Below are 72,089 nucleotides of genomic sequence, written 5' to 3' on the forward strand. Positions count from 1 at the left end.
TTAATCGCTATGGTGGCTGTGTACGGTTGTGTAATCAGTTTCCTAACAGCCCCGAGTTTCTTTTCTTTTATAGCACAAAAAAATCAAAACGATTGAGAGTTTCTGAAATCACACCAGCCACCTTACTCAGCACTGAAGACTCTGAGCTGATGTTTTATTTTGTGTTTAAACCGCTTTGAGGGTCAGGTCTAGATAGAGGGTCTCTCTTTCCCAACCCTCACACTAACTTTCTGGGAAATAGATCCATTTTGCTGAGACGCTAGGTTCCTCTCCATTGTGGTTCCTAGTGAGCACCAGTGCCCTTTTACAAGCTAATTCTGAAATCTTCTGATTCCAAGTCTGCCAGAGAACAGAATGTTACAAAGTAGCATTAAAAAATAAATTTTAAAAAAGCATGGAAAGCTAAAACTAAATCATAATAATAACTGGCTTTAGTGGCCAGAACAGCTGCGCCCCTCTCCCTGATCACAGCCTTCGGCTTCGTCAATTAATTCATCTGTAAATAGTGCAGTGGTCTCCAGATGCAACTTCAATGCTTTCGGCTTCTTAAGGATTTAAGTTTAAAGGCAAAGGCTTTCTGCCCTAGGTGTTACAACTAAGTAGTGTCCTTTTCGGGTCTGCCCGAGTCTGTTCATCCAATCATCTCCCGATATGCAAATAAACCTTAGCCCGTGCAGATAAAAAGGAGCAAATAAAGCCAAGTGCTCTATCAGAAACCAATTGCTGAGCCTGTCACCTGTATTCCAGGAACCGACGCAGAAATGTCCGCAGCAAAACCAGACATACCTGCTCCACTGGACAACGTGAAGTATGAATACACTAAGGTTAGTATAACTTTGTACAAGCTGCTTTGCCTTGGGTTTGTAAAAAGTCCATCTCTTGTTAAAGCATAAAAAAGGTCAGTTTAGCCAAACTCTGTAAAGAGCCCTTTGTAAATGGAAAAAAAAAAGGCTTATAAACTACAGGTCTAGTGACCTATTCAAATTGGGAATTTAAAATCCCACCAACTTGTCATACATTCATTTCTTCAGATTTCTGCAAGTGATAGTAAGTCTGTTGTGTGTGAAAGGTTCTTACACTGGAAGTCAGCGGACTTTGCAAAACAGTTCTGTTAACTTCAGTGCAGCCTGCACGTCTGATAAGTCAGCAGAAAGGCATTAGAAGAACTTATTAAAACAGCCAAGCAAGTGGGATATATTGGTTGCCATAAACAGAGAAACGGAGCATACTTTTCAATATATTTAATAAAAATGACAGAATCAGAGGACTTAAGGCTGAGAATGGAATGAAGACTTTCAAAAAAAACTTCAAATGAACTTGTATTATTTTGCATATTTGCAGAAAGAAAGCACGCTTCGTTTTCCAGTCAGTTTGTTGCCATTGGAGTGAATGTGTAATTGTTAACTGATAAATATTTAGAGCAACAAGAACAAGAGACAGTGCCAAACTTCAGACTCTGCACTAGGGAGAAACAGCAAATAGAGTCTGCTGGAGTTGCGAGTAACTCTTATTTCAATTATGTGTCTGCTTTCCTCATGCATCCCGGCACTCCAAAACAAAGAAGTCAAATAAAAAGCAATCTAATTCAAACTATTCAAAATTAGCTTTACGGTGTGCATACAGAAAGTAAAGTAATAAACTGAAGGAGTTTAACTCAAGGGAGAGTTATTTTGCTTTTGGAACTAACCAGTGAAAAACCAAGACCATTAAAACTCATGATAAAATGTAAGTCTCCAGTATGTGAGATTTATTTCATTACATGTAATTGTGGTTGGTTTTGAAATCCTAATGCCCGTCACATTTTGAAGCACAGTAAGTGCTCAGCTCTTTGGCTCTTTTCCTCAGGACAATGCCAGCAGATATAAAGTTGTACTTATATCATAGTTGAAATGCAGCCATGACACGTGTATTGGTATTACTTCTTCAAGTTTTACTAGTGAAAAAATTCCTTGCCAATTAATTGTACTGTGAATGGGAACATGAAAAGTACAGAGAGACCTAGTCTCAAACAATTTTCTTTTGACAATGTCAAAAATATCCCAGGAGCCCAGTCTCCACACTTTCTTATTCCAAGTTTGTCATTTACTGAAATTTTATTTCAAAGTAGGTATACTTAAATACACATATCTCAGGAAGATAAGAATTATTGATGATTACAACAAGAAGTACATTTTCCTGTGGTTCTACCTGGGAAAACATTCTGGTAGTTTCAGTGCCCCTTCACCCTTTATTAAATTTCGTTTTGTAGAATTTTGCAAAGTCATCCTTGTAATGCATTTTAAGGAAGCTGTACAATGAAATAGTCTTTTCAGTGAATTACCCTTTAAACCTATAAATAATAGCACGAGACAAAGGAGATGTTCCATAAAATCTACTGTACAACTGAAGAGCTATGGATTCCATAAGACAGAAAGTTGTGTTTTGAGGCTGAAGTCTGTTTACTTCAGTCATTGCACAAGACCATCTGTAGCAAAAAGTGACTAATCTAAGTGTTTAAAAAAGGGGGAAGATTTGAAGTACAGGTATTTTCTCTCTGCATGAGCACCTTTCTGGATAAAAATCAACAGTTCAATTCAGTGGATTTTGATTGGCACATGCATCTTCTATATAAATCCTATCTGTTCTAGTGGAATTTTATTGTTTTACCTATAGATGACAATCTTGTCGTACTTGGGAATTTACCAGTTATGTATGTTATTTAAATCTAAGTCGGTGAGTTTTTACAAATGCCTTTGTATTTCTTTTTTATCATGTACCACTAAAAAATTGCACTTGCAAAAGGAGTTGGAAAAATGGTGGCTATTAACTAAGCTTTTGTTTGCAAACCAAGAAAAGAAAAAATTCATAATATTTAAGGAATTGGTTGTAAACCAGCCTATAAACATCTGTATTAGCTTTTCTTAATCATTTTCATACCCTTCTTTTTGGTTGCTACAATATATTGGTTATTGGGGCAAGGAAGAGAGAACAGACAAGCAGAATTGAACAACAACAATAAAAATACAGCTAAAGTAGTAGCGCTACATACTCTTCAGCTTGACAGAACAAACAAACAAAAACCTCTGTGATGCTTAGCTTCTTTTATGCCTTACTTTCTTCTAAAGGAAGATTATTCTTTTCTTGAGGTAGATGAAATAAATTAGAACTTCAAAACTGGTTTCTAAACTGATATAAAGCTAGGCATCAGTGACTCACACCTGTAATCCTAGCTACTGAGGAAGCTGAGATCTAAGGATTGTGACTCCAAGACAGCTGGGTAGGCAAGTGTCTGTGAGACACTTATCTCTAGCTAATGACCAAAAAGCTAGAAGTGGAGCTATGACTAACATGATAGACTGCTAACTTTGAGCAAAAGAGCTCAGGAACAGCACCAGGCCTTGAGCTCAGGCTCTGGAACTGTGCATGTACACACACGCACACGCATGCTCACGCACACACGCACATGCCCACCCACACACAGACAAAATAAATAAAATCCTAAATCCACATTCTCATTCCCCTTCAATTCCCATATTTGCCAACTCATCCTTGGTATTGAATCTTTCCATGAAGCACTTCTTTGATAGGTATAGGAGTTGTTTTCTTTTTAAATAAAATGAGGGTTATCAAGGTACCCAATTTTTTAAGGTGAGTGGAAGTATTTAATGAATCGAATGTCTATAAAGCGCTTGAGTTCACCTGGGGAGTGGCTGACTAGCGTAAACTGCCCTCAAGCTATTTGGTTTTCTGGGTCCTTTCCAGTTTTTCCAGAGGTGTCTTCTACTGGCCTTTCCTAAATCTGTTTCCCGTAAGTGTTCCTCCAATCTTATTTCCTTCTTCAAGTGTTTTGTCCCTCTCCCTTTCACGGTTATGTCCCATCTGACAAAGACCACACTGGAACCAGATTCCCAGGGTTTAACCAAGATTCCAGGAATCAACAATTTTCTCTTAAAGGATTTGGTAACTTTGTTTTCCATTCTCTTCTTACACAACTTTAAGAAACAAAAAAAGGACTTTAAGAAAACAAAATGTTTAACGTGGTTATTAAACTGAGATTATGAAACAGTAGAAACTGGTTTGTTGATGCAGAGAAAGATTTGATCAGCTAATGGTATTTCATGCGCACATATGCACACAGGAAAGGATAGATAAACTTTACAAGGTGTATTCTGCCAGAGAGTCTCTCATGTTAACTGCTAAGGAGGTTACAGATAAGGATATTCTCAGGAAGAGAATGGCTAAGTAACTTGCCTAAAGTGACACACATAGTTAGCCTTTGAATGCAAGCAGGGTGAACTCTCATAAACTTAGATTAATGCCACTGTATTGGGACTTCATGGCCCAGTGACAGGCCAACAAAGTAAGTTTACCACCGATTTAGAGGGGGAAAAAAGGTGTAAGGATGATTGAATGAAAAGGGGGAATGGACTGGGGGTATGGCACTAATGGTAGTCCACCTGCCCAGCAAGCTCAAGGTTCAGCCTTCAGTACTGACAAAATAGAGAGGAAGGAAGGAAGGAAGGAAGGAAGGAAGGAAGGAAGGAAGGAAGGAAGGAAGGAAGGAAGGAAGAAGGGAGGGAGGAAGGGAGGAGGAGGGAAGAGAGAAGGGAGTGATAAAAGAAAAATATAACTAAATATAACCCTGTGTGAAGGCTATTTTCTTAGAGAATGTGTGGGGGCAGAAGACAAGGAAGTAAGAGAATAATTCCTCATGTAACAGTAACCCCTCTGTGCAGCATCTTTACAATAAAATAAGTTTTTTTTAAGAAATGGTGTGTAAAAAAAAACACTGAAATCAAAAGTGCAAAGACTCTTACTTTGGATGTGGGTGTCAGAGAGAAATCCTATTAGTAAGGAATGTCTGGAGTAAGCCTGATGCTTGTGGAGAATGAGGTACTCAGGTAGCCAGGAAAGAACAAAGATGTAGAGGTAACAGCACATTTTCAAGTCTCTTTGATAGGAACTTGGTACGTTCAAAGAACTGTCACAAGTGTGATATGACTGAAACCAAATGAGTAAAGGCTAGAACATGTCAGGTGAGACTAGAGATGTACTCTGGGACCACACTGTTGGATGGGGCCTATTTTTTTTTTTTTTTTTGGGTCCGGTCGTGGGGCCTGAACTCTGGGCCTGTGCGCTGTCCCTCAGCTCTTCAGCTCAAGGCTAGCGCTCTACCACTTGAGCCACAGCGCCACTTCCGGCTTTTTTCTGTTTGCTTATGTGGTGCTGAGGAATCGAACCCAGGGCCTCAAGCATGCAAGGCAAGCACTCTACCACTGAGCCACCTTCCCAGCCCCTGGATGGGGCCTATTTTCAAGGAAGCATGAGTCCTTGAGACAAGATAAGACTTGTGTTCAGGGCAGTGGTGATTGCGCTGTAGTAGTGATTTCCTTTGAGTAATACTCTTTCACTTCTGACTGAAGCAAGATTTTTGTTTGTGGCTTGGAGGTAGATATGAAAAAATAATCGAGTGTCTGCAAGGTGTAAGAGTTTAACAAAATACTACTCGATTCAATTTCCATCTTTTGTACTATTTTAACAATAGGAGCTTAGCCAACAACTTCTGATCTCCTTAAGTTTGAGGTTCCCCATCTGGAACTGGGAATATTCACAACAGCCTTGAAACGCAACTGCCTTGAAAATTAACTCACTAGGACATTTGTGGTAGTTTGTGGGAAATACTTTGCACTCAAATATGTGGTCCATTCTTCAGCTTTCTTTGATAAGATGGTGCCTACACTTCTGATGTGATTCAGTTCTTAGTGTTAGATGAGTTGATATTTATACTACTTGTCACTGTTCAAAGCTCAGGAATCTGAACTCAGAGAGCATGCTTGACTTAGTAGAGATTACTCAGCATTTTAGCTATGAAATCTCTGTGAACTAGATTCTGAACCTTGTCATTTCATATCTGATACTTTCTAGATAATAGTGCTTTTCCTTAACTCCTTAAAACAATAATACTTAATCTTACTCACAAAAGCTTAATCAGCAGAAATGTCAAAATAAATACAATGTATACTTCAAGAGTTTTCTAGTCATACTCCATAAGTATTCCCCATATTAGAAGTGTTTGCCTGACTCTTTAAACATGGAGTTCATTTATTAAATCTCTCACTCTTTTCCTCAATGAAAAGACTAGGTGAAAAACACTTCCCATGACAAGATTACAGGTGTCTCACACCTGTAATCCTAGCTACTCAGGAAGCTAAGATCTGAGGATCATGGTTCAAAGCCAGCCTGGGCAGGAAAGTCTGTGAGACTCTTTATCTCCAATTAACCATGAGAAAACCAGAAGTGAAGCTGTGGCTCACTGTGGTAGAGTACTAGCTTTGAACAAAATTGCTCAGAGACAGCGCCCAGACCCTGAGTTCAACTCCCATAACTGATTTTTTTTTTAAAAAAGAAAGAAAAGAATAGAAAAGTGTGGCAAACTCACTGGAAGCACAACCCAAGCTAGAGGTCAGGCCTCTAACATGGCCCAGGTAATACGTAAGATGACAACACAAATCAGCAAGGAAGAAAGCTTATGAGAATGCAGGCATTGGTGAACTTAGGACATGTCCTTCCTTGTCTTCCACAGAGGTTATCTGGTTTAAGGTGGTGATATGTGGAGACAGTTTGGAGTCTCATGATGAGATTGGGTTGAGGAGATGTACAAGACATTTTCCAGACTTAAGTAGCAACCCAGACCCAAAAAACTTCAACAATGAATCAAAATTTAACCAACAAAATCCTTTAAATAAATACAGTAGACTCCCTGAGGCCCAGGTTTGGTTTCCACAGTTTCATTTATCTGGGGTTAACTGATATAAGAAAATACTAAAAATAAAAGATTCATAACGTTTCAATCACCTGCTCGTGGTTGGAGTATGATAAGATCCTGCATCATGTTATGCTGTCCCACCTGGGAAGTGACTCACCTCTTTGTCAGGAGTCCGTTCTGTATTCTCTATCGTTAGTCACTTCTGCCACCTGGGACACCAGATCGCTGGTCACCGTGGACAAGTAGCCCTTGTTTTACTTAAACGTGGTCACAAAGTGCGAGAGTCATGATGCTGGCAATCTTCCTGGTACAAAAGAAATGTAAAAGTGCATTGGTGGCTCACACCTGTAACCTTACCTACCGAGGAGGCTGAGATGTGAGGATCGCAGGTCAAAGCCAGCCCAGTCAGGAGAGTCTGTGAAACCCTATCTCCAATGACCCACCAGAAAACCAGAAGTGGAGCAGCAGCTCAAACTGTTAGAGCATTAACCTTGAGCAGAAAAGCACAGGACAAAGTGCCCAGGCTCTGAATTCAAGCCCCACCACCACCAACAAAACAACAACAATAACAACAACAAGGCTAGAAAGGGATTCCCTTAAGTAGACAGTTGAAAATGAAGTGAGGTATTTCAAGAGATAGATGACATTCATGTAACTGTTATTACAAGGTAGTGCTTTAATTGTTCTTAGTTATTATTATTATTACTGTGAAAATATCATTCAGAGGGGTTACAATTACAAGGGCAAGGTAATGGGTACATTTCTTTTTTTAAAATTTTATTTTATTTTATTTGTGAACATACTGTACAGAGGGTTACAATTACATGGGCAGGATAATGCGTACATTTCTTACCAAGCATTGCAGCCTCCTCCTTTGGTTTACCCTTCACATCCCTTCCCAGCCTCCCCCCTCCTCCCCAATCCCAATCCTTCTCCTCCCCCCCCCGCACCGACGTTGTAAAGCTCGTTTTGGACATGACAACTTGTACTTCTCATTGTTGCAACAGGTCCACCTGTATCCTTAAATGACTGGTTTTTCCCCATCTCCTCCACAAGTTATACTGACATCAAATATAGTGAAAGCAGGGCTTATACCCTGGGGGAGGTACATACAAAACAACAAAGAAATCATCTTATAAATATGTTGGAAACAATTGCAAGAAAGAAGAAAAAATTTGAATCCTTATCTTGGGGTTCATTTCGCCTAATATCAACTTGTCTGACAGATTCTGTTTGTCTTAGACATATACTAGTTATTGAAAATAAGGGAAACCATGGGACCTCTAAATTTCTTCCTTTGCCTAATTTCTAAATTAAAATTTGTCATACATATATACATATATACACTTAACTATCTATGGGGAAAAGCCTTAGTATCTATAGTATCAGCATAACTAGTGGCTCCAGGCATTCCCTGAAATACTGCTCAACTTTAAGTATATATAGAACCTTCTAGTGTGTCCATAGGCAAAACGCTTTATGACACAGAGTATGTGTGGTCCAGAATCTCTCTACAACAGAGTGATAGCGTGACTTCAGTAAATGCAGTACTGTCTTTCTTTATCCCTGTCTAAAGTGACAAGACTGAAGGAGCTTTTAAACAACAGCAAAGCATAGTCACATATTCCTATTACTAAAGTCAGACTATTATTATCAAGCAAAAATGGAGAGAATTAACTTCTTCTCTTCCGTTTGAGTCACCTTCTCATTTCACTTAGATTCCTGTGACTGCAGTTAAGTATTTTCCCCCCATCTGTTATTTCCGCTTTCATTTCCTTTCGCATTTTTCTACTTTGAGTCTCAGCATTTTTGTTTTGTTGCCTCGGGGTTTGAGTTAGAAGAAGCTGCCAGGGAGTGAACTTTGCTTCTGTTCCATGTTTAACAGCCATCTGACTGATGTTAGATCCCTCTTATTGTCTACTCGTCCCTCTCTTTCATCTCTTTCTCTCTCGTTCCCCCTGGTCTCTGGCCCATTGCTAGGTTTCTCGGGCTGAAAAGGATCTACACATTTTCAACACACATCTCTCCCTACCTGTGTCCATCACCAGCCACCAACTCCCCTGGCTGTGATCTTGGCTTTGGGGGGTGGGAAATCTGTACCCAGGGACTGTCATCACCCTTCCTCTCACTTGGAAAATCATAAAAGAGATGTTTGAGGTCCTGAAAATGTGATCTGTAACAATCTCTCTGCCACTAGCAAAGTACTGGCTTCCCTCCCGTGCAAAAGGCTAGAGCAGCTGGCCGCGCATGAACCAACCCTGCAAAGATAACTCCGGCTTGAGCTGGCAGGGGTCAAGGGCTTGCCACTTCACCCAACAAGGCCCCAAATGCCTGAATGGAAAATACAATCACTGTTGCTATGATAGAGCATTTCAGTAGGCCTAAAATAGATGTAATAATTACTCTAATAAACATTCACTGGCCTAAGCTTTTCCATATAACCAGTTATTATAATTACAGGAAGGGTGATGGTTCAAATACATTTGGTCATGCAGGTAGCTAGAAGGCAAATACCAAATGTAAATCTGAGAACATTAACACAGTAAAAAAAAAAGAAAAAAAAAGATAATTGAGGTCGTTCCTACTAATAAATTCTCCATAGCAAAGAGGAAGAAAAGGATGTTGCAAGCCTGGCCCTTCAGGCTACCTCCCTCATCTTATTATCTGTGCTGTGTTGACGTCTGGTTGTGGGGGAATGCACTGAATGTAGAACCTACAGATTTCAGAGTCCTACCTTGCAGCATGCACTGCTACATACTCAGAAGCCATGGGACTGTGCTCTGAACTCATGAAAGTAGCCTCTGTACTATAATCTAGACACTGATGGCTCCACTTCAAATCGGTTTGAGGGACTTTAATCAGTTCTGCTAACACATCCATTTGATCTCGGATGTGGCTTACATTTCTCACTCTGGGTTTCAATACCCAACACAAACTGACTTCATTTCAGGTTCCTTTCCACAGGAACCCTTATTTTTACAGCTGATTTCTTCACCAGGCTGAAGATACCGAGATGGGTATGTTCTCTTGCTAGTGGTTTCTCTTCTTTCCCTGATTCTTACTTGTTCTTCCAGTCCACATAGGTCTCTTGTGTGAGTCTCATGGCGCAATGTATTGAGTAAAACGTTGCTTTTGCTATTGGATTCTGTAACTTTTAGTCCTAACCGGCCAGTCTTGATAGAAACACACTCTTCTTTTACTTTCTCCAGATGATGCTACAACTAGTTGCTCATTACTTGACAAAAACTTTTCTGATTAGACCAAAGTGACCATTTAGGACTATGTTAAATAGAAGCATAGATAAAATTGAAAGCTGATTTCACATTATTCTGAATGATTTGGGACAGTGGCCAGTAACTGACTTCTGAAGTCTACCAGATAAATCATGTTATCACTTTAGGTTAATCTTCATTTATGAATCATTCCCTAACTTGAATCTAAAGGGAGAACTTCATGAGCATGATTGTGATAATAAAACAAAATAATGCATGCATATTATAAGGATAAATTCACCAAAAGAGCTACCACATAAAGTAAAATAAACTGTAATGTAGTCAGGCCATATTATTGTGAACGTGACATCACAGATAATTACATGTCTACAGACATGAAAAACCATACAGAAGCTGAAATGTCTCACTATACGCCCAGTAACACAAAATCAGTTCAGCAGTTTGGTTTTATTTGCTTTTAAATGGGCTTTAAAAAAACCACTTTATCTCTCAAATGATGAGAGTTATGCTTCCAAATATAAGATATAGAAAGTCTGAAGAAGTAAGATAACCTTTGGAGTTCAGAGGGCAGGGGAAAACAGACTGACTTCAAAACACAGGGCAGGTACAATAATGCATTTAGGCCTTTTATATTGTTTTTGTTGTTCCTGTTTGTTTGCAATCTCATGGGTAGCTATGTGGATACCTATGTTTAACATAAAGCAGAATATCATATGAAATTTCTTAGCAGAATGTAAGCATCTTACTTTGGAAAAATAAATTATATCCTGTTGGAACAACTGTTGAAATCATATGAAGAAGTAATATATATATATAGAGAGAGAGGTTGAACTATAAGAAGAAAATAGTGAAATTCCAATATAAGGAATACTATGAATAAAAGTACAGGGAAGAAAGCGGACTGGTGTTTGACGCAGTAGAACGAGCCCCAAACAACGAATAAACTAAGGACCACACACTGAAATACCAAGCAGCGGCCAGGTAATGAAACATCTCAAGTACAATCCTAAGCAGCTAGACAAAAAGGAATTACAAAGTGGTCTAGGAGAATTGAAGATTAAAAAAAATCTAAACCTGCTTGGTTGAGGAAGATTCCACCAACAGGAAAAAAATTGAATTTCAATTAGCCAAAGGGAGGAGGTGAGGAGAACAGAGAGAGATATTTGTGGGGTTAGTGATAAGGAGCAAAGAGAGATCCATACAAGGAGATAAGTATTGCAAGTGTCATTAACAGATAAAGGAAGTGTTTGTGTGTGTGTGTGTGTGTGTGTGTGTGTGAGAGAGAGAGAGAGAGAGAGAGAGAGAGAGAGAGAGAGAGAGAAGAGAGAAGAGAGAGAAGAGAGAGAGAGGGAGACAGAAAAAGGCAGACAGACATAGAGACAAAGAAGGGAGCATTTGATGAGGGAGCTTAAAGAGAACATAGAGCTTCAAGTGTTTCTATGGCTGAGAAATCCCTTGGTAAGACAAATACTACATGGTAAGAAACAGGGAGCAATAATGGGAGTCTGTATAGTTTGCTTCCAGTAGCCAATGGCATACTTTTCATTTAGTTATTATTTATTATTGTTTTATAAGAAATAGGAATTTCATTCTCCTGGAAACAAGAGTATCCCATAACTAATTTACCTTCAGATGAGATTAGCTCCTAGATTGCTTAGCGAAACCTATGAGAAAAGAGGCATGTAGTTGAAGAACCTGGGGAGGGGAGGAAGCAGAAATAAAGATGTTTGTTCTGTGTGCATTACCATGGCACAGGAAGGTTTAAAAAGATCATCAGGAGATCATTTTTTAAAGTATGAGTTTCCAATGTTGTAGTCTTGAATTTGCATTTCATTAATTAATGAGCTTTGATAGTCATTCTTTGTACTAGAGAAAAATATTTCACAAAACTAAATTAAGAATTACTCATTTTTATGATGGGCTAAAGCCATGTTCTGTCTCTGTTAAATGCTAGAACAGCTTCTCTCTTTATCCCTTTATTACTTATTTAAATTTTCCTGGTTATTTAAATATATAAGTATCCATAAGTAAGTAGAGGATGTTATATATTTCAACTTTTGTTAGGCTTGTGAAAATATGAAATAGCTCACTTAATTTTGAATAATTTTAAATTGATACATACAATTTTCAAGGAAGGTCGACTTATTCACTGGGTTTGAAGCTTGAATCTTTATTCAGAAAACTCCTCTCTTTGTTGGTATTTAAGGATAACTTATTAATAGCTTAGCCCTGAGGAAAAATGTACTAAGGCATGACTTCCCTAAAGTTTAAGTTGGTTGCTATGCTAAATGCAAATTACCTAGTTATTAAAAATTCCACTGTGATAGCTATCAGGGTTATAGTTTCTGCAAATGAGTATACTGCGATAGTTGTGATTTACTATAAAATAGGGTGGAGAAAGCTTCATTGCTTGCCTGTTTGCTACAATAGAATTACTTATAGCACCACAGTATCCTCTGTATGATGGATGTGTGTGTTTATGTGTAAAATGCCAGAAACAGCCACATATTTTGAGAGAGCTAGGGGTATGCAGTATGGAGGCTTGTTGTGGCAATTCTCCAAGTTTAAGTTCATAATATTTTCCGAAATTTTATGCACACATCTTTGAGTGCAACTTTTATCTCCTTTTGACCAACAGATCTTCATCAACAATGAATGGCATGACTCAGTGAGTGGCAAGAAATTCCCTGTCCTCAATCCTGCCACGGAGGAGGAGATCTGCCAGGTCGCAGAAGGAGATAAGGTGAGTATCAGAACACTGTTTCTATTCTTTGTTTCTCGCCATTCTAAACCACTCTCACCATTCTTGCTATTCTAAGCTCCTATACCCCACTAGAAGCTGATGAAAACACAGATAAACAGGATCGCTGGGAAGATTGTATTTGTCATCTTTGGTATACCACACTCAGCAGTCATGTAATAATCATGACCTATACTCTGGGGATTTGGTTATCTTCTGAGATAATCATGATCTATATTCTGGGGATTTGGTTATCTTCTGAGATAATCATGATCTACACTCTGGGGATTTGATTATCTTCTGAGATAATCATGATCTACACTCTGGGGATTTGGTTATCGTTCTGAGATAATCATGATCTACACTCTGGGGATTTGGTTATCGTGCTGAGATTATTTTTCCTGATTATTTTTCCTTTGAAATATTATCTGTGCTTATCAACAGACAACCTAGGACCAAACCGATCATATCTTTAAAAAGTTGAGAAATAATTTATATAAAATTATCCTTTCTAAGTTGCTAGATAAAAATAAAATTAATATAGAACTATTAGAAACAATGTCATGCCAAGTTATTTATTTTAGAGTCATTAAATTAACATTAATCGATGCCTTTAAAATGACTGAAATTGAATATCTGATTATGTAGTTATTAATAATCACAACAAAAACAAAATCCAAATTTCTTTTATTCTCAGTGATGTTTTGATTTAGTACTTAAGGGAATCATATAAAGAAGATCCTATTTTTAGCTGCAGTTTAAAGTGATATTAAAATGTTAGAATAGAAAAATTGGATAAGTTACTCAAATTGACATTGCAAAGAAATCATGAAATTAGCATTCAAACAGACAGAGCCTGTGATGAGCAGGGTTTCTGATTTTCCTTGTGATTATTGTAAAAGTAAGACAGGATGACAATAAATAACCTGAGTTATTATTAAGAACGCAGGGCTTCTGAACTTGGAGTGGAACTGTCTGCCAAAATGTGTCTAATTTCACATGATTTTTCTGTTCTTTAGCTGCTGAGAGGTTACTAGCAATACATCTCTGTAATGCATATGCTAAATGCAATGCTAAAAAGATTTTTTTACTGTATGGAAAAGATTACTGGGAGATGAACTCAGCAAAATAAAACAAACAAACAAACAAACGGTACTATTTGTGTACAGTAGACTTCAGTCCACTTCCCTGCCCAGTTCTATTCCTTCATTACCTCAGTCTGTATCTCTGAGATCACAAAGCTCAAAGCACAGACTGAGCCAGACAGGCCTATTCCCAGACAGCCATAAACTTGGGGAGTTTTTCAGGTGTTTAGAAGGCCACAGGTTCATTAAGATTGCAGTATTATCAGCACATGGAACCTGGGTCATTAAAAAGCAAAAGTACATTTTAAACACGGGAGTCAACAAAATAAAAAGTTACAAACAGAACCTAACTGTCACGTGTCACTCACTCACTTTCAGATTTTACTTTCTGGGTCTACTGGAGAATTCAGCCATGCATCAATTCTCCACGCGGGTTCTCAGTGACTCAGGGGAATAGTCCTCACACAAAGGTCCTTTGTACTATTACTCAACTCTTTCTTTAATGGCTTCAGTCCCAGGCCACCTCATCCACCAAACAATTCCAACTTCATCCCGCCCAGCGTCCCACCCCAAATATTGCTAGCTTGTCCTTGCCCCTGTGAGGATCCAACGTGGGCGTCAGGAACGGGTCCAAGTCACCATCTGCAGTTAGAGTTCAGAGGTCCCACACTTGTTTTGTACTCGTTCTCTTTGAATTCCTCTTTATATAATATAAGGAAATAGAAGAGAAAAAAAACAACCACTTACTTGGACCACTGAACACAATACATGAAGATCTTCAGAAATACTGGATACAGGGAGCCTCAAGCCCCAGTCATTAGCTGTTTTCAAACTACTTCCAAGTCTTCTCAGATCTGCCCTCACAGAGCTGTTCTTTCCTGCATCCTCCTGAAACATTGTCTCTGTCTCTCATCTACAGTGGTCTTATTTTTAGCCTTTGGGGAAGCCTCATACTGTTCTCTGTAATGACTAATTTACATTGCCACCAAAAGTGTATTAGGGTTTCAGTTTTCATGCACATACCTACCAGTGTTAAGTCTCATCATAACCACTTGGCTTATGGCCAGGTAATATCAGTAAAATATAATTTTTATTTGTACTTCTCTGATTGCTAGTGATATTGGACAAAATCTTCTAATGCCAATTGATATTGATAGATCCACTCATACCATTGCCTCCTCCCCTTATTTTTATTTCCACTCTAGGAACTGAACTCAGGGACTTCCATATACCAATGGAACAAAGTCAGTTTGTGTGTTTGCTTGTTTTCAGATAGGCTCTGAAGCTTTGATAAAGCCCCGCCATAGACCATAATATTTCTATCTCCACTTCCCAAGTAGTAGGGACCACGGGGATATACCTCCCTCTCACACCCTCAATAACTTGTTTTTGTTTGGACTATTTGTTGATGTTTAATTTGCTATGTATTCTGGATATTAATTTATGGTCATATAAATAGTATGCAATTCTTTTTTTTTTTTTTTTTGGTCTGGTCATGGGGCCTGAACTCTGGGTCTGGCCACTGTCCCTCAGCTCTTCAGCTCAAGGCTAGCGCTCTACCACCTGAGCCACAGCGCCACTTCTGGTTTTTTTTTCTTTTTTGCTTCTGTGGTGCTGAGGAATCGAACCCAGGGCCTCATGCATGCAAGGCAAGCACTCTACTACTGAGCCACCTTCCCAGCCTGCAATTCTTTTCTTCTACAGGCTTTCTCTTATTTGCTCTGCAATCTCTGAGTTTTGCATAAAAACATTTATTTATTTTGTTGTTTTCTTTTTGTTTTGTAATGCAGGAGTCTTGTAGAAGTAGATCATTGCCCATACCCCTATCATAATAACATTCCCTGTAGTTTCTAGGAATAGTCTCATACCTTTAGGCCTTTCATTCAGGTTTCTACTTGAGTTGAGTTTTGTATGTAATGAATCATAAAATTTGTGATTATCAATTCTCCCAGCACCATTGATTGAAGAATCCATCCTTTCTTCTGTATATGTTTCTAATATCTTTGTTGAATATTAATAGGTTGTACATGCACGAAATTAAAAAATAAACAAAATAAAGGACTAGATGTGGCCAGAATGAGCTCCTGAGGGCTGCCTATTCTTTTTCTGTGCAGATATAAGTGCCATTCACACACACACAAAATAACTGCCGATTTATTTATTATTGACAAGTAAAAGAAAACAATATTCTTCATGCTTTAGCTACAAAGCCTTGAACCATTAGATTTGCCCTAGCTTCCTAGATGAACAGCTGGCTTTTCTGCTGAACAAATATTTATGCCAAGGTTCCAGCTGAAACAGTGTTAGGCAAGTGTGAAGACTTAGAAGTCTTAGAAATGACTGCCAGTGATTGGTTCTGTGATTATTCTCATTATTCTTGTACAAGGAAGAGATTGGGGACTCTTCATAACACCTAGCAATGCTGCAAGTCATGTCCTAATGCTCGTTAATTGGATGAATAGCTGATCAGAAGTTGTTGCTCCAACAGGGAAAAAAAAGTCTAGTAAACTAACATTGCTTACTGAATGGTACAAATCTAGTACATTACACAGTCACAGTAAACCTAATATGCTGAAACTGACTCTTGAGGTAATGAGCCAAAAGGTTGTCGTGATTTAATTGATGAGTGGAATGGAGCTAACAATGGCCTGTAGTCTTTATGTTTCAATAGTATCATAAAGAAGGGGGAGGGGCAAGAACAAATGGAGATTGGAAAGCAAAGTACAAATGTGGGTGGGAACTGTTTTCTTTTCACTTCGATGGCTCTTTTGGCTAATCCTGAAAATGCTTTTATAATACTACAGCATGACCTAACAAATAATTGGTTAGATAAAAGTAAATGTCTATTAAAGTAAGTGCTTATGACAGGTATAAAAGTAAAACTGGTCTGATAACTATGTTCTCCATTCATTCCATGAATGAGTTTAATCTGGGAATGTACCATCTGGGAATGATTGAAGAGTTCAGTCCATCCTTAACGAGGCCTAAGTAGCACTGTATATCATAAACATTTAAACTGCTTTCACGTTTTCAGATTGTGATTGTGGACCTTTTAAAATAGAAACATTTTAAATGTCATAGACACAGTGCTAGAATGGTAGCCAATGTATCAAAGTAGTTTCTGGTTAATTCAAAACCTATTTCCTTGGCAATGCTAACCAAAACCAAAACCCTTTATGTGCCTAGTAGTTTTGAATAATACAAAAATTTTGTTATATAATGGAAGTAGTTGAAGTTGATCAAAGGTTAATATTAATAAATTAGATGCATACTTGCATTACATAGGTTTATAAGACAGATAACTAAACTAGTATAATTATTAAATTTAATAAATTAGTTAGCTGACCACTATAGGCTAGAATAAGTATACATTATAACACAGAAAGTAAGGAATATTTATTGCAATATATTTGGGATAGCCTTGCAAACCTATAAGATCTATACTCAAAAGTAGATGTGGGATTGAATGTTGGTTCTACTATCTATTATATTTCATATATGTAAGATCTACTTGCCTAGCAAACAAGGTCCATGATATTTAAGTATAGTAGCAACTTGCAGCCATAAGGAACTGATTTTAGTAAGTGTGGCTTATTAGGTTCATCCAGATGGATTCATCCAGCAAGGTTTCTTATAAGTGGTGATACTTGAACTGCATCTGTGTAGGAAGCTGACTCCGTTCAAATGACACACTTGGCAACAGAATTACAGGTGCAAAAGCTGGGTAAACTAGAACAGAAAGAACATATAGCTTGGGCAGGATGAAGTGGAACACAAAAATGTTGGACCAGGCACAAGGAGTTTGGCCTCGAGATTGTGGATATAGGGGAGTGATTGAAAACATTGAAAGGAAAAGTGAAATAGGATTTAAAAAATAAAAAAAACAGCTAAGTGAAGAACATTAGCCTAGTAGCAATAGGCAAGACAGTTGGAGGCATTTTGTGTCACCATATCAATAGCCTTCATTCTCACTGTCACTGTCCTGAAAAATAATCTAAATAATAAAGGCCTACACTAGTAGAAAGCAAGAGCACTGGAGGTGTTAAAATAATTACCTGATTGATTTTCATGTTGGTTCATTTTCTTGGCCATCATCTGCCTCCATCTAATGAGCTTGACCTGTTGCCACATCAAACTTTTGTGTCAAGTATTAGCTTATGAAGTCTTCAACATAACCCTGTGAAGCAACATACCTCAATTTTAAAGTTAAGCAAATTCAGTGGGACCGAGGTGGCTCACATCTGTAATTGTAGCTACTCAGGAGCCAGCTTGGGCAGGAAAGTCTGTGAGACTCTTATCTCCAATTAACCATCGGAAAAATGGAAGAGGCACTGTAGGTCACATGGTAAAGTGCTCACCTCGAGTTGAAGAGCTCAGGGACAGCGCCCAGGAAATTGTACCTTCAAGTAATCATGAATCGTCATACAACATATTTCACCTTAGAAGACAATAAGCCCTCTGTACCTACAAGTTCTGCATCTGAGGTCCAAACAAGGGATTAAAACTGTTATCCTATTACTTCTGGAGACTAAGTGATTAGGCCAGTATTTCCTAAGCAATACACTACAGCATCTACCTAGCTTTTGCATAGTATTAGGTAATCTAAGTTATCTAGATATGATTTAAACATGTGGAAGGATATGTGTACGTTATATGTAAATATTGTGTTAATTCATATAAAAGACTTGAACATTCATCAGGTTAGGTTATCTACAAGGGGATCCTGAAATAAATGCCTCTTCAATGATGAGGAATGGCTGTATTTTTGCCATTTGATTGAACGTTGTGGGACACTCTTTTCAGGTTAGCATTTCAACGTTAGCAAACTCATAATAATGATAGAGGATGAATTGGTATAAAATCTTTGAATGGATGAATGAGCAAGAGTAACCAGAATTCAAATCTGCATTGTAGATTGTTCCCAAACAGTCTATCATGACCCCAGTTCGACTCCTCTAAGATTAAATGCAACCTGTGAGAAAAGGAAAGATTCAAACATAGATACAAGAAAACCTTTATTTGTAACAGCATTCACCAGGGATGTGCTTTTCATATGGCAGAATTATTTGACTTGGAGCCAGTTTCTCCACATCCCTTTGGGAGACCAGCATGCCCGTATTTGGCTAAGGCCAATGGCAGAAGAATTCAAATGAAATCTGTGTCACACAGACCTGTTTAAACAAAGAGCTGTATGTGTTTTATAAGCCATGGCATCCACAAATCATGCTGGCAATCTAATTCTTGGTCATTGCTTTTTTGTCTCCCTGCAAATAGTACTGTCTTGAATTTAATTTGGAAAAGGTTAAAAAAATGTAGCCCCAAATAATATTTAAGTACAAAACAAACATATGGATAATTAATAGAATAACCTCCAAATGCACTGTATATCTATTTTACATGAAAGCATTTTATTTTATTCCAAGTACTCATTGTTCCTCCAAAAGTTTGACAGTGATATAAACCAATGTATGATGTAGTATAGTGAAAGAATCTTTGCATATAGTCAGTAAATACTGGCAGTAAATCAGAACAGCTTAGACTACTGAAAATACTTCTTGCACCAGTTCATAACAATTTGGTGAAAAAGAGCAACGGTCCCTGATTTACTGCATTTCTTTCAACTCACAATATTTTAGCTTTAATCAAATGTGAAAGCAAGACACATTCAGTACAATATCAACTTTGTGTTTCACATTTTGATCTTTTCCTAGGTTAGCCCTATGTTGTATTGTACTTTTGTGTTGCCGGGGAAATGCTCCCATTTGACCACACAATCACAATTGCAGACAACCAATATGGTAACACACAGTGTACTATAGTCAATACATTAAAATGAGACTCTCAAAACTGTATCATAGATGGCGATGCTCTGTGCACAGAGCAGCTGAGGTCTGGTGTTTGGAGACTCAGGTGTGTTACATGCACTTTCAGTGTATTTGCCATCTGTTATTGGCTTCTCTGGATTTAACTCTGTTAGGAATCAAGGAGAGTCTGTGTTATTAAAAAAAAAGTTTATGTATTTGCATTATAGTTTTTGGACTTGTAAGGTTGAGACTTCCCAATGGAATATAACCTAAGGACAAGGATATAAATTTGAAGTTCTTGCCCTTCTCAAAGAGAGGCTTCATTTTCAACAACTTCAAGCCACTAGGATTCTTTCCTTCCTCCCACCATAATTAGCAAAGGAAAATTATGCCCCATGCCCAAAGTTACCACTTACTGGTCTGTGATATCATCACGATTGATAGAGTTCCTATAACAGTCCTACGTACAAAAATATAAGATTAGAATTATGCATGCTTTTAAGATGTTTGCACCTGACTCAATGGAAGGAATCCCACATGAAGTAGTTATAAAAGAAGTGTTAGACTTGTAATAGGTACATTCTTAGGAGGTGAGTCTAAACAAAACTCCATAACACAGGGGAAATGTCAAGGCAAGTCTGAAGAACTAAAGGTGCATACCTGGTTTAGAAAAACACAATAGAGAAGAAAGCATAAGTTGAGTTCCAACTCATTAATATAAGTGTGGACTTACTATTATTGGGCCTTTTCTTGAATCAGTGTAGTTTTAAGCTGAATATCATTAGTAAAAACAAAAACAAAAAAAACCCTCTTTACCTAATTAGAAATTGAAAAAGGATTTTGCAACTATTTGGGAAATGAGGGCTTAGCACAGGCAGACCCTTGTAGGGATCAGTCCATTCTATCTAGTTCTTCTTGATCCTGTTTTCCTCTGCATAAAATGAATTAGTACATGGTTGTAATCCTCTCCAATAGTAAAGTTCTAATTCACTCTTCTGTAAGCTCTTCCTGAACGTGTCTGACTGATAGAGTCTCCAGAGCCCACAGCAGGTATTTGCTATTTGGGATCTTAAGCCTTGTATATAACTCTTCTAACCAAAAGAAAAGGGTATTGAGGAAAAACAGTGGTCTATAGATGACCTACATTTAAAACTCAGTTCAACAGCTTTTAGGTTATTCACCTCGAACCAATATTGTCCCTCCCCCCTCTCTTCACACACCCCTAACAAAATGGGGGGAGCATATTTGTCTAATAAGATTTCTGAGAATTAAATGACTGAAGATGTGTAGTTAAGTATAGCAAAGGGTCTTACTGACGTATGATAGAATAACATAGTCTAGAAAATCAAATATTGATAAAGGTGTCGAGTTTATCTTTCTTAAAAATTATTTATTCATCAGGAATCATTCCATCATGCCGTTACATTACACAAATCCAATATGTTGGGCCTATTGAATTGAACTTCCTGTGACTTACAGGCAGATGTGGACAAAGCAGTGAAGGCCGCAAGACAGGCTTTCCAGATCGGTTCTCCATGGCGTACGATGGATGCTTCCGAGAGAGGACGCCTGCTCTACAAGCTGGCTGACTTGATTGAAAGAGACCGTTTGCTGCTAGCAGTGAGTATGATCCACACTGGATGATATCCAAACTGGGACCTTTCAAAAACACTCAGCGTTCGAATTGTCAAGTCCATTTGTTCAGAGGCTATGCAGACCTCCTCAGGTGATATACTGGGTTTCCTCAATGAACTTGACCCTCAAAAGTATATCGTGGAAAATTCCACCAACTTTGTTAACAGTGGCCAAAGCATTGCTCCAGAATGAATTTTGCATTTGGTAGTCTAACTCAGCAAAATATTAAATGAATAGTTATCTTTTCTTTCCCTAAAATGTGTCTGCACACATGCACACAATGTTCACCAAAAAGGGTTTTTTTTTTCATTTTCAAGGGTAAAATTGGTAAAGAATAAAGACAGGAAATCCTATTATTTAGAGAAATTATGTTTTAATGTCTAGCAGTTGTGTTTATTAATGTTATCAATTGTATAAAAAGCACAAAACATGGGTGGGGGAAAGCATTTCTTCCTTGTCTTCTTGAGCCAGGCATTATAATAAAGCCAGTTTAACATAAACTAATACCAGGTTCAATTTCTGGAAAAATAAATGATTACTTTTAGAATTTTAAAGTGGCAGTAATGGGAAGTCCCTTATTTTATTTGAAGAAATTAGCAATTGCAGTTAAAGGATAATTTATTACTGGGATATACAGAGTAATTCAAATTACAGCAAAAAATAAAGCAAGAAGCCTTTTACAATGAAACTGTACTTGGCTAACATGTCTTAGAAGGAAGAAAGACTGGTAAATTTTAGCTTCTCTTATGTATCTGATTTATGGAGTGTATAGTATTAACTAACTGTTAACATAAGTCTTCTTACGGTTAAAAAAACCACAGACATACAAAATCATGTTTATTTAAATTTTAGGATAGTTTACAGTTTAGTAGAGAGGAGGAATAGCTTTAGTAGTTAATCACTTGCACATTCCTGCCAATGATTACCCCAAGAACATGACATCCCAAAGAACTTAAGAAAAACAGAACAAAACAAGAAGAAATTCATTATAAAAGGACTGCTAGACCAGAAAATATTAAACTTTACAGCTTGAAAGAATAATTTGGGAAATAGTACATAGTTTAAAAAATCTTTAGAAAAAAATGTATAGATTTTTAAAAAAGGTTAAATTTGTATGAGTAAATTACTTGTATCCAGGTACAATATAAAAGTTACACAGTGTTATCAAACCATCAGATAGAATGACTAATAATAACTCATCACAAAACACCTGGAGCAGTTGGGAGCTAGGTATACTCAAGATTCTGATAGGAAATACCAGGTTTTAGCCCCCACGCTACTTACTACCACACCACTAGTATGTTGCTTTATGTCCAAAACCAGCTTAATGTGCAACTCTTTTTAGGTCTTCCTTTTAAAAAGAAGAGTAAGACAAGGTGATTGAAGAGTCCTTCTATTTCCAAATCCTTTTTTCTTTCCATTTTTTGTATGTATTTTTTTTCTTGTAAAGATACTGTACAGAGGGGTTACAGTTACATGAGTAATGAGTCCATTTCCCAACTCACCCTCCCTCCTGCCCTGGCCAACTTGTAAGGTTCGTTTTCAACATAGTGTCTTGTACATCTCATTGTTACAATGGGTCATCCTGTAACCTTATTTCAGTGTTTTGTTATTTCCCTTCCCCTCCCCAAATTAGAAAAATGTATGTACAAGATGTAGGACACTGGAGTCAAATACAGTGACAACAGGGGTTATACCATGAGGGAAGAACATGCAAAAGAAACAAAAAAAATCACATGGTTATATTATAAATACATTAAAAACAACAGCAAGAAAGATAAAACCACTTGTGTCTCTATCTTGGGGTTCATTTCACTTAACACCATCTTATATGGTCATATGTACATAGCTTTTGACCTTCTCTGCTTGTCCTAGACATGTACTAGTGATTGTAAATAAGGACCTATGTTTCCTTGGGTCTGGCTTAGTTCCCTTAATATAATTTTTTCCAAATCTTTCCATTTCCTAGCAAATGGCGAGATGTCCTTCTTTCTGATTGAGGCATAGAATTCATATATATATGAATATATATATATATATATTTATATATATATATCACATTTTCTTGATCCATTCATCTACTGAGGGGCATCTGGGTTGGTTCCATCTCTTAGCTATGGTGAATAATGCTGCTAGTTCATAATACTGACTATATATTTTTCTTCTAAAAATTTTTTTCAGTGAAATTTTAGTTGTGGAATGGTTTGTTTTTCAGACAATGGAGTCCATCAATGGAGGAAAAATATTTTCTAATGCCTACCTGATGGACTTAGGAGGCTGCATCAAGACACTACGCTACTGTGCAGGCTGGGCCGACAAAATCCACGGCTCCACCATACCGAGCGGTAAGGAGATGGGTGGGTCACCACCAGGGCTGCGTGCGCTGGAGACAGTTACAGATCTGAGCAATTGAACCTTCTCTAAAGATGTCAACCAAATACATTGAAATTATTTTCCCCTTTCTAAGCCAACACATTTCTGAATTCATAAGTTAAATTAAGATTAAACCAATTACTTTTAAAGTTGGGCGTAATCACACAGAAGACAAGACTATCGGTAGTTTAGAACACTATCAATTAAGAGCATTCATTACTGTCCACTTTTTAGGTGGTCAATTAGTGATTAAAAAAATAATAAGTCTCACTACTTCCCTGCCTGAGCTAGAATTACAGACAGGAGCCACTGGTACCCAGCAAGAATATTCTTTATAGCTCAAATTACTGATCTGAGTAAATTGTCCCTCAAAGGACCAAAACTTTTCAACACTGGCCTCTGCAATTAATGATGTAAATTCTATTTCCATAGTGACTTTTCCATCCTTGCTCTAATATAACTATTTATTCTTCTTTCATGTTCCATTATAAGTCTGTTATGTTCAACTGTGCCAGTTAAGACCCAGTAGAGGTAGACCAGACCAATTATACAAACTCCTGATTTGTTTCAAGTAGTTTAAAGTAAAGTGAGACTGTGCTTATAGCCTGAGTTAATAATCTCTGTATGTGAATGTGTACATATGCAGTATTTAGTGGGATGTGCATATTACAGATTAGACATAAAACATTTCACTTGAGGAAGCATTTGGGAAACATTAAGGGTAGTATTTAAGTTCTGTAAATGTAGGCCTGTATCTCCAGGACTGGACCTGGTGTGCATTTTTAATCTAATTGCACATCCAGCTTAGAAGTTAAAAGAATAAGACAATAGTAGTACTGAAAAGTGGGCTTAATTTTATTAGTTGTTTCATTTTACCTTCCAAAATCATGGGAAAACCACTGAAAGCTATGGGTCTTGAGAGGAGAGTTTTTGTTATGATAGCCAAGAAGCTTCCATGGGAACTAGAATGGAACTGAGCGCAGAGAACAAAACTCTCAGGAAGACCATGAACCTTGCCCGTGAATTGGGAAAATTTGAAGGGACAGAAATATCTTGTACTTTGAGCATTTTTTAGAGTTTGCTTTTTTGTTTCGTAGGCAAAAAATCCCACAACAAACCAGTAACATTTTAGAACAAGTCCATAGACAGTCTTGTTACTGATAGGGAGATACTTTACTATTTTAAAATCATGTTACCCTTTTAGGGAGAGATTCTACTACCAATAGAACTTTGAGCTGCTGGGAATGTATTTGAATATGGTTCTTCTCTTAGCTAGAGATAACCCACATCCTATAGCTTCCTTTTCGATAAACTTTGAAAATAAGGCTAAGTGATTAAGTTACTTTTCTGAGTATGTTATTGCCTACATCTTTTTTTTCTACATTGTGTTTTCTACCATTCCAATTTGCTCTTTGGGTAGGGGAGGGATGATTCTTTCATTTTGTAAAAGCTCTTTCTATGTTTCTTTTTTCTTTCTTAAACCATCTTTCCATGAGTGCCAATGTATTTGCCTATAGAATTGGGTTATGCTTTTCTTATTTTCCAGATGGAAACCTTTTCACTTACACAAGACATGAACCTATTGGAGTCTGTGGCCAAATCATTCCTGTAAGTTATTCTCCCAGATGATTTTCAATGGGGATGGGGAGGAATAAAACTCTTGTGCTCGTTGATTTAGTGATAAGGCTCTCTCAAACTCAAATGAATGCTTATATATTCAGCAAGTAGGACTTGTTGAATCTGGTCTTGCTGTGACTAACCTTGGATATGAATTAGGGAATCCAGGAAAATATCCTAGCGTTACATGACAATTCACTTTTTAAAATTTGTATTATCTGCTCCTTATTAAGATCCCAGCTCTACAAGCATGCCCCACAGTGCTCACACAGGCTGCTCAGCTGAGCTGCAGGACACAACTGGAGTGAAGTGTCCTGTGGCCTACTTCTCTGTTTTCGCTTGAAGAATCCTTACCATGGACACTGTAGCAACCAGAGTTTTCAGATCCCAAAATATATTTTTAATTAAAACAGAAGAAAGAATACCAGAGATGGAGTACTCTATGGAATATATCTTTAGAAAACAGGCTTGGGATACTGCAGTCTCCTCTGTGAGAACACAGCATTTACATGAAATCACAATGATTTCCTTTACATGGTTTCATTTATGTGAAATCACGATGATTTCCTTTTAAGCCTAAGGATAAGGGAATCATCTAAACATGATCGACACATTGAATAAAACTAAATAGAAACATGATAAAGCATTCTGAAGTTTCACAATTCCAATGAGATTGAAATAGAACTATACTGAAATTTTCAGTAAAAATGCTCATTAGTTCAAAAGCTAAGCACAGAGTCATTCCTTGTTTTCATCTATAATGAAATATCAATAGAAATCCATAGTGAAGTCTTACACAGAGAACAAATTGATCCTCTTAGTTCACATAGCTGGTGGTGATTTTACTGAGATCACAACTCAAACATCACTCTGTCTCTAGATATTATATTTTGTCTCTAATATTATTTGTCCTGAATATTGTTCAGAGGAAAAGCACTACTTTGCATGGAAAGGGACCTGGTTTTAATTACACACACAAACACACACACACCATACACATACCATACACACACATACTGTCCTAGATATCAGTACTGCTAATAATATTACTGGATCTATCATAAGTCCCCTAAATGACAGGGAAAAATCATACTTTGAGTATAAATAGTTTACAACATAGTTATATGTAAAATCATGCAGTAAATTTTCCTGGTAGGAAAAAAATGACAGTATTTGAGTATATTTAGGGGCTCTCCGCCACTTCTCCTATCTGATTTAAACGTAACTATCATTTACTCATTGTTTAGCCATATTTTAGATTAAATAGATGATTACACCTAGTAGAAACTTATTAGTTAACATCTACCTGTAATGCATCTAATGTTAGAAGTCGCATTAGCACATGTAGCTTTGAGTAACACAAGCACCCTGCTGTCAATGATTGCTTCCTAGTGGAACTTTCCATTGGTTATGTTCATTTGGAAGATCGGGCCTGCCCTGAGCTGTGGAAACACTGTGGTGATCAAGCCAGCTGAGCAGACGCCCCTCACTGCTCTTCACATGGCAGCTTTGATAAAAGAGGTAGGTTTCCTGCAGTCAGTAACAGGCGGGCCTCACTGAGTACTACAGTAAACTGTCCTTTTTTACAAATGGCTCCTGGGTAATGCATGTAGGGCTGGAATTTCTAGAAGCCAGCCCAATGAAATCGGCCCAAATGCATGACAGGAGGCTAGACTCAGCTTAGAGTCAATCACCTTGCGACCAGTTCTTTCTTTTGTTTAGCTCCCAGAGCATAAACTTATGGTGAAATGAACGCACTATTCTTTCAAATGTTACAATGTTAAGCTGTCTTGTAGCTGCCACTGGGGGCAAATTTGTTAAATTCATTTAAACTTAACGAAACTTTTGACCAATAGGAAGGTTGGAGGTCACTGTGCTAATGTGCTTGTTTGTAATTCTCAGCCATATTTTTTGTAAGCACATGTGTGTGAGTGAATGAATAATTTATATCCCTGTTCCCATCATTGTTTATATTTCCCTGCTTGTTCAAAGTGACAAGGAACACATGAAACTGATTTTCCTCAACTGTCCTCATTGAGTGGACATACCTTGCCTTGTTCTTCATGCCTTACCAAAAAATCAAAATAGTGTCATCACTGGAAACATAACATTTAGAAACTGTGTAGGCATGCTGAATCCATGTCTTAAAACTGTTCTTTATGTCAAATTTAAAATAAGCAAAGGAGATGTCAAAAACAAGGAAATTGATTTCAATAACATGAAATTTTAGTGACCCTGAGATTAAGGTCTGTGAACTTTCATCCTAAATGAATAACTGTGTTTGTCTAATATTTTAATTTTACTAATTAAATAATATGAATGACCATTCACAACTCAGCTGAGCAGTAACAGCTACGAGCTAAAAATATGGCCACTCTTTAGTCTCTTATTTTTACACAAGAGCATAACAAATGCATTGTTTTTTTTCTTTTTAAGTATTTTAATACGGACTTTTATATGTTTTATTTCATTGGAGGTCAGGGAGCAGTGGGAGTTGAATTCAAAGCCAAAGCCTTGTACTTGCTAGTCAAACACTCTATTTGAGTTATAATCCCCCTTCCTTATAATATGCTCTGAAGCTGTTATTATAAAATTCAGAGACACTATCATTCAAGTCAGGATAGAAATGATCCACAGATTTATCCTGGGGAGAAAGTGTGCCTCAATAATGCAGCCTTTGAACTTGTTCTTGTGTGAGCTAAAAAGTAAGATATGGAAAAGAAATGAAGATAAAGACACACGTGAATTTCTCTTGGTAGAGCGTGTCAGAAAGTTAGCATAAAGGAGGTGCCTCGACCCTATCCTCTGTTTAAAATTAACATCTGAGTCCCGTTGTCACTCCTTTTCTTTCTACCTCATAGGCAGGTTTTCCTCCCGGAGTGGTGAATGTGGTCCCTGGATACGGGCCGACTGCAGGGGCAGCCATCTCTTCTCACATGGACATCGACAAAGTGGCTTTCACTGGCTCAACAGAGGTATGGGAACAGGTCATCAGCCAGTCCCTCCACCCATCACCCTGAGTAACTATTTGTAAGCCGACATTCCTTCAAACAACACTTCTTTTTCATGATTTGTTCTTATTTCTCGCATTCAGATCTGTTTATACTACACAAGCAGCAGTAGTTTGAATGAAATGAAATACTTCTTACAATGCCAGAAGGACTAAAGTAAACTGAGTGGGTTTCTTCCTTTCTCTTAGTAGAAATACAGCCACTGAGCCTGTGTCATCTGACTGGTAACATTTATGACAGAAAATACAAATTAGACCACAGAGACTTACGTGAATGAATACAACCGCGTTGTATAGGTTAGGAGAAATGAAACAGCAGAGCCTCAACCTGAGTTCGTTATTTGGGGTTCTCTCTTCTGTGACCCTCCTGAAGAGAACCAGAAACCCAGCCTTGCTTGATGTTACCAATGGCCTTGCCTAGCTTTCCTCTCTGGCTCCAGTATGGCCAGATATAAAGTTAAAAGTAAGACAACCACCATGGGTACTGCAAGAAGAGAAAGTGAAAAAAGAGGTGAGGGACAGAAGAGAACACTAAAATGAACATTCTAGTTGCTGAGTACTGTGATTATTATGGATGAGTAGTTCCTATACACTACAAATGATGCATAGAGATATGAAGGGATAAGATGGTTCTCTTTGGCTTCTTTGGGTTGATTGCTTGGCTTACATTAGGGAACTTTCCAAATGTTCTCCATAAGTCAACATCTCTCTATCATTATATCAATGAGACATAGTCTACTAAGTTAATCATTTCAAAGTAGCACTTGAAATACAATAAACCCTGACCACATAACATGAGGTAAAGTAAGTTAGAACATTTCCAGTAGCACTGATACTTCGGCTTCCCAGAGCACAGCCACCGTGTCCTGGTACACCCTCTTACCAGTACTTGCAGTTTTTATCTTTGTCTTCAACATAGACTTGGAGGGGAAAAAATGATAAAAAATAACTTTTTGCCAACTTAAAGAATGATATCAGGGTACAAAAATGAATGCGTCCTTGTGTTGCTCCTAACTATCTTTGTGGGACAATTCAAGCCAACCTTTCATTTGTAAAATGTAACCTTACTCTTGACTCATATTTCTGGACAGCTTTGGAATTAGTTCTTTAGACATTTGTATCTTTTAGAAAAATAGTCTGATCTTCATTTGCCAAGGCAAAAGGTATTTGTTTCATTAGAGTTCTTCTGGTAAGCATAAGCCTAACTAGAAAAGGTAGTAAAAAAATGAGAGGGGGCAGAAAGAAATTGGGGAGCTTCCAAAGGGGAAAGGACAAATATTTTATGTAAAAATGAAAAATTCTTCATTATTTCAAATAGAAGTGGTCATCAAAACACATTGTGGAGGCTGGGTGTGTTGTACCACTCCGTTAATGCCAATACTCAGGAGGAGGAAGTGGAAAAATCACAAGTTTTAGGCTTACCTGAACTGTAGAGAAAGACACCATTGAATAAAGAAATAAGGAAGAATGAAAGAGAATGAATAGAGAGAAGCGTGAGAAAAATGGAGAGGGAGGAAGGGAAGGAGGGAAGGAGAGATGGGGAAGAAGAAGAAAGGAAGAAGGGAGAGAGGGAGAAGGGAGAGAGGGAGGGAAACTGGGAGGAAGGAAAAGAAGGAAAAACATAAGTTATGAAAGTAAATGGAAATTTCAAACAAATTCTTCCCAATGAAAATCTACTTTTAGATTAGTTTTCAAAGCATAATTTTAGGAATTTGACTTAATCCCATGACATAGTTAAATAAAACAAAATATTAGCAGATTAATTAATGATCCATTCTCTAATGTACAGAACAGTTAGTTGAGTATACCCATTCAAAATATAATTGTTATTGTGTCATTTAGTTGGAATAAAAACATTTTATTAAAAATCCAACATATAGATTTAGGCATAAACACTGAGAATAACAGAAGGAAAAAAAATTATTGTCCCTAAAACAAAGAAAGGCAAAAATCATCTCAGTGGACTGTCAATCAATACAATAAAGAAGAGGTAATTATTGAAACATGTCAGGTTTTAGAGACAGAAAAACAGAAACAGAAGAATATGTTCTTAATGAACACTAATGCAGAAACAGAAAAAAAAGCAATGTCATTTTCTGTGAAGGAATAGCTAGCACAAAAGAGGAAACCAAAATTGTAGGATTCCAGTTCATTCAGTAATAACATAGAGCATACATATAATTTTTCTTCTGTTCCACTGACTAAAGCTGTGTGTGTTAGAGAAAAGAGTGGGCAATTTAAGGGACATATATATATATATATATATATATATATATATATATATATATATTAATGACATAAGTATGTGATATATATATATATATATATATGTGTGTGTGTGTGTGTGTGTGTGTATATGTATATTATCATTCAAGGCAGACTCTGAAAGAGTCTTTATGTGTTTCTTTGGGAGACCAAGAGAAGGAAAGGATCTTGTCCACAAAAAATTCAAGGAAGAGCTAGGATATGGGAAGAATACAGAGGTAGCCAAGTTGGGAAAGGAATGTGATTTTTTAAAAAAGATGAGGGAGATAAAGAGTCCTGAACATTAATAGAAGAAAGAAATATAAAATAGATGAGTTGTAGTGGTGTCATGGCAGACATGTCTAGTCAATCCACAGATTAAGTTCTAAAGAAAATAAAATAACCTTCTGGGTGTCTCAGTGGTAGAGTGCTTGCCTTGTATGCATGAGGCCCTGGGTTCGATTCCTCAGCACCACATAAGCAGAAAAAGCCAGAAGTGGCGCTGTGGCTCAAGTGGTAGAGTGCTAGCCTTGAGCTGAAGAGCTGAGGGACAGCGCCCAGGCCCAGAGCGCAGGCCCCATGACTGGCAAAAATAAAATAAAATAAAATAAGCTTCTGTCCAGCCACACACATAGATCACTTATCACGTTCTTTATCCAGTCTCTTGCCTGTGAGGGTTTTTTTCTTTTTTTTTTCTGATGGATCTCATTTCTGTAAACTTAGAATAGGGAGCTTTTTATATCTGAAGGTGCTAAGTCTTCAAAAATGCTACTCAGTGCTTTGTAATACATTTAAGGATGGCACAGACAATACGATATTAAATGAATCTCTCTTCATGAGGAGAGACTAACCCTCCTCATTGGCTGATCCATTTCAGGTTGGCAAACTAATCAAAGAAGCTGCCGGGAAAAGCAATCTGAAGAGGGTCAGCCTGGAGCTGGGGGGAAAGAGCCCCTGCATTGTGTTTGCAGATGCTGACTGTGAGTAGCTGCCCCTTTGTTCATGTTTCATCTTTCTTCCATTTCTGAAGTCTTACCAAACTATAGAGTGAATTTGAGTGTTACAAACAGCGTTATCTTGACATTTGTACACATAAATAAACACAGTTTAGAATAGGTTATGATATCATAATATGAAACTTACATAAAATAAGCATTGCATTTTTAATAATTCTACATATTTAATCATTAGCATTGTTTAATCATTAGCATTGTTTTAACTAAGGAGAGGGACCTGAGGCATGTTGGGTTGAGACCAACTGGGAGACAGTGATTTCATACTTCATTCCTGGTCCATTCACTCTGGGTCATATGTGCATTAAGTGAGATGGTCAAAGATAAAGGAAACCTATTTACAAACTTTTTTTCCTATCTCCAATAATTGAATTTACATATGTAAAGTCTACAGTGATGATGCAATCCCACATTTATTATTGTAGTTCATTGTTATTATGTCACCAGATAGAATTTCCATAATTCCTTCCTAAATAGTAATTCAGTAGTCAAAATAGATGGTCAAATATTCCTCTGCATTATTGATATGATGTTAAAAACAGAAGTTTTAGGTATTTTGTAGAATCTGCCTGCAATGCTATTGTGATATTAGTTGTAGGTGTTTTATTTTTTAGTAATTACTACCATGTTAATCATTCTGTAAATGTAACAAGATTTCTAATTCACCAAACCTATTTGTAAAATATATCTAGCGCAACTTAGTTGCTTTACTGTTGGATTGACTCTGCAGCATTTAGAAGAATTAGGATCAAGAAATTCCCAATTGATCAAGATAACATTGATTAAGATGACATTGCTCAAGACACACACACACACACACACACACACACACACACAAGTTCCCAATTAAGCAACCTAGGCCCAGTGTAACATGTAAACCAAATCAAGAAGAGTTTATAGGTAAGAGTTTATATAATATTATACGTGATTTTACACTGATTTTTAAAATGCTTTTTCTACAATAAAGTAATAATTTGGAAGAATTATTGTAAATTTTAATTGGTTTTGTTGTTAATTTTTCAGGAATATCACTTTTGCTATTCATCAAAATATTTAAGAACATTTTGAAATTATTTGAGACAACAGACTTTCAGCTAGCTAAAACCAGAGGCTCAAAAACACTATTTATACTATACAAAAATATATTAACTATTTAGTTTACTTATGTGTCTTAAGAAATGGAGTAAATTCACAGTAATGGAGTATGAATGTCTTCATTACCTATCAATAGACAGTTATGAAATCATTTGCAAAAAATATTTGTAATAACATTTGATCTTAGGATAAAGATCCACATTCTTGGTGACATCCATATTAGAGTTATATCCAATATTTTCTTCAATACAATGAAACCACAGTTTCTAAAACTGAGCTGAAATAAATCACTTCTAAGAGAAAGAACTAAAATCATATTTTGTAATCTTGGTTTCTACAATTCCAAGTAATAACTGCCTTTTTCAGGTTCTAGTATATATTTTTTGCTATTGTTTCCATAGTAAATATAAGATCACAGCAGTTAATTTCTATCTTACTTAATAGAGGTGAGCTGTATAAAGTCCATGTCTATACCATACATTACTTTTCTGTAACACTGTTTTGCCTATGATAAAGATGTGTATGTGTGTCTCTCCCTCTCTCTCTCTCTCTCTATATATATACATATACATATATGTATTAGAATATATTTCCTCTTTACTGTGAATGTTTTCATTATAGTGGACAATGCCGTTCAAATGGCACACCAGGGAGTGTTCTACCACCAGGGCCAGTGCTGTGTAGCTGCTTCCAGGCTTTTTGTGGAAGAATCCATCTATGATGAGTTTGTACGAAGGTGTGTTGAGCGGGCTAAGAAATATGTTCTTGGCAATCCTCTGACTCCAGGAATAAGTCAAGGCCCCCAGGTGAGTTTAGAAAAGTTACAGAAGGAATAGTGTTTCAAGGGACAAGAACAAAATAAAGTCTATTCTAGTTGTCAATTTTGATTATATTTGTTAGTTTTTCAAATGAATGCCAAGAACCCTAATTCTACTATAAATTGATGTCACTTTCCCAAAAAGAAATTGATTGTTTTGTTATTATTATATTATATAATGCATTATGTATTATATAATATATTATTATATTATAATTAATTACTTCTCTCTCTAAAAACCTGTATTTTTATGTTAATATGAAGCCCTTTCTCTGTACAGACATATAAAAAATACATACAAACATACTTATAAACAAAAAGAAGAGAAATCTAAGATCCTTCGTATTGAACATTGACTATCCAATATTTTCTTCCAATGGAGAATATACAATTAAACCACAGTTTCTGAAACTGAGCTGAAATAAATCACTTCTAAGAGAAAGAACTAAAATCATATTTTGTAATCCTGGTTTCTACAATTCCAAAATAAGCATTCCACTGATTAAGATTTTAATCTCTGGAAGTGAATGTATTTTTATGACAGGTTGCTCTAAATAGGATAAGTAGGTATTTTAGAACTTTGAGAAACAAAAGACCAAAACCTCTTCAGGGCTTATCCACCCTGCAATTATTCATCTGTTGTTATAAGAAGGAACTTGGGGAAAGAGACACTCTTAAGTGTTAGCCTAGTGTTTTAGCTATTGGTGATTAAGTAACAGTCTTTTAAAATATAGCTATAGGCTCTTTCTCATAAATGCCATGAGAAAATCATTATGTAGAGAAAATCATGGCTAAAAATGTTTATAATTTTTAATAATTGTTTTCTTATTTTAGAGCTCTCACACTCAATGTTTTTGGATTTTAAAGCAACTACAATATAGTTGTGTACTATTTATATTATATATATATATTCATATGAGTATCTTTTCCTCCATTTTTAAAGTGATTTTCCTATTTGACTTTATAGATCAAAGTATGTGCTTTAAAGAAAACTTGAAAAAAATCAGTGTCTTAATTTAAAATGGCATTATTGAGTCTATATGAAATGTCCAACTTCAGCAAAAATAGCACTTTGTCAAGGCATGGAGTAAGGGATTTTTTAATTACTGGTCATTTTTTAAATTTTGGCCTCTTTCATATTCTTTTTCCTCTTCCATGAGTGTCCATAGTAATTTTGGGATTGTGAAGTCATAGCAAATGATAAATGATACTAGATAGATAGATATAGATGAGTGATTTATGTATCTATTCTCATTTACCTGGAGAGCTGTTTATCTTTTTTAAAAAAATTCTTTCCTTCTCTTCCCATCAAATCTAAGGAATCAGTGAAAATATATAGTGAAACACACAAAAATATACAGTTTGGGTTGGACAATAGTGGCTCACGCTTGTAGTTCTAGCTACTCAGGAGACTGGGATCTAAAGTTTATGGTTTGAAGCCAGCCCTAGCAAGAAAGTCAATGAAACTCGTGTGGCCAGTTGAACACCAAAAAGCCAAAAGTGGAAGTGTAGTTCACGTGGTAGGGTGCCATTCTTGAGCAAAAAACTAAGGAACAGCAGCCAAACCCTTACTTCAAGCTCTTGTACTGGTGTACCAGTACAAAAAGGGAAAAACAATAAAAGAAAGAACAAGTAAAAGGGAAGGAAGGAAAGAAAGGAGGAAGGGAGGGGAGGGAAAAAGGTAAGAAAGGAGGAAGGGAGGAGAGGAGGAAGGGAGGGAGGGAGATAGGAAATGAGAGAAGAAAAAGAAAAACATACCATTTGACTATCAGAACTGGGCCATCAGCTCTTGGATTTTATACAGTAGTACAGAAGCCAATGAGTTTTCTAGTAGAAAGATCTGATTTGTGCAAACATGATTGAATAGTACCTTTTGTTGAAAGAAAACAAAGTTCATCTTTAGTCTGTCTGAACACTTCTGAAGATCCTATGTATTTATGGTGAAACAGTATTAACCAGACTAAACTGAACGTCCCCTTAAGAATAGCCAAAACTTTCTCTCCCTCATCCTTTGCTCTCCTGAGACGTGCCTCCATCTTTCCTGTGCATTTAAATGACCTAGCGATTCATCAGGTCTAGGGACAGGACAGAGAAGCTCATTTTGCTACCAGACAATAACAGAACTGCTACCTGTAGGAGATTGTCAGGAGCAGAGCACTTAAAGCTGAAGTCCTTATCTTTTCCACATGTTTTCCAACCATTTTTTTCAACCTCTTTCTGATGTATAAATGCAGGGATTGGATTTTTATCAGGTATGTACACTGGTCACAGGCAGGAAAACCCCATGACTTGAAATAAAAATATATCATGATTTTAAGGTAATAGTCTGATTAACACCTAGTAATAGAGACTGCACATGAGGTATGTGATCCTTGTCTACTTATTTGTGAGACCATCTGAGCCAAAAACTATTTACTGCCACCTATTTAGCCTGATTATATCAAAAAATATGCAACAACATATATTTTCTTTTGAATCAACACTTTCATTCCCTTAACTTTCTGGAAACAAAAAAAAGACTTTCTTTGTTAAATGACCTGTTAAAGTCGGTGCACTGAAGAACCTTGAGAAACATTGTACCAAATATCCTTCCAGAGTTTCTAAAATAGTTTCTAACTCTAGACAGCATTTAACTCAGATGTGAGAGCTGAATTATACAAGGTTATAAATAACTACAGAATTTTTTTATTTCTGAGCTTCGGGAGATGGAGAAGTTTTGTAGAGCTAAAGAAAAACAGGAGGAATGCCACTTTTCACAGTGAGAAGCAACACATTCAAATACTCCACACCCTGCTTAGCTCTTAGATCTGTTGGGGTTTTATTTGTTGTTTTGTTTTAACAAGCTATACTACAGTCACATAGCCCTCTCTAATGATGTCAGTCAGTTAATGCTTCAACCTCAAAAGTGTAGGAACAGATACTATATGGTACCCCTCATTCCAGTGCTTGGAGAGAGATACTGTGCTTATTCCCAACAAGAATTTATAGCTCTTTTTAAATTCCTCTTAAAAGTATAATTAAAAAAAACTAATTTCTATAATACTTGTCAGAAATTTGTGTGATCTGTTTAAATGAGATGTAATAATCAGGACTGGCTAGAAATTGTCATCAAGCCTACTGACCTAAACTGAGAAAGCTCGCTCAATTCATGGTCAGAATGTACTATCCAAGAGTATTTTTCAAGGAAAAGCTGCTTCAGGGGTAGCAAGATCCAAGCAAAAGAGTTTGAACCTTGAAATCCAAAAGCACCTACATCCAAAGGGCTATGTGCGAAACAAACTGTAACCAAACCTCTGTTTTTCAGTCAAATGTCCAAGATTATGATTAAACCTTCATTTCAAAGTTGTGTGATTCATATATGTTCCTAGTGTCAATATATGTTTCTTATATGGCCTTCTATGCTAAATGTAAACAGCCTCCATGGTGTTTCTTTCCCTAAGAATTCATGAGAAATAAATGCATGCAAGAATTAATCTCAATCTCTCTATAATTCTGTGGGAATTCAACATTAGAATGAATAGCAAAGATCCTACATTTTCAAGGCTCAATCATTTAAGTTTACTTTTCTACCTATGATCATTTTTCAAATAGGTGGACAAGGAGCAGCATAATAAAATTCTTGACCTTATTGAGAGCGGGAAGAAAGAAGGCGCTAAGCTGGAATGTGGAGGAGGACGCTGGGGAAATAAAGGCTACTTTGTCCAGCCCACAGTTTTCTCTAATGTTACAGATGAAATGCGCATTGCCAAGGAGGAGGTAAATGGTTTATGGTTTCATTCTGCTCTGTCCCTTTGCTTAACCCCCCCCCCCCTGATTCTCTTTCTTCCTCCCCATCTCTCTGAAAAACTGTCAGGTCTTTCTCAGTAAATACTACTCCTAAGTTATTTTTATTGCAAAAGGTTTATTTATAATTAATGCCACATACGTTAAGGAATCCGTTTGGTCTGACAAGAATTTCTAGCTGAACCCTGAGCAAGATGCTTAACAGTATCTGAGTGTTCACAGCTTGAAACTAACTGGCAGGATAGGAGTCCTGTTGCATATGTGATAGTCCACATAAACACAAAGGGCATTATTTTGCATGAAATAGACCAGACACAGGAAAACACACGCCAAATGATCTCAATGTGTGGCATATAATCAAGTCAACCTCATGAAAGCAGAGAGTGGATCGGTGGCTACCAGTGTGTTTGTGGGAGAATTGAGGGGGACAGTAAGGAGCTATTGATCAAAGGATACATTTGCTTTAGACAAGAGGAGTATGTTCAAGATACATACTGTACAGTATGATGACTATAGCTAACAACAACAGGTCATATTCCTGAGCACATTTTTTAAGTATTTTAACTACAGATGAGTGCATAAGCAAATGCTTAAGTTCTATTTTCTGAGAGGTAAGAGGCTCTGTTTCTACATATGAGCCATTCAGCCCCACCTTCAGTATGCTCTTGGACCTATATTTTTGATTGGTTAAATTACTAATTTGGCATATGAGTGTATACAAATTGAGTATACTTTATACCTATGTGTGTATAAATTATAAACACATAATGTGCATATATATAATGTGTATATGTCTGTATAATTATTTACCAAAGATTTAACCAATATTAGGAAGTCTAATTAGGTAAAAAAATACATGGAGCCAAGTGCATATAAAAGCACAAGTTTGAAATATATAAATAACGTATATATTAGTATATATATAACATATACCATTACATTATTTAATTGTACATTTTGGTTAAATATTAGATGAGATTAAACTAAATAACTTGATGGAAGCTGTCTTCTAGAGATATAATATATAATGAGTTTACATATAAGAGAGGTAAGTAATTTATCTTGTGTACTGAGGGGTTTTGAACATGCAGAGATTGATGAGCTGGCTTTGTGTTGTGAATATGCTCCATCATACACGATGATAAAGACACTGACAGCTCAAAGGAACTAAATCATAATTCATCCATTAAGTAAATTTGTACTTTGTACTTTATGTCCATAATAAGAGAACCTGTTTCTTTTCTTGTATGTGTGTGTGTGTGTGTTCCTTGCTTTCTCTTAGCTGTCCCATTGGTTTATGTATGTTGTTAGTTTTGTTTTGCTTGTTTGTTTTACAAACCTGGTGATTTTACTCAAAACATCTTACTGTCTTCCCTCCTGATAGCTGAGATTTCAGACATGTGCCAAAACACCCAGTTTTGAAGTTATTTTCTTTATGTCTTCCATGTTGTCAAAGTAAGGTATAAGGAAGGCATAGTCAAGTTTCCACAAAGAAATAAATAAATAGAAACTGGGTGGTATGGCTCATGCATGTAACCCTAGCTTCTCAGGAGGCAGAAAGTTGGAGGATCACTTTTTGAGGTCAACCCCCATCCCCCAGAAAATTTTTGAAATCATCATTTCCACCAGAAAAGCTTGATAGGATTACACAAAGAAGGGGAGGGGAAACTTATACTATCATTTAAAATACTTCATTTAAACCTACTTTTATGTATTGCTTTCATTTTCCTGATGTAGATATTTGGACCAGTGCAACAGATCATGAAGTTCAAAACTGTAGATGAAGTGATCAAGAGAGCAAACAATACTACTTATGGCTTAGCAGCAGGGATCTTTACTAAAGACCTCGATAAAGCTCTAACCGTCTCCTCTGCACTGCAAGCAGGCGTGGTGTGGTAAGTCAAAGTGTAAAAATGCACAGGATTTCATGTGAGCTGCAGAAAAAGGTTAACTTCATTTGTTGTCTCCAGCCCTTAATTTCTCATTTGCAATTTTATGTCTTTCCACAAAGTAGCAACACCAGCAAGCAAGCAGCAACAACAACAAAACTAGAGAAACACTATATTGGAAGAACTATCCTTAATGCTATCCTTTACAAAATTACATAGACCGAACATTTATTTTTTTATTTCTTTTATTAATTCATTTATTTTTAATATAATTTTTATTTATTTTGTAAATTGATGTACAGAAGGGTTAGAGTTACTTAAGTCAGGTAATGAGTACATTTCTATTTGAACGGTATCACCTCATCCCTCATTTCCTCCCAGTTTTTCCCTCCTGATTCTTCTCCCCAACAAGTTGTATAGTTCATTTTCAACATAGTGTCTAGTGAGTATTACTTTTACAATTGTTCATCCTTTGTCCCACCATTTCTGTTATCTCCTTACCCTCCCCCAAACAGATCAGAAATTAAAAAACAGCAATAAAAAATGCAAAGCAAAACCACAAAGCAAAATAACAAAAAAATCTCTTATTTCCATTTCTTGAACTTCATTTTAATAATGATCATATGCATATAGCTATTAAGCACTTGTGATCCTCTTCTAAGAATATCCTCTTTTGGTCTCACTGTGTGAATGTTTACAGTCCTGTTTACTATCATGTCCAAGTGAAATTTTTTTGTCTTTTACCATCCAGCGTGTTTACTTGTAGATTTATAGGCACTTTCTAGTTACAACAAATGAGGGAAATCATGCAATCTATGTTTCTTTGGGTCTGGCTTACTTCACTTAATATGCTTTTTTGCAAGTCTTTCCATTTCCTTACAAAAGGTGCAATATCATTCTTTCTGATGGAAACATAGAAATCCATTGTGTATATAGACCACATTTTCTTCATCTATTTGTCCCCCGAGGCCTCTGGGCTGATTCCATATCTTCACTATGGTAAACAATGCTTCCATGAGCATGGTTGTGCTAGTAGGTTTAGTCTGACCTTGTTTGTGTTCTATTGGATGAATGCTCAGGAGTAGAGTTGCTGAGTCGTAGGGGAGCTCAATGTATAATCTTTTGAGGAACCTCCATACTGCTTTCCAGAGTGGTTGAACAAGTTTACACTCCCACCGACAGTGTATTCAAGTTCCCTTTGGCCACATCTCCACCCGCATCTTTTATTGTTAGTTTTCTTGTTCATGGCTATTCTAACTGAAATGAGGTGGAATCTCCATGTAGTTTTGATTTGCATTTAAAAGCTGCAAGTGGTGCTGTGGCTCAAGTGATAGAGCACCAGTCTTGAACAAAAAGAAGCTCAGGGACAGTGCCCACCCCCAGAGTTCAAGCCACAGCACCAGCCAAAAGAGAGAGGAGAGGGAGAGTAAGAGAGGAGAATTGTTATGTAGTTAGATTTGTCTTCTAACATGGAATAGTAGGATGTTTGAAACAAATCATGCATGCAATGCAAAAATATCTTCTCCCCCGTCTCCTCACCCCTTGTCTTCATTTTCTTTCAAAAATCTGATTTATGCATATTCTTGCAATTAGATTTTTATATAAACAACTTCAAGACTTTAGTGATAATCAGTCAAATTCCCGTTAACATCTCTGTGTTAACAGGTTACTGAATCAGATAATGAAAACCAAATTGAGTATCATATGGATTGGAATTACAACAAAAGTTGATTTTAGCCTAATAAGTATATAAACTTGAAGATACGTATAAAGCTTACAAATTATTGGCAGTAAAGAATGCAGTGCAACAAATCCCACTCTCTAATAAATGCCTGTCTTTCCCTTTATGGCTTATCAGTTGTTCCAAGTCTATCCCAAGCGTAGTTGTATGATTAGATTTATTTCTAGGTAATATATGGGTATACTTACTGCCTGTCCTGTCTTGTATAGTGCTTTTCATATTGCTGGGTTACACTGAAATTCAAGTAAATGGAATTACTACAAAGTTTGATGAATTTCTACAATTCACAGTTTTTCATAGGTTCAGTGTTATTTAGACGTTATAGAGAAGAACATCACTTCTTTTGTTTTTTTCAGGGTAAATTGCTATCTTTTGTTATCTGCCCAGTGCCCCTTTGGTGGTTTCAAGATGTCTGGAAATGGACGAGAAATGTAAGAATAACATTTTTATATAGATAAATACTATCTTTGATGAAAATTGTTTTAACACTTGGGGAATTAATCCATGTTTGCGTCTTTCGAGAAACGTGCCTCTATTCTTTCCTGCATATTCATACCACTAAATAGCTTATTAAAGGTGGTTGTTCTCTCTAAATGCAGAAAGGCAGAAGCAAAAGGGACAGATAATTTATTATTAAAGTCCTACTGTTCATAGGGACCATATTAAGCACTGTATGTTGGTGGTTCAATTATAGACTACTTTTAAAATTTATTGTTACATATATGATGTACATCTGGGAAATACTTCCAGAACTGAGGTGAATCTTTAAAAGAAGTATGATCTAGTTCCTTGAATATACTTCTTAAATAACTAAATTTGTGGCCTTATCCCAAAAATGATTTAGTGTTCAGATGAATGATTTTCATATATTAAAATATTGTTTATATAGACTCAAAAATTTAAATTACCTGAATGATTTCTTTAGGATTTTAAAAAATCAATATAAACTGAGAGGGAAATTTGACTCAGATAACAGTTTTTATGGTTGTGACTAGATTGAGAATATTGTACATAAATATTGTACATAAATGTGCTTATGAGCCTTCAGTTGCTTTTGAAACCAAGATAGATAGGCTTCTGAATATATACATTACATTATATATATTATATATATATGTGTGTATATATATATATATATATACACACATATACACACATAAACTTGTGGCACTATATTTAATGTGCAAGTACCTTTCTGCTCTTAAAATTTTATTAAATAAAAATGAATAAATCAGAAAAAAAGATATATTCAAACGTGAAATCAAACAAAGGAAAGTTTCCCATTTTGTTAATATCAAGTAAAATAAACCTTAGTTTTGGGCCTGAGGGATGACAAAAATTCTATCCATTTCTCAATATTAATAACTGTGTACTTGCTATGAATAAAGCTCTAGCAGTCCCAGAGGTCTGACAGTATAGACTCTATATCACTGTGTTGGCAGAAAGAATATGTAAAAAAAATAGAGTGGAAAATGGCTGTACAACACACAGTATGAAATAAGTCAAAATAGTTTACCTCATGAAGTTAAGGAAGTAGTTAAAGACCAAGTGTTGAAGGGCAGAAAATCTGACTAACAATAAAGCATTGATACAGAATCTCTCTAATAATCATGATGTTCATCTGTTAAAGATGGTTAAGGACTGTGTGAGAATAAAAGAAGGAAATAGGTTTTGAGATTCTTTTCATGCTGAAGTTTCTATGGTTTGAACACCATTAATAACTGAGTACATAAAATGTTAATGGAAGCTGGTCGCCAGTGGCTCACATCTGTAAATCCTAGCTGCTTAGGAGGCTGAGATCTGAGGATAGAGATTCAAAGCTAGCCTGGGCAGGAAAGTCAGTGAGAATCTTATTACCAGTAAGCTATTCAGAAAATGCTAGAAGTGGTTACTATGGCTCAAGTGGTAGAGAACTAGCCTTGAGCTAAAGCAGCTCAGGGACAGTGCCTAAACCCTGAGTTCAAGCCCCACAACCAGCACAATAATAATAATAACAATAATAATAATGTTTGCTGGAGTAACAGAACTCACAGAAGAAGCTACATCTAAGTGAAACAAAGAGTTCAAGTAAATAGAGAGAAGAGCATTTTTGCACAAGATGTGTTGAATGTTGAATGGCTAGTCAACGTGGTTAGTGTAGACTTCTGTGAGGAAGGGTTTGATTTCAGTGTTAAATATATGTAAATTAGGAGGACCAGAATCCAAGGAAATTGGCTTGGGTCTGCTTATAGGAATATTGAAAAGCCATGGTTATCTTTTCTTGAATGGTCAACTGGTAAGACGTGCGCAGGCTACGAGAAGACATAGGGAACACAGAACTATATTTGAGTCATGGCCTCATTCTGTTTTCTGACTCTTGAGCCTCCATTTCTTCATATTTAAAATGGAGACAGCAGGTCTCTTTGAATGATTTTACAATTCAAATGACATAGAATGCTCAGTTTCTAGCCTTATGACTACCCACGTGAAGACACAAGTTTTCTTCCCTTTCCTCATTGCTATTCTTTGTATTTTCTATTACTGCAACATTCCTACACAGAACTAATTACTTTCTACCAAAAAAAAAACTATTACAAAGGTTAGATTGTTTTAAAGGGCAGCTCATGCCTTGCTGGCCCAGTTTCCCTGGGGATAAAGGCAGAATGTACAAAGGGTAAAAATAATAGACACAGTATGTCAATTTTGATGCATATAATTTTGTCAGACTTTAATTTGAAGTATAGGGAAATGAAATAGGAAGACTAGAAGCAGAAATCTGCCATCCATAATTTCCTTAAATTTGGGTCTAAATAATTTCCTTCTTGAAGATACAAAGGAAAAGATTAAATTATAATTATTACTTCAGAAAGTCTAGCTGAGATTGCTACTGTTAAGAGTCTCCCTACTAAAATTGGAGAAATAAATAAGCCAGCCATTTACTGGATGCTGTGTAAACGGAATTACTGAAGTAATAACTCAAGTGACCCTCTAGAGATAAATTATAATTTGTGTTCAGTTGAAAGGAGAGCCCTGAAGAAGACAAAACTAATGTAGAACCCAGAGTGTTCAATGGTAACATGGGATGCCTAGCCTGATTTCTGAATCTTTGACCACTGTGTTGAATGGGAGAAAGCTCTCCCTGTGTGTAATCTTATTTATTATTGCAGAGGTTAACTTCAATCACTTGGGACTTGTCCATTAGGACATTTCAAATTCAATTAACCCTCATACTTCCCAATGTTGTCCTCCCTCTTTCTCTCCCTCCCTCCTTCCTTCCTTCCTTCCTTCCTTCCTTCCTTCCTTCCTTCCTGCCTGCCTGCCTTCCTTCCTTCCCTCTTTCCTTCTCTTTCTTTATGTGCAGATACTAGTACTGAAATTAGGGCCTTGGTGGTATCCTATAGCTTTTAAAACTAAGGGTGGTACTCACCCACTTGAGCACAAAAAGGTGGATTGGGGAAATGGGTCTCACAGACTTTCCTTCCCTGCCTGGCTTCAAATCATGATCTTCAGATCTCAGCCTCCTGACTCACTAGGATTATGCATGAGTGTACCACCAGCACCTGACTAGATACTACTTTTCCTTGCTTCTTTCAAATAGGGGGTACAAGGCAATGTTGTAAATGACTGGGTTTATAGCAAGAAATCAGATGAATAATTTTGCGTGATTATATTTGACAGTGCAATTCAGCAAATATTTCCTCCTTTTCTTCTTAATTAGTGCAAAGCTCATTTCTAGGCACAGAGGGAAAAATGATGTAAGTTGGTACCTTTCTACTTAGAGTGTGGCTAGTGGAAGGCTATTAGAAATGCAATCTCAAACCTCACTCTAGAACTACTGAATCAAAATCAGCATTTGCATGAAGTCCCAACTGATTTGTACAACGAAGGTTTTTAAAGCACAGAACTCGTAACTCATTGATGCAGTAAGATAAAGAAATGAAGCACATGTTCTTGTGATCCAACACAGATACAAATGTGTGTATAGGAATCCTAATGGAGGGGAACTACTGACAGCGTGAATGTGACAATAATCTCAATTATAACTCTCCTGAGAGTATCAAATGTTCTTATGACTCAAACTACAATGGAAAGTCTATTGGTGAAAAATCAAGGGTTAATTTAGCTAGCTTTTGAGATAAAATACTACCTTTTAATGGATTTCAGACAGCTGAGTCTAAACCCTTTAATTACTTTGAATAACATGCTCATTGAAGCTTTTAAAAAGGTATTTTCAAAAGCTTAATTGCCCAAGAAAATAATCAGTGTAAGGGGATTAGGTTTCTCAGAGGGGGAAAAAAAAGTCTTCAATGTACCTGTCTACGGCACAAGAAGAAAGAGGGGGAAAAAAGGATCAAGATCTCATTCCTTTTCACACCTACATGTGCACTGGTGTTATGATTGTAAAAAATGGTTGTATATACATGTAATTTCATCTTCTTACCAAAACAATGTAGAAGATAACTGAACCCAATCCTTCTGGGTATCTCTTCAATGAAGGCTAAACCATCCTTTGTACACGTGGTGAGAGGAATAAAGCTGATGACATCATACAGGGTACAAACAGCCTGGCATATTACTTTGGGTACTTGGTGTAGACTTAAGAGTTACATGAGAAAGTGATTGGGAAAAAAGAGGTTCTTTAAAGAAGTGAAAAAAGACACATACAAAACTGCAAAAGGTAGAATTTAGACCAATCTTTATTGCCCAAGTTCTCTCTTAATACATGCAAGCAATCGAAAAAGAAAGAAAAGCCTATCAATAAAAGGTAAGGTTTTATTTTGTTTATATTTTTGCTGTAAATCAAATGATAGTCTTAAAACTATAGCTGCAAAAGATGAGGGACATCTTGGGACACGAAAGCCAGGTTTTTCTTTCCTTTCACCCTCTGTGGAAGTGGTAACTATAAGCTCCACTTTAGATTGCAGTTTTTTTGTGTGTTACTCCTAAGTGATTACATAACACAACTTCTCTTGCTTATTTATTTGAACTGAATCCAACATTGCTGAAATTCTTGTTGAATTGCCTTTGGAATAGTTAGAACTTCAATAGACAAGTAATATTAAACATGGACAGACTCTGGGAAGTCAACTGAAAGTATGTGATTATTTATTTAGGAGGGAAAAAATGTTTTAAAGAAGTTTTCTACACAAATAGATTCATGTTCCACAACAACTTATGATCAGCGAGCTCTTCTGTGAAATTCTCTGCCCATAGCAAATACCTCCCATTGTCCCTAGCCAAATAAGCAAGAACGAACTTGCATTATATCAGTGACTAGCTCGTTTTCCACAGTGGTGTTTATAGATGTTTTTCCTTCTCTCCAGGGGAGAATATGGCCTGCGTGAATACACTGAGATCAAGACAGTTGCCATGCAAATCTCTGAGAAGAACTCCTAAAAGAACCCTTACCGAAGTAAAAGGAAGACCCTTCTCCATTGTTGAAGCATCTTCTACGGTTACTAAAACAGTTAGATTTAAATAAAAAATGATTTTTCTTTGATTTTTTTTAAAACATAGCTAATCATTAGTGCTAATACTACTCATAGAAACCATGTTGTGAATTCTGAAACCATGAAGTATGTTCCTTTTCATATGTGATCCCAATTCCTATCCTAAATAAAAATGATGGATTTGAGCGCAAGATAGCTCTATGCTTGTCATAGTCATACACTTTCCCTTGTAGCTACATATCTAGAATATCACCTCGTAGAAAAGGATCTGTAGTTATTTAGCCCTTTTCCCATAATGACTTCTTAAAGTACTCAACACACATTAACTGCACAGTAAGTTGCTCGAAATGTTTCCTATAATGTCATGTCTGCTTGTCAAATGAAGTACTTAGCTGTATCTGACTACAAAGCTTAATAAAACACAATCCTGCATGATTTCTGTTCAGTTTGATTTTTTTTAGATGAAAGTTTGGGTTATTGTGATTTATCTGTGTCACTCAAAAACATCATTTTATTCAGCATAAAATTGCACTGAAAAATAAAAATTCAATCCACTCATCTTCACATGGGTCTAAAGAAATGCTTTATTTTCCAGGGGAATCCTTGAAAATCAGTAACACACATTTCGGATGGGTCCTTTGTAAATATTAACTTTATATATAGTTTTAGGCAGAAATAGTATAGAAAAAGAAAAGCAAAGGCCGAGCACTGGTGTCTCATGCCTGGAATCCTAGCTACTCAGGAAGCTGAGATGTGAGGATCATGGTTCAAAGCCAACCTGGCAGGAAAGTCCTTGAGACTCTTATCTCCACCAGAAAACTAGAAGTGGCACTGTGGCTCAAAGTGGTAGAGCACCAGCCTTGAACTTAAGAGCTCAGGGACAGTGTCCAGGCCCAGAGTTCAAGCCGAATGACCAACAACATCAACGAAAAAAGGCAAACACTGAGTGATCTGTTAAATGGAAGTGCATTACTTTATTGGAGAGCAAAGACACCATCCCTACAACTCTAACTAGGAGGCATATAAGAACCTTAAGACTGAGTGATCTGCCCAAGGGGTGATGATCAAGTCTAGTCTAGAGAATTGGGAATAGTTTAATAATGAGTATTATATTGGAGATGACTCTTCATATTGATAGGATTTACAGTGAGTAAAAGGAGAAGAAGGCAGCATAATCCTTCTGGATACATTTCATTATAAACACTAAGATCATTCTGTAACACTGTGTTCCCTTCCTTAACAATATCTCCTAGGGGCTGAAAAAAACGAAAACCTGTTTGGTTTTTGTTTGTTTGGGGTTTTGTTTTTTTATAAAAAATTTAAACTTTTTTTATTACAAAGGAGTTTCCAATCAACAAAGTGTTTATAAATACAATCTATCTTGATTAAGGTCACCCCTCTGGTACCTACCCTGTCTCTCTTTCTTTTTAATTCTGTGTGACATACATGGGAATCTTGGATTTGATTGTGTTTTAATATACATTTTTTTCTACCAAATTCCTTTCCTCTGGCCTCCTTTAACTCAGCTGAACATTAAGGAGAGCAGGTTGGGTGATGCTGTTTCACGTGAGAAGGCATCATTTGGTAATATAGGGAGAAGGATGAGGATCGCATATCTGGTTTGAAAGCCTAACTATCCCATGCTTCTATTATACCCACAAAACCAAAACCTTTCATTCTCATGTAAGAAGCAAGTTAGGCCCAAGTAAAAGCAAGTGAATGTTTATGTATTATTACTCTACAAATTACAACATCTCCTTAGTTCAACAACTTAAAATTTAAGCCAAGTAAGCTTTATGATAACCTTTACTCCAGATTCAGAGCTTACATCAGTTTATATTTTTATTTTTGTTATTTAAGTCGTTATACAAAGAAGTTTCCTCTGAACAAAGCAGTTTATAAAGACAGTGTATCTTGATCAGTGGCGTCTCTGTTAGTGTTCTCACCCATCTTTCCCTTACCCACACCTTCTTTCATTCTTCATAATGTTGTTAGCTATACATTGAATTCTTGGCAGCATTCTTTCCTTCTTCTCCTCTGTATTGATCTATCTCTTTCCCCTTGACCCCACCTCCCCACTTTTGAGGAAATGGAAAGACCTGGAAAAATTATGTTAAGTGAAATCAGGCCAGAGAGACAAAAGCTGTCTATTTTCCCTTATATGTGGAAGCTAGATTTAGCTTATAAACTTATAAGTGAATACATCAGATGGTATGCAAGTGTATACAAATGGATTAATTGGTGTAATTAGAAAGGCAAAAATCAACGGTCAACAAAATAAATTTATTTTTATCATTTTACAGTAATTAATACCCTAGTGACTCTGATATTATATCACTGTAATGGCTATTGGTAGACAGAAGCAACAATGTAAGAACGAAATAATTTCAATCCCAATTTTGAGTTCTTCAAACTTGTATAAACTTATAAGATTTGCAGTTTGAACTATCTTGTAAGATTTAGGACAGAATTGCCATCTGAAACCAAATCTCAAGCATTTGCTAGAACTGAAAGGTCTTTAGATGTTGAGAAAGAAAGATATCCAAATAAGGGAAACCATGGGACCTATGTTTCTTTGGGCCTGGCTTACTTCACTTAATATAATATTTTCCAAGCCTTTCCATTTCCTAACAAATGGGGCAATGTCATTCTTTCTGATGGAGGCATAGAATTCCATTGTGTATATATACCACATTTTCTTGATCCATTCATCTACTGAGGGGCATCTGGGTTGGTTCCATATCTTAGCTATGGTAAATAATGCTGCAATAAACATAGTCATGCTGGTAGCTTTAGTGTGGTCTTGTTTATGATCATTTGGGTAAATGCCCAAAAGTGGGATTTCCGGGCCAGAGGGAAGCTCTATGTGGAGTCTTTTGAGGAACCTCCATACTGCTTTCCAAAGTGGTTGAACAAGTTTACATTCCCACCAACAAGGCAGTAAGGTCTGAGTCAAGCAGAAAAGGTCAGATAAGTTGATGTTAAGGGAATGAACCCCAAGATAAGTATTCAAATGTTTTGTTTTGTTTTGTTTTCCTTTCATGCAATTGTTTCTATCATATTTATAAGATGATTTCTATGTTGCTTTGTATGTCCCTCCCCCACAGTATAATCCATACTTTCACTGTTTTTGATGTTGGTATAATTTGTGGAGGGGAAGGGGGAAAAATTGTTTAACTAGGGATACAGGAGGAGGCAGCAATGCTTGATAAGAAATGGACTCGTTATCTTGCCCATATAATTGTAACTCCTCTGTATGGTATTCTCACAATAAAAAAAATAGAAAGATATCCAAATACAGAGAAGGGGTGAGTTTTCCTAAAACCAAATAGTGTCTACATTTTAAAATATATGTTTAAAACCATGTGCAAATAAATTAATAGGTAGACATGTTACTGTTGGAATAGAATCCCACCAGGACATCCTTCAATGTATAACAAAGAGTGCTGAACAGGACAAAAACCAGAAGTGAGTTTAAATATTTGAAGATTAACTCTTGGTTGTATAAATAAGACATTATAGGATTACACAGAATAATATCTGTTTTATATTCACTCATCCTGAATCTCTGGACATTATTTGTATTCATTCCATTATTTGTATGAAAGCTATACTGGCAGTAACTCTTTAAATCTTGAAAATTTTCAGTATTTCTTATTAGTCCAACTATAAGAAATTTTTATGAAGAATTCAGTTTTGTAGTCATAAACATGATTTCACTGTCCTCAATGCCCACATAGTCACAAGTATTTTCACCTCAAAGAATATCAAACAAAGTGATAGAAGGTAAAATGCAAAAACATTGTTAAGTCTCAGATGCATATTCTAAAATGTCTAGTCTCAGAGGATTTTTTTCCTAATTTTTCCTTTCTTTTTCTCTTCCTTTGATAGTTTTTCCATATGATATATTCCCCTGGGTTAATTATGAACTAGTCAAGGAAAAACAGTAAAGGGGAAATAAATGTTTCTTAGATTCTTATGTCAACTAAAAACAGAACAACTTCAAGATGGAAAGTTATAGCCATGTCTCCACATGATTCAGGAAAAGGGTGATGAACTCAATATCTTTTCCATGGGCAATGTGTGTTTTGGTGTGTATTATAATTTTTGTGTATATTTATAATTTTTCCTTTTCCAATTTTATTTTCTGGCTTATTTTATTTTCTGGCTTATCAGATTGCCTACAGTCTAATCGCATCTGAGAAGTACCTTGAAATCAATTAACTACAAATCCTTTAGCCACATAGAAATTGTACTTTCCTGTCAAAGTACAGTTGTGCTACAAACATCCTGACCTTTGGAGTCAGGTTCCAGTTTCAACTGCATTAGCAGTATGAACTTAAATCAATTATTAAACCATCCCCACATAGCAATCAAACAACAGGTTGTGGTGCCTTTTGATATTTGGAAGTAATAAATGTTTAACTTAAATCATATTGGCTCTTGGAGTGAAAATCCCTGTTTGCACTCACTGGACTTGGGGGTTGGGATGAGTTTCTCTTTCTTTCTAAGTTCTACTTTATCTCTAAACAAAAAAATTAATACTACTAACTACTTTTTGGATTATGCTGACATTAAATGATGTTTGTAAAAGGTTTAGTAAGATTCCTATGTAGTAACAAGTGCCTATTGAATATAAACGATCTACTTAACATCTTGACCTAATAATTATTTCAACAAATCTTGACCTTGACTCTGTATCTCTTTCCTTCATACTCCTCATGTCAGTCCCGATTTGACATGGTAGGCTAATCTCAGTTAAAATCCCATCACATGATTTGCCCAGCCCTTTTATATTTTGCTCTTTTTAATCATTCTCTTCAGATAAAGGTTAGACTTCACTATCAAAGAAAGAACAGGGTGGAGAAGAATGTGAGCCAAAAAGCTGGCTTAGAGTTGAGGTTAGAAATATAAATACATGTAATACCATGGTAGAGTTTGTTCTAATTAAATGAACTCAGCTGCCTTTCATCCAGTTACTAGTCATCTCCATTAATCCTTAAGCTAATAGTTAGAGACAGCAAACTAAGTGAATGACAAACAGAAGAAGCTGGATTTCAAAAGCAATGCAGGAGCCCGCAGTGATCGTGGTCACTGGTTGATTGATTCGGAGACTCAGCCCACAGGAATTCAATGGGAAGGATTAGGGAACTGAAAGGCACAGGGCTTAGCATTTATGCCCACTGTGCAGTCATCCACATTCATGTAACCACAAACGTCAGAGCAGGAAAAGAACTTTGTGTTCTTCTAGCTCAATAACTTCATTTTACAAAGGCACGAATGGAGAAATCAAGAGGCACTTGAAAGGTTGCTAAATATGAGTGGTGGAGTGTTGGTTAATTCCCTATGTCTTTTAACCCTCGGGTCTGAACTACTGCCATTGTACCATGTGATATTTATTGCAGGCATTTATCTGAGTTTTGACTGAATATACAATATCCATTGGCATGGTTTATTTGTATGTTTTATTCATGAAGTTTTAGTCATTCTGTATCAAAACAAGAAAAGTTATACAATGACTACTTTTATACTCCTTTTCTATGTATTTTGGTTATTAAAAGATATTTTACTTTTCCCTAAAAAAAAAAAGTTAAAATGATCATTTAGTGAAGCTCTAAAATGATGCAAACTGGTTTCTATTATTTTCAAAAGAGTCTTGAAAATTTAGTGACAAAAATTTAAATGGATAATATCAGTATAAAATTAACAATCCATTACATGTATGTAATTTCCAGTGGAGAGAGAAAATGCCATGGGCTTAATTCTGAGGACTGAAATAAAAACCTTAAACAATGGGTTAATACTTTGCTGTGCCCAAGCATATTTTCAGGTGACATTGAGAGTTTGTGTGCTTCACAAATAAACAAAAGGCCCTGTTCACACATTACTTTTGTTTTTATAGAAGATGAGAAAGACATGCAGAACTATGTAAATAAGGGACTGAAGGAACAGAGTATCATTTCCTGAGAGGAAACAAAACCACTATTGTTTGAAAGGCAGAAAAATCACTTTCTCCCAGAGATTGAGTTTTTATTTTTTTTAGTGGAAGAGGAAGTATTTTTCCAGCAAAACTCAAACATGCTTAGATTAAGGAGGAAGACTTCTGGGAATGAGGGGGCGGGGGAAGGAAAGACCCAGATTCAAAAGCTGAAATTCTTAATTTGCTGGAATATACAGCAAGACAGGTGGTTTGGGGAGAGCACTTGAAAATCTTGAATCTGAAAAAAAGTTCATCAATGAGACACACAAGAACCTTAGAATAAATACTGAATTTGTTGAAGTTGAATTTCTCTAAAAATTTCCAAATATCAAATAATTATAGGAAAAAAACAACAACATAAAATGAGGCTTTCAGTGTGGCTAAAGTGGCAGAGCACCATCAGGTTCAAGGTCATGAGTCAAATCCCAGACATGCCAGAAAAGAGAGAGACAGAGAGAAGAGAAAATGAATCTTTGCATGTTCTTATCCAGTTTCTCCCAAAGGTAATGTTTACAAAACTCTAGCTGAATTTCACAACGAAAACATTGATGATCACAGCCACGGTAGAGAACACTATCAGCCTCACCTGGGCCCAACCCGTGACTCTCAGATACCAGGCCAGTGGCCCGTTTCATCTCACCTTCTGAAGATCACGAGCAAAATACCAGTTGGCTCCTCTGTATCACGTTCCATGAGAAGTCACTGGGTACTTTTCTATCAGATTTAAAATTTCCTTTGTTCCCGTCCCCTTTGTTACATTCAAGTCCAGATCTCTCACTGATACACTTTATTGACCTCCATAGCCTAAAGATCAATGTTCAGTTTTCTTGATGGAAGTAAGCTGCGGAAAAACAACTGTAGAACTCCTTTTATGCCTACTAAACATCACTTCCCATAAGGCTCATGAGATATCTATCATCACACACACACACACACACACACACACACACACACACACACACACATCAGCTATATCAGACCAAACTCTTCCTCTACAATGAAAAAAGAGATTTTCCAATACACAAGATTGACTCGGGTAAACTGAAGTGATGATCATTGCTCTACAACATTCCAAAACTTTTAAACTACTGTCTACTGATTTGCAAAGGCAAAATATTATTTGGGTTTGTATCCTCCAAAAACGAAGGGAAAGGCAGTTTGTAAGCATTCAGAATATTGAAGACAAAGGTGAAAGTACAAAGGAGAAAGTCCACAGATTAAGAATTTTCTCAGAGTTAAACTGTCACTAAGGGAAACAATCCAAGCGGAGCTTGGAGGAATCAGGAATGAAGGAATGTATGCACAGTACTGAAGGGATGGGAAAAGTGTGCTTAATCCTGGTGATAACGTGGATGCTGAGTCCTGCTGACTGGCCTGGGCTGTTGTGGCTCATTCCTGTAATCCTAGCTACTCAGGAACTGAAGTGTGAGGATTACAGTTAGAAACCAGTCCAGGCAGATATAATGCATAAGCATCTTTTCTCCAATGAAGTAGCAAAAGACAGAAGTGTTAAGTGTGGTTCAAATGATAGAGGACCAGTCTTGACTGAAAAAGCCTAACAAGAGCATAAGGCTTTTAGTTCGAACCCCATTACCAGAACAAAAGAAAGAAAAATGAAACTTCGAGTCAGTAGTCATCTCAATGCTGATCACTCTTTGTCTTCCTGGTAGCCATTGCTTCTTTATCCCTGTTCAGCTAGTTGACCTTCTTACATGGTCTCTATCAGATTCTGTCGATTTCTCATCTACAATTTGTTGTTCTCAAGTCTAACCCTCGTGTTATTTTTCTACCTCCTAGGCTGAACTAAGAAATGGACACAGGAGATTTTGAGCTCATCCTTTTATAATATTCTTAGGTAGTTTATTATACCATGTATTTATTCTCATAACTCATCATAGAGTCAAACTATATTATAAAATCCTCATTACTGTCATCTTGGCCTTTCCCTAGTACTTAGTCATATTACAAAAATAAGTAACTTTATATGTGAAGCATGCGTGTTGAGTCTGCTGTGGCTCTGACGTTTTCCCTCCCATCTTCTGAACGCAGTAAATCTAGCGATAACAGAAAGGTATAGATGGTAGTATTCTGAGGTGGGGGACTGAGTGAGAGTCAGAGCTGCTCGACATCTCATCATGCACAGGCTACAGGGAGACAAGATTAATCAGATCAGAAGCACGTGTTTCTTAACACAGCCAGCCACAAGAATAATGGAAAGAAATACCACGGAGAACGTTCTGTAGGAAGCCTAACTAGGACCAGACAGATTGTCTGCCTCGGGCCAGCTCTCCTCTAGGTAAAGTAACAGCTCTGAAGGCTTCCCATTCTTCTCTCCAGTAAAGATGGTAAGACTCAGTCAATGCAGAGATTTAACTGACTTCAGAAACTCTCTTAACATCAAACCAATCTAGCTCCAGAGGACGTGAATCATGAGGAATCACAGTTCAGTCGTTAACTGCTCAACCGTTCATTATGCTCAAGATGGTCGCTGCATTTTGTCAGGAACTGTTCCACACATGATTAGGTTTGATTCTGTCAACAGCTCATGTGGAGCTGGAATGGACTTGTTCTTCCACAGGAAATAGGAAAACTTTCCATTTCTCTGACATTTGCTGACTTGTTCAAGTTTCTGAATATTGATCTTATTACTCGAGACAGTAGTACTTTGAGGCTGTTCTGACTTTATAAGTGCTTCATTGTCCTTATAAAGTATATTAGAGGACCCTCATAGTTTGTATAGCAAAGAATAGAATTCAGTTAAGGAAGAGGAGAAAGAAAGGGTGCGAGGCAGAGGAAGACATCACTTAGGGTCAGTGGAAAGGTAACACTTTAAAGAGAAGCTGCATGGAAAGTGGATGCCAGTGAGTAACAGCTTGTTCATCACTGAAATTGATCTTCTCTTCATAGTCTCTTCTTTCCATTCAAAAGTCCGTGGTTTGACCTCTTACTGCTGATTTTCTTCTCCTCACATTTTATACTAAGCAGAGCATGAAGGATGGGGGCGTAGAGACAGAACAAGAATGGAAGGAGTAGGTTGAAAAGTACAGCTTGTACGTAACTGGGCATGTTCCCTCTTCCTTCCGTGATCCTAAATTGCTTTCTGTTTACCAGATGATAAAAGCATCAAAAGAAATCATGCGTAGTAACGGAGGTGGAATGATAAAGCAATTTCTGAACATTCATACAAATAGGTATTGGAAGGAACAACAATCATTAGTAAGAGCCAGAGAACTTCCCCAAACAAGATTTATAACACAAAACATCTGGAAAATAAAATCTCCAGACCTGGCTGGTGTGGGGACCTTGTTATATAATAGAAAATGAGAAGTCTGCCCTATCACAGAAAGTGACAAGTCTGCCCTATCTTGATCCCAAGCAGAAAGAGGACAGAGGAAAATGTTTAGCTACAACTTGCTTGTGGAATAATTGCAGGTTCCCAGCAACATCAAACAAACAACAACAACAACAAAAAACAGTCCTGACTTTATTGGCATGAAGTGCTTTTAGGTTGTCAAGGATCTTGTGATGTCCAACTACAAGAATAGGCAGAAAATGACTGTGGTGAGATATTAAAGGTTATTCTCTTTATAACTGCATTATCACACTTATCTCCAAACATTTTGAATTACATGCTAGAGGGAGGGGAAAAATAACCCAAATATAGTTTTCCCACAGGACAATGGATGAAATTTAAGCCAAGAATGATCTTGCTGAGCTTATGGAAATTCCATCTGATCTTCTATGATAATAATCATGTTAGAAGCAAAGAAATATCGCCAGCCATGATGTGCTTATATTCAGCACATAAAGCAGAAGCACTGAAATTAACTTTCCATAAGTTATCTTCATCTCAATTAATTTTCAAGGGAGTTTTGTTTGTGGGGGGTTGTTTGCCTTAAGTTTAAAGAAGACATCTGAACTAAATAATAATGAAGTAAATTCTTCTTTCTAGAAGCACACAAAGCTTTGCTGGGTCAGGCATAGAGTAAGAATGCAAAGAGGTCCAGTATACCATTTGGCTCAAGCTTATCATTACTATGAATGCTTTAAGAGTATCTGTTGGACATTTGCTGTAAACTAGCCAAGAAGGGGCAGTGTCCTCACTCAGATCCAATTAATAATTTACAGACTGAGCCCATTCCTGGCATCATAAAACATGGCACTTTTCTCAACATTAAGTATTACAACTTCATTAAAAGTGGGCTGTGCAGTTCAGGTAATATGCAACTGGGAAATCCGTTCATTTTGTCAGCTTGGCATGCATTTGAAGAACTTGCTTTTTTCTATTTTCATTTCATATGGTTTGGAAATATCAAACTCCTCTAATATCAAAGATAGACTTGAAATCCAGATCTGGCCAAAAAGAATCTTTACCACTTGGGAACTAAAGATTAATGTAGGGCCAGGCATGTGACCTAGATAAGTAAGTCAGAGCATTATCCAAGACAATAGCTAGACCTGTGGGGTTGTGGGTCTGGAGGGACATCCCTGGAGCTCAGAAGTCCTTCTGCATCCAAGGTTTGACTGAGGAGGGTAGAAGAGTCACTGAGAAATCTGAGATAAGGTACCCATCATAGACAAAAGTCTTCCACTTTTGAACACTGGTAGATTGTCCATATGGTGAGTACTAGACGTGGTACTGCTTCAAACAAACACTCACACACACACACACACACACACACACACACACACACACACACACACACATGTCTTCAATTTTAAAGCAGTATCTTTTATTCTAAATTTGGTGTTCTATTTCTATCTCTTTTCAAAATAAAGTGCACAATAACTCTCACCTGAGAATCACTGGATTTAGATAAATCCATATTTGTTTAAACATGAACTTTTGCATTCTCTCAGTTTAATCACCTCTGAAATGTATCCATGGCACTTACAGGTGAAAAACTACTTTTTGTCCACTAGCCTAAACAGACTGTAATTGACATCATGAGCAAACAAAGATGGGTTTCTTTATTCTTATCTTTAATCTAAGATTCGATCAAACATAGTATTGTGTTTATTATACACCAGGAAATATACAAAATAATTTTGCATGAATTTAGCCACTCATTTTCATTTTTATATATGTACTGAAGACATACCCTCTTTACAGACGTGAATTTATGATTGATAGCCTCATCAACAGTCTCTAAGAGTTCACTTTTCCCCATATCCTTCCCAGTTTTTTCCCTGTTCTTAATTGTGGCCATTCAAACTGGAGTGTGATGAAATGTTAATGTCTTTCTCATTTATATTTCCTTTACGACCAGGGAAGTTGATTATCTATTTATGTGTTCATTGGCCATTTAAACTTCTTTCAAGAATTGTCATAATTTATCAAAATGAATACTAGGAGATGAAAGGTGTTGTCAGAAAGTGGGAAGGTCAAGAAGGGAGGGCTAGATGAATGGAGAGACAGTCAGTGAATACAGTCATAATATTCAATATACTTAAGTGAAAATGAACTAGTTGAAGGGATGCTGGAGGTCCCATATATAAAGATATATGAGACATAAGCAAAGACAAAAAACTAAGAATTTTCTGTCTCTGTCATCAAACTTGAGCCAGTCTTTTCCTTTTCCACTCCCTTTTCTCCTCCTATGGGGCTTCTTCCATGAGTATCTCCCTAAACGCCTTGAACTCATCAAGGTAGTTTATGTTGGGCTGCAGTCACATATTAAACCCCCAAATTCCAATGGATTTACACAATGAACATTTACTTCCCTATGACATAAAATATCATGTGAGCACTACAGCCTGGCTGCATCTCACACCAGTGCCACCTGCAGCATGTGGTCTTCAGGCCAGGCATTTCAAAGAAACAGATAGAGGGAAGAGACATTGTAGCTTTTACCAGCCCAGAAGAAATGTATTACACATCCAATCCAGTTTACAGACCCTTGAGAAATCTTATCAGATTTATAACCCTTGCCAGCATCACAAGAAAATTCATTATACCTCAAACCCAGATCAAAAGAACACACGTTCCTAAATATTATATGAGCTCAGCTATTTTTTACAGTCTTTTTCAATCTTCCTGTCACCATGGCAACCACATTCCACAAGATGCATAAAGAACTATCAAGAGTTATAAGAAGTCTTTTGGTGATTCTAATTTGGGATTCACTGGGTGTTCATTTCTTCTTACAGTGAAGACTTAGCTTCTTGTGATGGATAGCATCTGTAATTAACCCAACAAACATGTATTGCCACCTCAATGCCAATTATAATCCCTAAACTTATGAGTAACTATGCTCATGTCTAACAGCTACACATCCGAGTAACAAGATTCTGTAAGTCCCCAAGTAACTTGGTAAACATTGAGAAATCTCTAAGAATGTAACAAGATAATAATCAAAGGAAAATAGACAAAGATGAAAGCACACACACATTTAATACCAAATGGTTCTGCCTTTCATTTAAAAAAATCAGGATATTAAGAAATTGCCATACCAGAATTTATGTGAAAAAGAAGTTGATACTGGGCACACTGTTGCCCATGACAATTCTAATTTATTGTTTTCCTTTCTTATAGTAAATGGCAGCTATGTTTATGCAACAACAGGCCTAGACCTCTGTACTCTGTGTGTGTGTGTGTGTGTGTATGTGTGTGTGTGTGTGTGCGTACTTTTTCCGATGTTCTAATCATTCTTTTAAACTACAAGGGACAGAAAAATCTCTATCACATAAGGAAGGAAACTGAATCTCAAGGAGAGCAAGGTATTTCAAGGTCAGAAACATAGTAATTGTGAACTTGATATTCAAATCCAACCCTAGTTGACATGACTTCAAAACAAACTGACTTAGCCAGGTACTGATGGTTCATACCTGTAATGCTTGCTACTTAAGAAGCTGAGATCTGCAGGTCATGGTTCAAAGCCAACCTGGGCAGGAACATCTTGGAGACTCTTATCTCCAGTTAACCACCAGAAAACGGGAAGTAATGATGAGCAGAAAAGTTCAGGGAGGCTGCCCAGGCCCTGAGGTCAAGCCCCATGATCAATCCAAAAAAAAAGGAACTGACTTTTTACCAGATGTAAACATGTGCATAAGCCCTTCCCTAACACACATACAGACATATACACACATGCACACATATACACACATGCACATGCACGCATGCACGCGCGCACACACACACACACACACACACACACACACACACACACACACTCCATAGCTCTGCTCTTTCTGCATCAGCAAATGGGTAGTGAAATAAATGAAAAGCCTGGCAGGGAGGAACATTGAGGTTTTCCCTTCATCGGAAGACTGAATAAGAACAGATATGTTGCTAGGGGTGACACAATGTGTTCCCTCTATCCTTCTGTGCTTTCATTCTACCAACAAATTCCTTCCTTTATCCTCTCATTTATGGATCTGTTTATTCACTTATTTATTAACTTCAGGCTTTTTATATTATTGTTTAATGTTCTACTCAACACCCTCTCCTTAGTCAAACCTTCACACCCACAAGGACTACATTCAAAAGAATATCCTGCCCAGCCCTCTGAGTAATGAGGGCTCCAGGCCTGCCCCACTGCACCCAGCTCCCCACTTATTGTGACCACTATTGGTTTTATTAGAGGACAATGAAGCAAAACCCACTTGGTAAGGTTTCCTCAACAAAAGATGGATTTTATTTCAAGGGAAACTTTTAAAACAAGGTTAGACAAATGAAGAAGAGAAGAGGGGAGAATACAGTCAAGACTCAATTATTTCTTTGTTGCTTTGTATGCCCCTCCCCCACAGCATAACCCTTGCTTTCACTGTATTTGATGTTGGTATAATTTGTGGAGGGGAAGGGGAAAAACAAGTCGTTTAAATAAGGATACAAGTGGACCCGTTGCAACAATGAGATGTACAAGTTGTCATGTCCAAAACGAACTTTACAACTTTGGTTGGGGGGCGGGGAGGATTAGGTGGGGGGACGGGGAGAGGCTGGGAAGGGATGGGAAGGGGAAACAAAAGAAGAGGCTACAATGCTTGATAAGAAATGTACTCATTATCTTGCCCATGTAATTGTAACCCCTCTGTACAGTATTTTCACAAAAAAAAAAGACTCGAATGTCTATCCTACAAAATTAAGGAGAGGTCAGGAAGAGGTGAGTAAGGGAGGAAAGGGATGACATTAATTAGGATGTATTGTACTCATTAACTGTTTTGTTAAATGGCAACTCCTCTGTTCCACTGTGTAAAGAAACTGATAAAAGGGAGAAAAATAGGTAAAGGAGGCATTATTTTCAAATCTTGCTTCCACTGATTCTTGTTGTGCAAATTTAAGTCCAAAAATGTGATTTATCATGTGGGGATGAAGATGGAACTCAATCTATTATGTCAACAGGTTACATAAAACACACAACACAGGACATAGTACATGCCAGTTGCTATTCTATAACCCCTCCTCCCCCACCCATGCTGTTCCATGCTCTTGCTGAGCACAAGCTAGAACAAGAGGGATGGAGATAATAGGGTAAAAGGAACATCAGACTGCAATATTTTTGCTGTGATGAAGACTACTTCTTAGTCTTCATCATAAAGTAGTCTAAATAGTCTCGGACTCTGCAGGATTCAAAACCTAAGCATTTGAAATAACAACCCCCTTCTTGGCAGTCTGGTTCTGTTTGGCACCAACTTCCTCTTATGGATGGAACAGGGCAGAGGGTGACAGGAAGCAAAAGACGTATGAATGGGTCAGTTGATATAAAACCCTCTCCCTCCAGCCTTGCCTACAGCAGATCCATCTCTATTTTTAATGTATTGTTTGTCTACCATTGTTTTTAAGGTTATTTGAAAGAAAAAAAAAGGAGATCGAATATTTCTAGCCTAAGCAGATACCCAGTTAAATAGACCTGAGAGTTTAAGAGTGGTATGACTCAGAACTCTTCCACATCCTGATCCTTCATCTCAGATTAAAGCCTGTGAGTTTCCTCACCTCATCCCACAGATTATTACTGAAAATAATCCTCTGTATAGGAAAATGGAAGCATGAGAGGATCCCTCTGAACTTTGCCCAAAGACAGAATAATAAAGTACTTCTCTCTTTTGTGTGCACACCTTCATCCTGACCTGCAGAGTCCTGACCCAGGTCCCCATCAACAGCATTCGAAAGGACCTGCCTCTCCCTGGAGCACTGGGGGAGGAGTTAAATGTTGTTAGAGCACTGCTATTGATACACCTTTTTTCTCAGCACCATTTTATATGTTCATTTTGTTTCTTTAAATGTGTTAAAATGTTGAGGGCTAGAAAATTTTGACAAAGGCTTATTAGCCAAGCAACCAAGCAGACTACCCTCATTCCATCATTAGCAGCTCTGAAAACTCAACTAGCATCTTGCCAAAGCCACATGGCAACCAGAGCTGCTTGCTGCTAAAGCACAACTGCAGCTCCTAAAGGCATAGTCCCAGCAAACAGCATTTGGCCCTCACCGGTCTAACAGAAGACCTGTGACTGATGTAAATACAGCCCCTCATTTGCAGGAAGTGACTGCCTTCATGAGTGCAGAAGCCCATGTCACACTACCCTTTCTTTCTGGCTATAGAAACAGACCACCACCCTGTGCTGCCCCCTGGTGTTGCAATGTGAAGCTCAATCAAAGGCTGATCTTGCGTGGCTGTTCAGCAGCAGTAGAGCAACTGAGCTGATAACCCAAAGGAAGAAGAGGTGGGGCCAGAGGTGGCAGCAGGGGCCGATGCAGCAGCAGTGGTGGTGGCAGGTACTTCCCTGGCTGCAACAGCTATAGCAGCAGAACTGGCAGCAGGTACACAGTAGGGCAGCCACTACCAGGCACGGTGACCTTCACCTCTACAGAGTTTGCTTCCTCTGCTGTAGGACAGAGATCAGTTCTAGGACAGCAGCAGAGCACCCTGTGGGTAAAGACAACAGAGTGTAAGATAAAAGGCAGCAGAGACATTCACTCAAGTAGAATCAGAAGTAACAACAGTTGTTGTTTTTTAAGTACTAAATTAGATTTAGCTACGTCAATAGCTAAGATGATTTTATTACCAGAATTAACTCGTTACTTACCTATTTTGTTGAGCCAAGATGAAACCTATCAGACCTGGTGCATTCTTTTTTTTTCTTTTCCTTTCATGCATTTTTAAATTATTATAAAGGTGATGTACTTAAATCCAGGAATGAAATCCAAGAGCAAATTGGAAATGTTGATTTTTTTTCCCTCTGACATAGACAGAAATGCTGTCTTATCCCTGTCATTTTTCAAAACTTTTCATTCTTAGGTGTTTAAAGGAAAAATCTGTTGTATATGCATAGGAAATAGAGCAATGGTAATCGTCCACTCATTCAGTATCTACTGATCAATTTGAATGCTACTGAAATATTATCAATTTCTCCTCATTTCATTTTCTACTATCACAGACATACTTTTTTTAAAAAAAGTTTATTGTAAAGACGATGTAAAGAGGGGTTACAGGTATATAAGTCTGGTAATGAGCGCATTTCCTTTTGAACAGTGTCACCCCTCCCTCATTCTCTCCCAATTTTTCCCCTCCTGACCCTCCCCTCCCAAGTGTGTAGCTCATTTTCAACATGTCTAGTGGATTTCACTGATAATTTGGTTCACAGTTGGTCCCAGTGTTTATTCTATACTTTCCCAACACCCTCCAATCAGATAATCATGGCAAGGAAACCAGACAGCCTTTTTATAAATCGGGTCTGGGTTCAGTTCATTATCATAAAAATAATAAAAATTTTCATCTATGTGGAGCTGTCACAAAAAAGAAGAGGAAGAAGAAGGAAGAAGAGGAGAAGGAGGAAGAGGAGAAGAAGAAGGAGGAGGAGGAGGCGGAGAAGGAGGAAGAGGAGAAGAAGAAGGAGGAGGAGGAGAAGGAGGAAGAGAAAGAAGAAGGAGGAGGAGGAGAAAGAGGAGAGAAGAAGCAGAAGAAGCAGAAGCAGAAGAAGAAGCAGAAGCAGAAGAAGAAGAAGAAGAAAAAGAAGAAGAAGAAGAGCAGGAGGAGGAGGAGGAGGAAGCATCAGCAGAGATGGTGGCCACAGCCAGAATAAAATCAAGAGTGGACATGGCCAAGATAATGAGGGATGGCTGAACTAGGAAGAAGGTGAAACAGTAGATTTCTGGAGCTGGAGAAAATCTGAAGGCTGTAAAGAGCCAGAAGGAGAGAAACTGGGCACTAGTTACTGGAAGATTAACTTTGAAAGAGCTTTCATACTCACCGCCACTGTCTAACCCCAAGCCCCAAGAGTCGGTCATAGGCCTAAGAGTCTTAGTACCAGGGCCTGCATAGAGCTGCCACACTGGAAGGCACCTCCTACTGCTTTCCACTGTGATTGCGGCTGCCACCCACTGAGGATTCTGGGGTGGGGGTGGGGGGGACATCAACTGTTCCCAGAAGTGCTTTGCCACCTACAGTTTCTACTTGGGTCAAAGGACCCCAGCCTGCTGACTGGGAATACCAGTAGCTCACAGGAGAACTTAGGGATAGATGGCCTGTCTATGTAAGCATCTGTGAGTCCCGGAGGTGTTCCCAGCACATTTGCCTCTGGATATCCCCAGTATCATAAAAGGAAACCGTAGTGTTATTTAGTAGATGTAACAATAAAGTGTGACGTTTTACAATTGGCCATTTCTCTCAAAGAAGGATAGAACCTCAGTGAAAAGCTATTAAGCCAAGAGCCAGAGCCAGAGACAGACAGGCAGACAGCAACAGATGGATGGACTGACAGAAAGAACAAAATAAGAGTTAAACAGAGCTGCCATGACAAGAAGCACACGATCTCCCATTCTGTGAACACAGGTAAATGCCAGTGGTATTGAGAATTCTTTGGTGCATCATTAGGGTCCCTTCTACACTCAGATCACATTGCAAAAGACAGTAAGATTCTTTAATTGCTCTTGGAGGTTAATTGATCATGTCTGAAGACATTTTTGGTTGCCACAACTGGATAGGAAGTGCGAATAGTGTCAAGTGTACAAAGACCAAGGAAGTTGCCAATACTCAAATTTATAGGACAGCCTCCAGCCACAGAGAATTGTTTAGTCCAGAATTTTAGTAATGCCAAGATTGAGAAACCTTGTTTTAAAGGGAAGAGGTTGAGAAAGATGTCTTTGATAGTCATGTGCTTTTCTTATGAAAGAGTTAATTGGATTTCTAATAGAAAAAATATTTCCTGCTCTTACCTTGACCAGAAAATACAAATCTCCTTTTCAGCTAAAATGTGTCCTTTCAAGATCCAGTCTAACATGAAGATTAGTAACTGCTAGGAGACATTTTCTTCTCTGATAAAATGATTCATATAAAATATATATTATAAGCATAGATCCCATGGTTTCCCTTATTTGCAATAACTAGTATATGTCTGAGTCAAGCAGAAAAGGTCAGATAAGTTGATGTTAGAGAAATGAACCCTAAGATATGTATTCAAATGTTTTTTTCTTTCATGAGATTGTTCCCAACACATTTATAAGATGATTTCTTTGTTGCTTTGTATGTCCCTCCTCCACAGTATAACCCCTGCTTTCACTGTATTTGATGTCGGTATAATTTGTGGAGGGGAAGGGAAAAACAAATTGTTTAAATAGGGATACAGGTGGATCCATTGCAACAATGAGATGTACAAGTCGTTATGTCGAAAACGAACTTTATAACTTTGGTGGGGGGGGGGGAGGTTTGCGAGGGGGAGGATGGGAAGGGATGGGAAGAGGAAACAAAGGAGGAGGTGGGGGGGGGGGGGGAGGTTTGCGAGGGGGAGGATGGGAAGGGATGGGAAGAGGAAACAAAGGAGGAGGTTACAATGCTTGATAAGAAATATACTCATTATCTTGCCCATGTAATTGTAACCCCTCTGTACAGTATTTTCACAAAAAAATATGTATATTATAAAAAATAATATGTTAGATGTTGTGGGTATAAAATATATATTTGTAAGTTTTTCCCTGAGATGACACAAGGAAATCATGGTCAGTTTTAGCTGTTCATATCAGCTCTTCTAAATGTATTATTTGACTTCATCTCACCATATTACTTTTTTCTTCTGTCTGTGGAGCACCAACCTAAATAATCAGGAGAATGTAAATGGAGACTTTTCATTGTTTCCAAATAGAGCAATCACTCAGGCACAATTAAAGTATTTCACTAAAGTTTGGAATGATACTAACAACTCATAATTAGATAGTAATCATTATTGTACTTATCACACAAAAATGATTATAGGATGGGACAAGAGCCTCAAACCTATAATGCTAGCTACTCAGGAGGCTGAGATGAGAAGGATTGTAGTTCAAAGCCAGCCCAGATAGAAAACACTGCAGGACTCTATCTTCAAAATAACCAGCAAAAAGCAGGCCTGAAGGTATGGTAGAGCACCAGCTAAGCAAACACAAGGTAGCTTCAAGCCCTAGTACTGCAAAATAATAATAACAATCACTATTATAGCAACATAGAGAAATATAAATAGAAAAGGACAATTTTTTTGTAAAATGTACACTGAAGTCACAGTTATCTCTCGGGGGTTGGGACTAGACAGTGATCATAGAAGACTAACTTTCTGCTTATGAATATGTAGGCATTAAGTTTTATGTACTTTGCTGATAAATGGTAAACGATGGCATGAAAGCAACTTAATGTTCTTCTTTCCCCAATTCTTAGAAACATCTCTTTGTACGTAAACGCCATCCTGCTACTATGATGCTTGTTGAGCCCTGGCTTGTCCCTAGATCTCACTTGCCAACTTCACTTATTTATCTAACTCTCCATCTTTTTAACTTTACCCACCTAAATATAATTTCACGTAGTACTTGTCCAGAGCAGTTCAGCTCCCCTTCCTTTATTGACTTTAGACTTAATTTAACGGTTTACCAAAGCCAATCTTAGAACATCAACTTAAAAATTTCACTAAATGCTGGAATACTTACTATTCATGGAGAATTAAATATCAGCACTCCAGCTTATATCTGGAAGTTTAGAAATTATAATGCATCTTTTTTTTTCCTTTTGGATCCTACATTGGTATCACTTTGGTATCAGAAATGATCACAACCAACTTTGCTGTGTGTTCAACCTCTATGTAAGTCTGGCCTTCCCTTCCATCAAACCCTTCTTAGTGAATCATAACCAGAAAAATCCACTAACCCTTTCACTTCACTTCCCACATGTTTTCATGTTAATATTATTCTTATAGTCATTTTCACTAATGCCAACTATTTTACATATTCATTTATTCTAAAACCTCTTAATAAATGTAAGCGGAAAAGTACTCAGAGGTGTGAAGGAATTCATGAATAGCTACCACGAAAGCTGGTACTGATTTCTTCCAGCTAAGGGCACCTAGGGAACAGCAGATGGAGACTACGTTAATCAGCTTTCCTCAACTGTAACAAAATAGTTAAAGCCACTATTTATAAGAAAAAAAATGTAACAAAATAGTTAAAGCCACTATTTATAAGAAAAAGTTATTTGGGTGCCTGGTTCTAGAGGTTTTGGTTCAGGTCTCTGACAAGAGCAGCCTATCAGAGCAGAAGCTCTTGGTAAAACTTGCAACCCAAATAATGAGCCAGGAAGCTGGAAGATACTAGGTTCCCATGACCTCCTTTATGGTCACGCCCTCAATAAGCTGTACATCTCCCCCAGATCCTATCTACCAAAGATTCCACCACTTCCCAATCCTGGGGACTAAGGCTTTTCACATGTGAAACTTTGGAGGACAATTAACATCTAAACTTTCACATAAACAGAGACCCTTAGGGATTCTCTTCTTACCTAGAGATGAATCCTTGTAAAGGAATTCATGATTGTCATGAACCCATCCCTGGGAATTTTATCAACTAGGAAAGATGACTTCATATCACTACAGAAAGAGACTGGAGTTTGATACCAAATCCAGAGCTTATTGCCTATTCATCAGGCTGGTTCAGATAATACTTTCTGTCTCCACACCAAGAAAATTCCCCATACATTTCTTCCACATACCCTCACACACCTGTGGGTCCACCACCCCCAGGAATCTCAGGCCTCCATTTCTTTCTATAGCTCAGGTTGCTCGGTCACCTTCAATCACCCAACCCTGGGTTTATTTATTAGAGATGCAGAAATGAAGTGCCACAAAGGAAGTGGCTACACAACATAATGTTTTCTCTCAAAGTAGTAGAAGTTAAAAATCTACTATCAGAGCCAGGTACTGGTGGCTCACGCCTGTAATCCTAGCTACTCAGGAGACTGAGATGTGAGAATCACAGTTTGAAGCCAGCCAGGGTAAGAAAGTCTATGAGTTATGCTGCTTGTCTGGTAAGATTATCCTAGATGTATACTAGTTATTGAAAATAAGGGAAACCATGGGACCTATGTTTCTTTGGGTCTGGCTTACTTCACTTAATATAATTTTTATCAAATGGGGCAATGTCATTCTTTCTGATGGAGGCATAGAATCCCATTATATATACCACATTTTCTTAATCCATTCCTCTACTGAGGGCCATCTGGGTTGGTTCCATATGTTAGCTATGGAGAATAATGCTGCACTAAACATAGTTGTGCTGGTAGCTATAATATGGCCTTGTTTGTGATCATTTGGTTGAATGCCCAAAAGTGTGATTGCTGGGTCATAGGGGAGCTCTATGCATAGTCTTTTGAGGAACCTCCATACTGCTTTCCAAAGTGGTATGACCATATAAGATGATGCTAAGCAAAATGAACCCTAAGATAGGGGCACGAGAGGTTTTTTTTTCTTTGTCGCTGTTGTATTATGTGATTTTTTTGCTTCTTTTGTATGTTCTTCCCCCATGGTATAACCCTTGTTGTTATTGTATTTGATTCCAGTGCCATGCATCTGGTGTATACATTTTTCTAATTTGAGGAGGGGAAGGGAAACAACAAAATGCTGAAACAAGGATACAGGATGACCCCTTGTAACAATGAAGATGTACAAGATACTATGTTGAAAATGAATTTGACAACTTTGGAGAGAGGGGAGGGAGGAGTTGGGGAGTTGGGGAGGGAAGGGATGCTAGGGGAAAAACAAAAGAAGGGGTAACAATGCTGGACAGAAAATGTACTCATTACTTTACTCATGCACCTTTACAATAAAAAATATATAAAAGAAAGTCCATGAAATTCATTTTTTATTTATTGTGAAAATACTGTACAGAGGGGTTACAATTACATGGTCAAGAAAAAGTCCATGAAATTCTTATCTCCAATTAACTACCAGAAAACCAGAAGTGGAGCTGTGACTCACAGTGGTAGAGCATTCTCCTTGAGTGAAAGAGCTCAGGGACAGTGTCCAGGCCCTGAGTTGAATAACTGAGTTCAACAGGCCCCATGACCACCACCACCAACAAAAATATCCAATATCAGAGTGTTAGCAGGGTTGGTTTCTTCCCTAGCTCTTACTGGCCATCTGTGCCTCTGCTTGTCTCTGTCTTCCTCTGTGGACATTGTCATATTGAGCCAGTGCTAACCTTAATTACCTCATCCTCACTTGTTACATTTACAACAACCCCCTTTCCAAATCAGGTCACAGTTGGAAGAACCGAGGATTAGGATTTCAACATATGATTTTTGGAGAGAAGACACAATCCAACCCATAATGAATGGCTAAATGATTATAGTTCTGTTGTCACTGCAGAGGAGACTATCCAGCAAAAGCCACAGAAAACAGCTACTCACTTCATAGCTAACCCAGTGGGAAGGGACACTCTGAGAAGACAATATAAAAAGGATGCTGTTTAAGCCAAAGCTGATCATCCTGTCAGAAAAATAGTCACCCTAAAGTTGATCTTGCCGATACCACTTACCTAAACTCTAGACTGCAACAGGCTTCAGCAGCTCCTTAGACATCTGAAACCCAATTCTTCATTTCCACCTCCACCTCCATCTATTATTCCCTCGCTCCTTACATTTCAGAAAGCCTGCTTTCATTTATCTCCGATCTGTGTTCAGAATAAAATAATTTATAACCTCTACAGATACCACGAACAACTTCCTCTGCCTCAGATTCATTGATTGAGAATTTTTGACCTCACAATGGTCCGAAAACAACACGCTTTCATTAGCAACGAGTTTTGAATCTGGAACTTTTCCCAGACTCTGTGGCAGGATGTTTTCTTGCTGTGGGTCACAGCAGCAGTGAACAACAGTTCCCGTTCAGCACATGACCGTGAGGGGACACAGCATCTGAATCTACAGGGCTGTGTTGCTAAGCTATGGTATTTGCTAGGTTAAGCATAGTCAATGTTTACTTACAATGCTTTCCAAAGACAATGTGTTTTATCAGAATGTACAAAGAACATCTGGACCTTGATGCAAGTGACTTGCATTTCTACGCAGGGGTCCCCTGACTGAGATTCCAGTTCTACCCTTCCTCCCTTTTCAGTCCAGATCTCCTGAAAAATGTAAACTTGATCATGTTGCTCTTTTACACTGTATTTTTGGAGGTTTCTCACCAGCACTACTTTTCCAACTGCATTTACACATTCCCTTTTCTCTAAAGGGTCAACCTGCTGGTTCTCAACAGCCAGATACAAATGTAGCCCAAGTACAAAGGTACTGGACATTCTCTTTGCCTGGATCATTCTTCTCTCGATGTTCACAGCTGACATTCATTTCTTTCAAGACTCTATTCAAATGTCATCTCAATCAAGCCTATGCTAAGAACCTCAATCAAATGGTAACTTTGTTCCAGATCCTTCTGGTATCCTTTGACCTGATGAAGACTTTTTCATGAGATTTACCCCCCTTCTACTCTACTTGTTATGTTTTGAATTGTAAATGTCCCCAAAAGGCCTTCATGATCAAGAATGAGTCACTACCTGGGTTACTATTGGGAGACTGTGGAGCCTTTAGTAGATAGAACCTAGTGGAAAGCAGGCTGGCCATTGTGGGTGTGTCCTGAAGAGGGTAATAGGGCGGGACCACTGCGTTCCTTCTTTGCATCCTGACACCTTAAAGTGAGCCATGGTCTTCTACCATGTGCTCCCTGAAGGGTGCTCTATGCTGGCACAGGCCCAAAGCCTCAAGCCAAGTGACCATGAGTAAAATTAAGCATTGACTCCTGTGAAAGCAATTTTCTGAAACATTTTGTCACAGTGACCGAAAACTAAAACTGTCTTTTCTAAGCTAATCACTTTGTAAATATTTCTGTGTAAGCTACCAAGAGGCAAGGAGTTTTGTTTTTGGTTTTGAAATCAGTTTGGTTTAGTATTGCATTTCCAACCTCTGAGAACGTACCTGCAGATGTTCAACAATACTTACTAAAGAAAGCAGAAAAGTACAAAGGAAGGTGGGAAGCAGAGGAGGAGGAGGAGAAGGGAGTGAAGAGAAGGGAGGAGAGACGAAGAGAGGAAAAGCAGAGAAAGAGGCAGAGACAGAAGAAAGGAGAGAGCGGAAGACAAAAGAAGGAAAAAAGAAAGCAAGGAAGGAAAAGAGAACAGAAGAGACAGAAAAGAAAGAAAAATTAGGAGGAACTCATCTGGTTTATCTTCAGGTGATTTTAGTAACCTTCAATGATTTGGAAGATATCTTCTAGTGGGGCCTAGAAGCATAACTTTCTAACTTTTGGACATGGTAGTGATCATCAGGCTCCCGCTGGGATAAAAAGCAAACTTCTGTCCTCCTTTTTTAGTGTTTTCCTGAAATTTGGACATAGAATTCAGTGTAGCTCAAACAAAATCTGCCCAAGGAAAGGTAAACAAGTCGATAAAGTTCTTTTCAGTTGTCTATTTGACCCTAATAATTGGAAAAAATCCATAAAAATTCTCTTTCTGTCATATAATAGGAAATATCACTGTATTATATGTTTGGAACAGTAGGCTTCAGGAATGTCTGTGTGTGTGTGTGTGTGTGTGTGTGTGTGTGTGTGTGTGTGTGTGTGTGACTTCACAAGATTTGAGCAGCTTTATCTATGAATAAAAAAGACAAGAGTAAGAGACGACACTCACCACAACCATTTAATTTTACATGTCATGTGTAAAACAAAACCCTTTTCTGATATTCAATATTGTAAAGCCCGGCCCAGAAGAGTTTCTGTGTCTTCTTTTGAAGATAGCCTTAAATTCATCTTACTGTTCTGAAATGTGATAGCAACGATTTGACCACATGTCCCCGTGCTTCCCTTGTGGTGTTCCTTTCGTCTCTTCCTAATGTTCTTAGGGACTAGGAGAAAACAGAAGAAGTGACAAGACGAGATCAGGACAGATTTAACCCTGAACCAGGGAGTCGCTAAAATGCAGTTTGAAACGTCTTTGAAGAGCCCTTTACAAGGCCTCTCCTGGACTCTGAGGCACACATAACAGGTATAGTGACAAAAAGAGGTGACTCAGAACTTGTCTCCCCTGCCCCCCTGCCCCAGCCAACAAAGATCACAATGCAGAATAATAGGGGAGAGGAAGAGAGTCTAGAAACCATAGAATAAAGTTGCACCCTTGCACAACACATACTCAGCCACAAAATGACTCACTGACTCCTTCCCGCAGGATTTCTCAACCTTGGCACTGTATAACTTGGGCTGTGTAAGTCTGGGCTGTGTTGGGGGTGTGGGGTGGGGATGCAGCTTGAACAGTGAGATATTTATCACTCTTGAGTTCCTTTCTTCTGATAACATTCTGCAGCCCTGGGGATGGGAAGCCAAGTCTATGCCAAGCTGAGATTCACTGTCTCAGCAACATAGTTTAGCAAGAGATAAGCAATGAAACAAAATCACAGGCCGTTAATAATGCTAGATGCTTTTCATAAGGGATTATTTTCACAGCAATTAGTATAGAAACCTGATCATGCGCCCTTCTCATTACATTCTCCTGGTGTATACCAACTGGAACGATGCCCATTTTATAGGAAGGGCACTGAGGCACAAAGGCTGAATTGACAGGGTTGCACAATCATAATTAGTATTAC

At 37.4% G+C, this 72,089-nt stretch overlaps 1 protein-coding gene across 1 annotated transcript; it reads left to right on the forward strand.

Moving 5' to 3' along the window:
- Positions 1 to 711: 711 nt before the first annotated feature.
- Aldh1a1 (aldehyde dehydrogenase 1 family, member A1) lies at positions 712 to 46,688 on the forward strand. The gene is made up of 13 exons (XM_013018461.1): positions 712 to 824; positions 12,617 to 12,721; positions 21,087 to 21,227; positions 23,458 to 23,587; positions 25,162 to 25,223; positions 26,625 to 26,753; positions 28,094 to 28,207; positions 31,364 to 31,466; positions 33,216 to 33,400; positions 37,003 to 37,167; positions 38,932 to 39,089; positions 41,181 to 41,255; positions 46,128 to 46,688. The coding sequence occupies exons 1-13, from the start codon at positions 762 to 764 to the stop codon at positions 46,198 to 46,200; spliced, it is 1,503 nt and encodes a 500-aa protein (XP_012873915.1). The 5' UTR covers positions 712 to 761; the 3' UTR covers positions 46,201 to 46,688.
- The last annotated feature ends 25,401 nt before the right edge of the window (positions 46,689 to 72,089 follow it).

This window comes from Dipodomys ordii, unplaced genomic scaffold (assembly GCF_000151885.1).
Source record: "Dipodomys ordii isolate 6190 unplaced genomic scaffold, Dord_2.0 Scaffold40, whole genome shotgun sequence".
Lineage (NCBI taxonomy): Eukaryota > Metazoa > Chordata > Mammalia > Rodentia > Heteromyidae > Dipodomys > Dipodomys ordii.

Excerpts from the sequence above, each read along its gene's own strand:
- Aldh1a1 (XM_013018461.1), top strand. The coding sequence starts at position 762 with ATGTCCGCAGCAAAACCAGACATACCTGCTCCACTGGACAACGTGAAG. Across the intron at positions 12,722-21,086 it reads AGGTCGCAGAAGGAGATAAG|GCAGATGTGGACAAAGCAGT; the intron begins GTGAGTATCAGA and ends TGTGACTTACAG. Across the intron at positions 33,401-37,002 it reads GAATAAGTCAAGGCCCCCAG|GTGGACAAGGAGCAGCATAA; the intron begins GTGAGTTTAGAA and ends TTTTTCAAATAG.